At 39.0% G+C, this 72,089-nt stretch overlaps 2 protein-coding genes across 5 annotated transcripts; both read left to right on the forward strand.

Annotated features, from left to right (window-relative positions):
* Positions 1–9,808: 9,808 nt before the first annotated feature.
* On the forward strand, positions 9,809–32,506 carry LOC127650213 (RNA-binding protein FXR1-like). Of its 4 annotated transcripts, none has more exons than XM_052135496.1 (17): positions 9,809–10,391; positions 13,561–13,613; positions 14,939–15,032; positions 16,466–16,537; positions 19,434–19,582; positions 19,700–19,793; positions 21,131–21,247; positions 22,202–22,372; positions 23,568–23,646; positions 23,763–23,920; positions 24,106–24,192; positions 26,162–26,381; positions 27,219–27,398; positions 27,522–27,725; positions 29,481–29,579; positions 30,324–30,415; positions 30,740–32,505. In XM_052135496.1, exons 1-17 carry the CDS (start codon positions 10,341–10,343, stop codon positions 30,848–30,850), a joined length of 2,031 nt encoding a protein of 676 aa, XP_051991456.1. In that variant the 5' UTR covers positions 9,809–10,340; the 3' UTR covers positions 30,851–32,505. The 4 variants fall into 4 exon arrangements, with proteins under 4 accessions (XP_051991456.1, XP_051991467.1, XP_051991474.1 ...); XM_052135507.1 differs by having other exon boundaries at positions 23,763–23,872; XM_052135514.1 differs by lacking the exon at positions 29,481–29,579 and having other exon boundaries at positions 30,740–32,506.
* Positions 32,507–47,563: 15,057 nt separating this feature from the next.
* Positions 47,564–57,579, forward strand: LOC127651013 (cornifelin homolog). The gene is given in 5 exon segments (XM_052136712.1): positions 47,564–47,681; positions 56,523–56,640; positions 56,847–57,007; positions 57,155–57,235; positions 57,237–57,579. Coding segments are annotated over 4 exon segments (483 nt in total). The 5' UTR covers positions 47,564–47,681; positions 56,523–56,531; the 3' UTR covers positions 57,369–57,579.
* The last annotated feature ends 14,510 nt before the right edge of the window (positions 57,580–72,089 follow it).

The raw sequence follows: 72,089 nt of genomic DNA on the forward strand, positions 1-72,089 counted from the left end.
GAAGTTAAGTTGTATTTTCCCATTGATTTTCACTTTGATTATTAAACTGAGTAAATGATAAATAAATCAATAAGTGAATTATTAAATATCGAACATATTGACTAACATTCATAATGCAGTTATTTATAGTACATTGATTTCACATTGTTATTTTTAGATCATTGCATATTTCATACATATTAATTAAATTATCAAAATGGATTAACTGAACGAAAATATTCCATCCGTGGCAGACAAATAATAATACCAATGACATTTTAAAAACACGTCCACGCATGAAAGCCAGAATCAAGGAGGTCTAATACCAAGTTAAATCTCTCTAAAAATATTTGCGATTTAAATTTTGCTTGCAATAATGTTTGTTTCTTAAGGGGATACAATTACTTTTCAAAACTTGATCCGGCACTGAATGCTCAAGAAGCATAATTTACATAATTTAACAATGGAAGAGCACTTACCAATTTGCTTGAAATGAAAATCAGTCCTCCTTTCCTGTTTAATCAATCGCACAAGGACTGATCATGCAGGACATCTCAGATTTTTAAATCCATAAGAATCTCTTTCTCAATGACAATAACAGCAGTGATAACAGCCGACATGTCAGCAAGATCTCGTGCTCTTTGCTTTCAAATTATGTTCAACACTTAAAGCATGATTGCATCTCTTAAGGCCAGTTAGAAGGCCTGGACTGGGACATATCCTAGAGACCACACCCACCATGAACAAATAAATCAATCTGATTGGCTGATGAATCTGAAAATCTGACTTTAGTTACTCATTTATTTGCACTGTTGAGGGATTCTGTGGAAATTCTGAAGGCCTGACGGAGTGGAGCTCAAACTCACACGCTGCTTTGGTTAACAATCTTGGCATCGGGCATGCGATTAATTAAACAGCTGTCACGCTTTGCTTGTAAGCATCAAGGAATAAATTCTGATTGGATAAACTTTCAGTTTTTTGCTATTCGTTTGTAGATTAATTAGTAGTGAAAAGATTTTTAAATACACTGACAAAAAGGTCAATGAGAATGGATGAAAAAATATTTATTTATTAGGCATGTTACGATTTCTCTGACAAATCGCCACTGCAAGTAATATTGAAACACTGTTGACAAGAGTGTACTCTCTTTCTTTTCTGTAGGATATAAAAAAGCAATTGCTTGCTGTTACAGAGCTAATGGCATGACACTTAAGGGTGAACTACTAAGGTTTAAGAGATTTGAAAACTGCCAATTTATGAAATTATTTAATTGACATGTGGAAATGCTCAGAGGCTAGCCGTAGTAAAATCCCCTAGGGAAAAGCTAGGAAGGTAGCACATGTAAAGCACCTAAGGAAATGCTTGGAAACTAGCCCTATAAAGCGGCTAGGGAAATGCTTGGAAGCTTGCCCTAGTAAAGTCCATAGGGAAATGCTCGGAAGCGTGCCCTAGCAAAGCAGCTAAGGAAACGCTCTGTAAGCTGGCCCTATTAAAGCATGTAGGGAAATGCTCAGAAGCAAGCCCTAGTAAATTGACTTGGGAAACACTCGGAAGATAGCACTTGAAAAGTGCCATTGGGCAACATTTGGAAGATAGCCCTTGTGAAGTGCTGTCATGATTCAATGTTGTTTGCTTTGTGTTTCTCCCCTGTCATCCGTTCCTCCTGGACTACACTTCCCATAATTCCCTGCCCTCATCACTGCCAGCTGTCCTCTATTGTCCTCACTTGTGTTTCATTAACTCTTTATCCCTTGTCTATATAATGCCCTGACTTCTGTTCAGTCCTTGTGAATTGTTGTTTATGTAATTCTCTAGTTTGTGTTCCAGTTTAGTTCTTGTTTGTTTACGTTTTGATCTTACTTCCTAGTTCCCAGTTTTACACTGTTTTGTATTTTGAATTATTCTTTTATCATTATAAACTTGCTGCACTTAGATCCAGCTCTCGTGACCTCCTTTCAGATGTTAAAATTGCCTAGGGAAATGCTCTGAATTTGTCTGTCTGTCTGTCTGTCTATCTATCTATCGTTTCTCGTTTTGAAGGCCTCCGGAGGTTGCATTTTTCAGCCGCATATGTCATCAAGGCTGTCTCTTTTTAGAAAAGCGAGTAGGACACTCTGAATGCAACCTTCTTTCACAGGAATTCAGGGAATGCATGAACTGTTTTATTTGCAGATATCACCGGAATTGAAGATCAGATTTATATCCATTTGGCAAAAACACATTTATGTGGCAAGTGTTAATGGAAAGTGCTTATTCAATTGGATAGCAATCCAATCAGTATTAAAAAAAAAATGCATGAAGTAGGGCTGCACGATTATGATGAAAATCCAAATTGCACATAAATTCCATTAGACATTTTAATTGTGATTATTCTTTAAAAAAATAGAATTTATATTAAATACTTATTTTGTGTGGGGCAGTTGCATTCCATATTATTTGTGTTGGCTCTGAATCAAAACAACTTTAGAACTGTGGTCCTGAATTCCATTAATAATTTAATTGCATGAAAAAGAAATAGTGTTTTTCACATTTTTTATACATTTTACACAGTATAATTTAGATAGTGAACATTACTGATATGCCTTTAATCTGGTTTAAACACTTCAGATTTTCCTTTGCATTTTCATGCATACAATGGCCCAAAAAAATATGCTGTAAATAGAATATTTTGGCACAATGGGAGTACCCCTAAATTGAATTTTCACAATGATATATTTACAACTGCCTGTAACTGTAATCTCGATTATATTTTAAATTAATTGTGCAGCCCTAGCATGAAGTGGCCAAGTGTAAATACCCCCTGACTTAACCTGCTTTGCTTGAGAAGCAAATGGATGTAATATACTCAGCTGTTCCCCTTTAACCTTCCCCTGAGATCCTCTCTCATTGTCATGCTGTTTGACATGTCATTCCTCAATCATCCACAAATGCTCAAGTCAGCCAACATCCTGTAGAACTTTAAACCTTCCACATTTGTTGGTAAGTAACCAAGCATTGTGCCAAGTTTATCATGTATATTTTTTTGTGGTAAGACATTATAAACCTCTTAATGAACTTTCGTTTTTTCCTATCATATATCAGTCCAGTGTATATGTAAAATTGTCTGCAACATTAAATAATGAGGTAAATTTGAGTTCCAAGCTGTAAGAATAAAATATGTTTTTTCACAGCTAGTGGGCTTGTACTCCTTCACTTGGATAGGCCAGCGAAACAAATGTAGTCTATGCCTTTTCTAAATGAAAAAAAAATAAAAACTTAGTTAAAGAATTGTTTATTTAATTTTTTTTTTTTTTTTTTTACAATAAGGCAATTGTGGGGAAAAATGAAGTGATAAACCATGAATAAATGCATATTTATTTTTAATTTACTTTGTTTCATTTATCGTAACAATACTTTAAAATCTGCAATTTTATAATAGTAGGCAATGAGTCGCATAATAAAAAAATACAGTAAATAAATTCAAAGTTCATGTTTACTTGTCCTGTGAGCATGATTTACAGCATATGAGCCAGAATAATTGTATTACAAAATCATAATAGACCCGTTTAACATTATCTACAATATATGGTAGTTGTAAGTGTTTTGAGACAGGTTTTACATGCTTCCATTTAAGGAGCTTTGACAGAAACATCCTCTTTCAGAGGGACAGAGTGGAATAGATGTTACTAATTGCACCACCCATGTAAAAATGTTCACATGAAATTAAGACAGTCTGCACTTTTATTTATAATTGACAACACTTTGTAAAAAAAAAAAATTCGGTCACAATTGTAACCAGTGGTTAAAAATTTTTTAACAACGATTTTATGTTACAAAAAAGTGCTGTGGCAGTACCGCGGTTCAGTTATTATATCAGAAGGTAATGCCATGGTATTTTTATATTATCATATATAGAATATGGTACTGTTTTATTATCATTTTCGGTAACACTTTACAATAATCTTCCATTCGATAACATTAATGCATTAGGTAACATGATGAACAAACAATTGAAAATATATATTTTTACAGAATTTAATCTTAGTTAATGTTAGTTAATACAAATACAGTTGTTCATTGTTAGTTCATGTTAACTAATGTTGTTAACTAATGTTAATAAACAGAACATTATTGTAAAGTGTTGCCCATATTTTCATATAGACCTACAATTGTGGTGGAATGGTACTGTAACTTCAAGCCATACCGTGGTATTACATCATGTTTATGTAACAGCATGGCACTTTTTGTAGGGTGTATATATAAAGTAGCATCCAAAACTAAACTGAGTACAATTTTTAAGATTTGTCCTTGAAAATTATTCAAAAAGAAATACATAGGCCCAGAGCCGGATTATCCATAAGGGCACTTGGGCCAGTGCCCAGGGGCACCAACCATTCACAACCACTAGGGGGCACCACATGACACAAGCTTTAAAAATATTTTTCGTAAATTGTTATATTATTAAATTGAAATTCTTGAAAGACCATACATAACTTGTTTATGAACACTAATTTAACAATAATAATAATAAATATAGCTGCAAGCAGCGATGGCGGGCCCAAGCCGGTGGCACCGCCACCCCCGTGCCTTTAGGGTCGCTGCTGGCACCGCTACCCCCGTGCCTTTAGGGTCGCTGTGCACGATGGGCAATAACATAACCTCGCTTTGACCGTCGAGAAGACGTGTGCTGTAGAGCTCGCATCAGCGTGGGCTCTGCAAAAGTGCGCATGGAGGGCACATATCAACCACAAAGTATGCGTGAGCACCCTTCCGATACCTAAAATGAAAAATGAGACACCCGGTCTCATGGAGTTAATGGACACACGAAATAAGTACACAAGACTGAAAATTCATATGAAGTGTGCCATTTGGGACAGGGCCTATGACCGTGAACCACAATAGTCACATCTATGAGGTAATTCAAATGTAGAATAATTTTTGATGTCATAGGTCAATATCTTTTGCAGCACTTAAACGTGTTAATCCAGAAGGCCAGTATTTATCCGGAGGTCTCTGAACAGGTTTATTAATGTAATTATAATTTACGCACTGCTGAAGTTTCATCGAGATCAGTTAATGTATGCAGAAGTTATAACACACTTCCTTGCTTTTTGCTGCCTTTATGTGCTTTTTGGAGCTTCAAAGTTCATTTGCAATGTGTTCCACATTCAAACCAAAATATCTGACTTTCTGTTGGTCTGTTTGTTCACTTGAGACATAAGAAGGTGATTTCAAAGCTTTTTGAAAGTGACACACTTCCTTCTGCCAGTTGGTGGCGCTATAACTTTGACTCACAATAGTCACATCCATGTGACACACTGCTGAAGTTTCATCGAGATCAGTTAATGTATGCAGAAGTTATAACACACTTCCTTGCTTTAATGCTACCTTTATGTGCTTTTTGGAGCTTCAAAGTTCATTTGCTATGTGTTCCACATTCAAACCAAAATATCTGACTGTCTGTTGGTTGGAGCTAATGACTGTAAATTAGAAAGTTGTTCGGCTCGACGAGAACAATATACACGCCGAGTTTTGTAACTATAGATAGAACTAACTAAGTTATAACAGCCCGGCCCTGATGGCCGCGGGTTCTGATCCTTGTGCAAAGTTTCAAGAGTTTTCGAGCACGTTAAGGGCCCCAAAAGTCCCAGAAACCTTGAAAAACAATCAAAAAGCAAATCTCACCCAACAGAGAACCCTCCCCCCCCCCCCCCCCCCACACACACACAAAAAATTTGGCAGGGCCATTCTGTCTGTCAGAGAGACACAGAGAGAAAAAACACTGAACGGGAGGGGTCACTCAGAGAGAGAAAAATTGAAAGAAATCCACATTCAAACCAAAATATCTGACTGTCTGTTGGTCGGAGCTAATGACTGTAAATTAGAAAGTTGTTCGGCTTGACGAGAACAATATACACGCCGAGTTTTGTAACTGTAGATAGAACTAAGTTATAACACACTTCATGTGTGTTATTAATTATAAATTAATTTCCTCGCCACGGCCAAAACGTTAGAGATATCAAAAATCCGTCGGCAATGTAGCATCCTCAATGTCTTGACTTCATGCTGACCAAGTTTGGTGGCGATTGGATTAATTCTCTAGGAGGAATATATATAATTCCAGAGCATGTGTTTCCAAACAACCCATAATATCCGACTTCCTGTTGGGCTGGCATAAAACTTAGTGCACGAAAGTTGTTCGGCCCGATGAGATATAGAAGTGTACCGAGTTTCATATTATTACATGCAAGCATGTTTGATATATGGACCAAGTTTTCAGACCCCATTCAAGGGGGCGCTGTCGAGCCCCCCTGCCACGCCCGGGTACCAGCTTCAGCCCGGCCCCGATGGCCGCGGGTTCTGACCTGTGTGCAAAGTTTCAAGAGTTTTTGAGTACGTTAAGGGCCCCAAAAGTCCCAGAAACCTTGAAAAACAATATCTTAATGCAAATCTTACCCAACAGAGAAATCCCTCTCCCTCCCCTCCCTCCCTCCCCCACACACACACACACACACACACACACAGAATCGCAGGTCTGTCTGTCAGAGAGAGAAAAATTCAGAGAAATCCACATTCAAACCACAATATCTGACTTTCTGTTGGTCGGAGCTAATGACTGTAAATTAGAAAGTTGTTCAGCTTGACGAGAACAATATACACGCCGAGTTTTGTAACTGTAGATAGAACTAACTAAGTTATAACACACTTCATGTGTCCTTTTTAGTCCTAAATCAATTTCCTCGCCACGGCCAAACCGTTCGAGATATCAAAAATCTGTCCGGAATGTAGCATCCTCAATGTCTTGACTTCATGCCGACCGAGTTTGGTGGCAATTGGATTCATTCTCTAGGAGAAATATATATAATTCCAGAGCATGTGTTTCCAAACAACCCATAATAGCCGACTTCCTGTTGGGCTGGCGTAAAACTTAGAGCACGAAAGTTGTTCGGCCCGATGAGATCTACAAGTGTACAGAGTTTCATATTATTACATGCAAGCGTGTTTGATATACGGACAAGTGTTCGAATCCCATTCCAGGGGGCGCTGTCGAGCCCCCTGCCACGCTCGGGTACCATCTTCGGCCCAGCCCTGATGGCCGCGGGTTCCGACCCGTGTGCAAAGTTTCAAGAGTTTTCGAGCACGTTAAGGGCCCCCAAAACCTTGAAAACAAAAATAAAAGCATTTCACTCATCAGCAAAATCAGCCCCCTCCCCCCAGACACAGAGAGACGTAGGGTCAGTGAGAGAGGCAGAGAAAATTCTCCAAACAATCCACATTCAAACCAAAATATCTGACTTTCTGTTGGTCTGAGCTAATGACTGTAAATTAGAAAGTTGTCCGGCTCGATGAGATCAATATAATTACTGAGTTTTGTGACTGTGGGTCAAAGTATAAAACCAACCCCCTCACTTTTGTCAAAAGGTGGCGCTACTGAGCCCCTGCACCACGCCCGTTTCTGAAACTTTGCACATGTCTACTGGCTAATAAATGTGATGTGTCTGTCGAGTTTCATGAAATTTCAAGTATGCTAAGAGTCTCAAAAGCATCAAAAAGAATATTCGAGTTTGAAGCATTGCCGCGGCAACAGTATCCAAGATATCAATAATCCTTTCCCATGTCTACATCTGCCGTGTGTTTACATTACACACCAAAAGTTTTAAGTAAATCGGGTAAAAATAAGAGGATGATTTCAAAGCATTTTGAAAGTGACACACTTCCTTCTGCCAGTTGGTGGCGCTATAACTTTGACTCACAATAGTCACATCCATGCGATCGGCCTGTTACAGCGAACACACTGCTGAAGTTTCATCGAGATCAATTAATGTATGCAGAAGTTATAATACACTTCCTGTTTCTCTTTTCACGCCATCATTTCGTTTCCTCGCCACGGCCAAACCGTTCGACATATCAAAATTCCGCCGGCAATTTTTCATCCTCAATGTCTTGACTTCATGCTGACCGAGTTTCGTGGCGATTGGTGGAATTCTCCAGGAGGAGTATTTCAAATTCCATTGCATGCGTTTTCCAAAAAACCCTAAATAGACAATTTCCTGTTGGGCTGAGGTAAAAAGTAAAAGTATGAAGGATATATGAAACGATGAGATCTATATGTTTCCTGTTGGTCTGGGGTAAAAAGTAAAAGTATGAAGGATATATGAAACGATGAGATCTATATGTGTACCGAGTTTCATATTATTACATGCAAGCGTGTTTGAGTTATAGACTAAGTTTTCGGACCCTGTTCCAGGGGGCGCTGTCGAGCCCCCCTGCCACGCCCGGGTACCAGCTTCAGCCCGGCCCTAATGACCGCAGGTTCTGACCCGTGTGCAAAGTTTCAAGAGTTTTTGAGCATGTTAAGAGCCCCAAAAGTGCCCCGTAAGTCGTAAAAAAAATAATAATCATAGTCATCCTAACGAAAACAATAGGGCCTTGCCTTTTCAAGGCTTGGGCCCTAATAATAATAATAATCCTAACGAAAACAATAGGGCCTTGCCTTTTCAAGGCTTGGGCCCTAATAATAATAAATTATAAATAAATGAAGATTACATGACCACTATCACTCCCCCCCTCCCCAATCTGTCACAGTTGAGTTGGTCCACAACAATTACGCGCAAATGTGTCATTTTTTTAACGGTTACTACAGAAAATGAATCAAAATCCAAAATGGACAGACGGCAATTGAGTGGTTTCGCAAAAAGAAGATTAAAGAAATAGAAGGATGCTAGACGTTTAGCTACAATAAAAAATGTTCTAGGGATCGACAAATTTTTTTGTTAAATCACTAGTTTTTTGGGAGAACACGGGAATTGCAGACACCAGCAGCACTAAGTCTGACACCGCTGGCGCTGCTAGCGGGGGAGATGCAGCAGCTGCTAATGTTAGTCAGGGCGTCGGCGATGACCGCCAGGTGAATGAGGATATTCTCTTTGTCCTTGGGGGAGACAGGAGCGAGGAAGAGGACATTAATGAAGATAAATATTAGGGGTGGGACGGTACATGTAAGTTATTCGTATTGAACCGAAACGGTACGGGCGTCACGTCTCGGTGCACGAATTTACACGGAGAATACACGGTATAAAAATAAATAAAACTAAATAGCGAGACATATCGCTCTATTTCGCATAATGAACAGTCTGATCAAGATTGCAATGCTGGAGTGTGTGTGTGTTTGTTTGTGTGTGCGCGCGCGTGATCAAACTTTTTTTGGGGGGCCTTTTGAGGTATAGTGCCCAGGGGCACCACACTGTCTTGATACGGCCCTGCATAGGCCCTACTGATTATTATACAAATAAAATTAGCTTGAACTAAAAAAATAAAAATCTGAAAGCAATGTATTTTAAATTTGATATATTTGATGATTATTTATATTGAGGTTGCACGATGTGTTCGATGTCATAAAAGGCCCTAAAACATCTGTTCAAAATATATCTAAAAATGAGCATCACATTCCGTGCATGACAAAATATACAGCAGAGACCTGGAGACTGCAGATAATAATCACATTTTCCTTATAACGTGCATCAGTAGCTTTTTGAAACTGTTGTCTTTATGTGACTATAACTTAAAGGCCATTTTTGTGAATCAGTAGCATCTGGAGAAAAAAAAAAGGGGGAGGACAGTGCCACCTAAATTTAGCAACTACGCAACTGACGCGATCCGGGACACACCCCACTGCCACTGGCTCCGCGTCAACCGGCCCTCGACAGTTCCGCCAATCACAGCACGCAGCTCTTTTGAGTGTCAGGTCAATAGACCACTCACGAGATAGAAAGTCGTGATGGGCGGGGCGTAGACTGCTGAGGGGCGGAGATTTGAGGATCATTCACAATCTTGCTGCTCCACTCTGACGGCGTGTGTTGGAGGGGAAGGGAGTAGCACAGCACTACTGTCTTTATAAAGAAACGTCCTATCTAACAAAGTTCCTAGACACTTCAGAAAGGATCCTCCCGTAGAGCATCACGAAATCAGTTCGACAGATGCAGTAACCGTGAGTTTAAGTGTCGGTGACCGTTGATTAGCGGCTGCGCTAGCTGTTGTTGTGCTAACACCGTTTCCATCCACCGTCATCAGGCAGCATCAGTCCTGTCCTCTCCAGACCCAAGCTGATTCTCTCCACCCCGCCTCTGACGGGACTCAGCTCTCGCGATCTAGGCTGCCGTTATTGAGGTTACCCGCCCGCTGGAAAGGGTGTCGAAGCAGAGACCCTCTCTGTGGCTCCCGTGCCCCCCTGTCACCTTTGCCCCTCACTCTCACCTGAAACACTGGACACACACAAGCGGCCGGAGAACAGCGAGAGGCCCGTGAAGCTGGGGGTGGTACCGGACTCGCACGCTGTCGGAGCGCCCAAAGAGAGGCACAGTCGTGGGGACGCGCCGACGAACATGGACGGGATGGCGGTGGAGGTGCGCGGCTCAAACGGGGCCTTCTACAAGGTAACGCCATAAAAATAAAAAAATATATAAGAAAACACATTGTGCGAGTGCTTCAGTTTAGGAATGCAACTCCATGTCAGGCCAGTTGAAGTGTGATGCACTATTGATCTGGGGCTGCTGGGTGCAATATCACTTTCCAAAGAGGCCCGAGACGGGAGGACGGCAGGACGCTTTGGATCGTTGGTACCGGGTCGGGTGTTTTGGGGCAGCGTCGACCCTGGTCGCATTAGCTGTTCATAGCCAGGGTTGGGTGTATTATATTAATTAGCTGGTAAGCTAGACAACCATTGAGTCCTGTCAGCAGGTTAGCTAATGGGTCTGTGTGAAGTAGCCAGTGGCATCTGACTAGGTTTTGAGCCACAAGGCCGTGTACTTGTATTTTTTAAGCTTATGAAAAACGTCAGGGTTATATTGTGTATGATGTCTGATATGGGACATCTGCTGCCCATGCTTCTGTGTTCACACCACTGTGCTCTTTGTTTGGTCATCTTGAGTTTAGGTTAGACCCTGGGAAAGCACTCAGTCAAGCTTTTTAGATGAGAAAACATGTTGCTTCTGTGTCAAATAGATGGGATGTTTGGACCAATGACTCGTTTCCATGCCCGGGTTGCTTCAGATTAGTTCAGATCAGTTCTAGTTGAGATGAGCTTTTAGTCACACCCTCCAGCATTAACAAAGCCATTGTCTAAATGCAACAGCTACTTCACATACATGTATCAAACAGAGTCACAAACTTTTTATATTCTAAACAAAACAGAGGGGCCGAATCCCTTTACTATGAATACAAAACGCTCAGTCAGTGTTTTGGTTCTGGCATCAAACTATTTTTGTCTGTCTGTGGGCAGATGATATCATGGTTTGTGATTTCTTCTGTGGTGTACTTTTTTGCGGTGAGGTGACAGTTACGGCTGTCTCGAACTCTAAAACTCTGAGGGGCTGAAGCAGGTGGGAGAGGAACAAGTGATCTTTTTCCTGACACTGGACACTCTACAACCCCCCACCAATACTATTACTACAGTCTCATCTCTGTCCTTATCCTTCGCTCTCTTTTTCCACTTTCCTTCTATAGCCATTATGCACTCTCAAAAAAATATAATTTTCAATATCATCAGTTTTACTCAATCCTTGCATGTTCACATTATTTAAAACATTCATGTAACCAAGGGAACTTCAATAAATGGAGTTAATTCGACTAAAATAAGTGTCTTGTTTGCTTAATCCGTTTGTGCTAGGACAACAAGAATATGTTTTTGTTTGGTAACCTGAAACTGGGCAGAGTATTTCTAGTCCTCAGCATGCTTTGCATGGGACTCGGCAGGAAGAGTAAATGTTAAAATTAAGTGTTCGCTGTTTTATTTGTCTTTGTGAAAGATGATTATAAAGGGGAGACTTGTTAGTGTTTAATGTTTTGTTATGTTGAGATTTAGAAGAATCTGTTAGTTTTGGGGGTTACCATAATGGAGGTTGAAGACCAAAACATTGTTGAATATTGTACATATTGCTTCATCCATTGAGGAATTGATGACCAAGTTGCACTCAGCAGTGCTTACATGAGATTACATGGCATTTTTAATTTAATAAAACTAATTTCAAGCATGTGAAACCACTGTCCATGATTGAATCAAGTTCAGCCAAATAGTTTTTTGCAGTGTACATACTAAAGATTCGTTCTTACCAATTTAGTCTCTCTTATTTTACCTTTCCATTATGGCTCCATTCAGGTTATTTGCTCCTAGCAATGTCACACGTGTGCCTCTAATTCTAGATCTAGACCATCTAGCTCCTATTTCGTACTAGAGGTGTAGCAACATTTGCTTTAATTCCCCCACTGATGTCAATCCCTTTCATATCACCCTACATCTGGAGTATTAATCATATCTGTAGGTTCCCAAATTATTGATTTGTTACAAGTTATGTGTAGAGGAAAGTGTATACATTCATCCCTGGTTTTCACACTCGTGCATGCTGCTGAAAGCAAATTTCCTTTTGAATGGTTAACGTGGGATTGTTTGATACAATTAACACATGGCAATATTTGAGTTCCAGAACGAAGCGTTTTAAAAATCCTGATTGTAAATGAAGTGAATTAAATATTTTGGTTCAAGAGATGGCTAGGTTTTCAAGAGGTGCTCATTCTTAAAATCCACCTCGCTTCCAAGGGGAAATTGGAATAAAGATGGAGTCTCTCTCCAGCCGCATGGAAGACAGTCCATGGAGGAAGCTCATGGAGGTTTTCGCATGGTCCAGGACCTCCATCACTTAGCGTCATCTACCACTCAGCTTGTTGAGTCCTGCTCCTCAGTAGTGTCACGTTACAGAACTGCCATGCTAACGGGACATAATCGGAGGAAAACATTATTTTACAGTCTAGTATGTTGAAATGGTTTCAACACAATACAGATGGCTGTTTTTAAAAGGCTCTTTTGAGGTCTTGTGAAATCAGACATGTTAATCTTAAGATCTTAGTTTTTAATCGCTCATGAGTAAGTATTGAAAACACATTGCATTCACACAATACTTGCCGTCCTTGCACTTTTTAAAATCAGTGTAAATAATGTGGACCTGGCAATCATAAACATGCATCCAATGATTGAATGTGTCTTGTGATTTTAAATAGGCCTGTACATGCACCAGTCAGACTTGTGCTAATTTTCCAGGGAGCAGCCAAGCAGGTTACTGGAATTTATTCTATCTAATTTTCTCTCTCTTCCTCCTCACGGTCTCTCCGTCCCATATTAGGCAGTGTCTGTATGTAGCTAAGCTCTCTCCCTTTAAAGTGGGTGGCGATTGGGGTAATGGTTTTTATTGCAGCTCTGATGTATATGTGGAGGAAGAAGTGATTGATGTGGAACAGATTTTGAGGAGGGGTCTTGGTGCCTCCTCCCAACCCCTCCAATTACATCTCACTTTCACCAGCTACACCTGTGACGTGCTTGTGCCCATATTTGTGGCACGTACACACACATGGCATATGCTGGACTGGCTAAAAAAACCTTAAGAATTCAAATTTTCGTTCTCTTTTTTTTTTTTTTTTGGAAAGCCTCATGAATGTGGATCACTTTTAGTCTCTGATACGTTCTATAATCAAATGGTATGGATGTTAAGCAACAGATACTCATTTAGCATAATTACTTTCCCTGGAACTTAACATGTTTTCTCTTCCTTTTAGGGTTTCATCAAAGATGTACATGAAGACACCCTCACAATAGTCTTTGAAAACAAGTAAGTTGTCTGAACATTTCCCATCTACATTCTTTCTTTGTGCCTCTGTCTGTCTGTTCAAAAAGAGTGACTTTTGCCTCGTTGAAAAGCAATACTTCTATCAGGCTGTGCTCGTCACCTCACATTCATTCGGCTTGTTTTCTTTCAGACTTAACTGATTGATCACTTCCCTTAACATTTGCTCTCGCCCATCTCTCTCAGTACCTTTTGTGAGCTCTTCCAAACAGCTGTCAGACAGCCCTTTTATAGTTCTCCCCCTTTTTCGTAAATCCTGTACCCCCTCTTTTCCCCTCCCTCTCATACTCCTCCTGTCTTTATCTCTCTTATCACCCTCCCTGACTCCCTGTTTAAGGCTGAGGGAGGTCCATAAATAGCCCGGTGAGGGATGGAGGCAGGGGAGTGCGGGACAGTGGCCATGCCATTCTTGGGATGGTTCTGCTGACCCATGGACAACCAGTAGCTCTATCATCTCACTGAAACGTGCTCGGGAGTTTAATAGATTAGTGTATAATAAATCCTTGGGAATTCTCTGAGCAGCAGTTGAGCAAGAGTTTAAAGGCAGAAATGTAAAAGTTTTAATTTTATAAAGGCAAACATTAATTCTTCTGTCAAACCTTTACAAATTATGCATTATTTGAGCTGTAAAGTTGCTTAAATCATTATATTTATGGTCGTTTTAAGGTTTACAATGTTATGCTGTTTTGGCAACAACACTGTAAAATTGGATACAAGTTTGCACTGGAAAGGTTTGTAAAAAAAAATTTAATCACACTAAAACCATATTTACACACATTGATTGCGTTTTGTGGCTGTACTTTTGAAACAATGAGTATTTTAACATTTACAGATTCACTTCCATTGTAATTGCCTCCATGTAACCTTTTTTTTTTTTTTTTTAAAGAAACAAGGACGAGTCAAAATAATGTTTTTGTGGCAATCAATATCATGACAAATGCTATCTGTAGAGCTTCACTTGTATTGAACGCAGAGTATTCCTTTTAAGAGTGACTCATTCAAGCTTATAGGGGGTTTTATTTTCCCCCCAAAGCAATTCAGTCGAGCACAGTAAGTACTGATATCCCAATGTTGGCACCTCTCACACGTTCTTCCTCTAGAGCGTTCTTTACTGTATTCACACTGATATCTGTCACAACTGGAGAATAGACATGTAATCTGTTTTTCTATTCTGCTTATCTTAGCACTGGGTTTGTTATTCCAACAGACTAAAGCGAGTCCATGATTTGGCGATAAACTTGTGACTAGTTATCCCTTGACATTAGAAAACTAACGTGTGTGTGTGTGTGTGTGTGGTTTCTTTCCAAAAGCTGGCAACCGGAGAGACAACTGCCGTTCAGTGACGTGAGGTTGCCGCCCCCATCCGATTACCACAAGGACATTTGTGAGGGAGATGAGGTGGAGGTAGGGTCACACGTACATCTGAAACCGACAGAATACATGAAATCATCACCCTTATAGGGTTAATTCACCCAAAAATGAAAATTCTCTAATTTATTTATTCACCTTCATGAGATCGCCGGTGTGTATGACTTTCTTTCTGCAGCAGAACACATTTGAAGAAAATGTGAAAAATATCTCAGCTCAGTAGGTCCTTAAAATGCAAGTGGATGGTGATCAGATATTTTAAGCTCCAGAAATCACAGACCGTTAGCATAAACATCATTGATACCACTCCAGCGGTTAGATTAATGTCTTAAGTGACAAGATCGCTTTTGGTGTGGAAAAAGATAGTATTTTTTTTTAAACTCTAAATCATGCTTCCGTTCTGCAGTGGAATGCGTGTGTGACATAATCGCATTGGCATTTGAAACACTCAAGAACTGATTCACATGAGTCACAGCCGGAAGAGCAGCGCTGTTTACAAGTGAGGGGTAAAGCTGTACAGTATAGGGTTGTACAGCGAAGCCATTATTTGTATTTGTTACTATGACAAAGTCATCCATATCGCCAATATAGGTAATGGCATGGTTTGTCCTTTATTCCCAAACAGTTTAAATGCCCCAAAGAGGTTTAAATACTTGTACATCTATTCAGACTATTCCTCCGTGTGCAGGAATATTCTGAATAGATGTGCAAGTATTTAAACATCTTTGGGGCATTTAAACTGTTTGGGATAAAGGTTAAACCATGCCATTACCTACATTGGCGATATGGATGTAATCTTGGATCTTTTTTTGCACTAAACGTGATCGTTAAACTTTAGAAGACTTTAACCACTGGAGGTGTATGGATGACATTTATGCTGACTGGGTGATTTTTGGAGCTTCAAAAGAGAAATCTCCATTCACTTGTATTTTAAGGACCTACTGAGCTAAGATATTTTTCTTTAAATGTTCTGTTGAAGAAAGTCAGTCATACACACCTGAGATGGCATGAGGGTGAGTAAATAATGAGAATTAAAATTTTTGGGTGACCTATCACCCAAAAAACACAGGTCAATCATTAAAGACATAATGGGTAATTAACAATACATTAACTTCCATCATGTGATGTATAAAATAAAAAAAATATATAATAATTTTAAATTCATGTCATCTTTAAGAGTGGTGCCTTTCAATTTGGATATGGACCATTGTTCCTGCCTTTCCATCTCAAAGAGTACAACATTGTTTATCTGCCCTATACCTGTGCATCTTTCAGTTACAAACATACCTTTTTCACACTGTTCAGTCACACATTCTCTACACTACAAACAGAGCATTGATTAATTTCTTGCTTTCTTGTACATACAAACTCGCCTGGCCATTTCTTTCAGTGTTCTTTAACACACACACACACACACACACACACACACCCCTGCCCCAATGTTTGTTGACCTGCTCTTTCTCCTGCAGGTTTACTCAAGAGCCAATGAGCAGGAGCCATGTGGCTGGTGGATGGCAAGGGTGCGGATGATGAAGGGAGAGGTGAGTCTGGGCCAGGTGTACGAGGGGCCATTACTGTGCACATGAGCATGTGTTTGGTCGGATGTGGGTTACAAAGTCTGCATTTAAAGGATTCTCTCTCATTATTCACTCATTCAGCCTTTGTGCTTGAGTCCAAAGTGAATATATGAATATTGATGTTGGAAGTTTCAGGTCTTTTAGGGACTCTTTGATCCAGTAGGCCATTAACACACACACATCTGCAGCACTGACCCAGTTACCCATAAACACTGGAGTTGTCTCATTTATAGATTAAAGATGAGCCTCGAGTGATTCGATCACATTTGGTCAGGCGAGATACATCGCTGTTTACTCCTGATGTGAGCACTTGTGTTCGGATTTGGAGGGGATGGTCTCTGATTACATGATGACATACATCAATAGTTTTGTCTGAGTATTACTGCATGAAAATAAACCACAGCAAAGCCATACAAGACAAAAAAACCTAAACAAGTTGCTAAACTTTTAAACTGAAAGAGATGGTAGAACAGTATTTTTTAAAAATATGATTGAAATGATGACGAGATGAAGACTAGTCATATCAGTCTTAAAGAAAAACCTGCTTACGGTGCTAGGCGCACATACAGGAATGCCGCCATGTGGAGATTAAATGACCAACTGAGTATTACTCTCTCAATCATCTGTAATTGTATGCTGTCACTCAGAGATTAAATTAATCATGGCTGTCTGTGAAGAGAGCATTCTTATATTGACATTCGTCATTTAGAACGGCTGTCTATGGCGCTAGGTGTCAGTGCAACATAATCCAAAACTGTACTGATTGCAACTTTAAATAAAGCATAGTTTTAGACCAGGGGTCCAGGGCCAACAAAGGGGCCTCTGTAAACTTTCAAGGGGGCCTCAAGATAACTTATAAATTGTTTAAAATGGGTTAGTAAAATCTGATTTAATAATCTTAATTTATTATAATCTAAAAATGCTAAATCCAGTAAAAAGGGTCAAAGGTTGAGAACCACTGTATTAGACATATTATAAAATCTTTACCTTATTACAGCAATGTTATGAAATTATCACAATGCAAAAACAAATTAACAAACACACATAATGGTCTTAAATTATACTTCATTTTCTTTTATGAAAATTTATTTCTAATTGGGACCTGTGAAATGTGACCTGGGCATGTTTTCATGAGATGCACCCATTTTTTTTTAAGTTGTATTTTCTTTGTGTATGGAAACATCTACATGGCATAAAAATAGTTGCTAGTAACATTTTTGAATTGTTTGTTAGACATAAACTACTCTTGCTAATGCCACCTATTTCTTAGAACTTGTGTTTGCTGACACGTGGTCAAACGTGCCTCTACACACAGTGGCTAATCCGGATACAGCAGCACATGGGTTGATGCTGGGCAAACCTCTCATAGTGCTACATGAAGCTCAGGGGAACTGTCCTCTCTCTCACACACACACACACACACACACACACACACACACACACACACACACACACACACACACACACACTCACTTCAAATACTGGGCCAGTTGAATAATAGGACAAATTTAGACTTGACTTTTGACTGGATTCTAGGTTAGCGAGTGTAGTCGTGCGTTACCGCTAATATTTGATATGTTGGCTGCAGTTTTATTATGGGGTATGTGTTTAGTTCGGAGGGACTAATTGATTTTTTTCCCGCAGCTTTAACTATTCCAAGCAGTAGATACTTAAAATGTTGGCTTGTTTAAATGCTACTGCCAGAAAGATGGTTTCAGTCTCGCCCTGAGCGCATGCTGTACTAACACTTCTCATCACAGAGACTAATTACTGCCATTTTGAGCTGGTGGTCTTGCACCACAAAACAGTCTTCGAACAGCCTGAGTCTGTTTGCTGTCTTTAAGCTGTGAATGAAGCCATTGTGACACTAATGTCTTTGGTGTCCTGGCAGTAGATCATGTGCTATAAATAATAGTTTAAAAAAACATCAAGATTTTTTAGCCTTTTTATTTTATTTATGTGTTTGCTCTGAAATGGCTTGAAGGGGTGGATTTCTATTTTGTTTTTTAACAAAAAACTACACTGAAATCTTCAGCAATATTTCACATTTTTACTAAAACATTATAATACAAGAGAGATGCTACACAAAGTGAACATTTTGGAATGATGTCTCAAATTGAGTCTTGAAGTGATTCATTAAAACAATTTGATCCGATTCATGGAAATGACTCTCTTAGTAGAGAACTTGCTGACTCTTAAGGTATTTTTTTACTCAGAATTAAATCGGGTACACTAATAATACATTTTTCTGAGTCTCAATAGTCAGACTTGTGTCAAGCAAGGACTGCAAATCTATTCTACATGGTCTTTGTGAATCTTAAAGGACAAATATAGTTTAATAAAATCCTTGCGATGCATTGCTTAATTCTATATTGCCAGCAAAATCATCTTGAATATATAGAGAACATTTGAATATATTATGTTATTTTTGTGTGTGTATTGGGGGGGTTGTATCTCTCACATTTATGCATTTTATTTTTCATTTAATTTATAAAAATGTTATGGAATATTCCAGGTTCAATATAAGTTAAGCTAAATCGACAGAATCGGCCCCCATTCACTTCCATTGTAAGTGCCTCACTGTAACCTCGATTTTTGCTTATTTTTTAAGAAAAGGAGGGACGAGTCTTAATAAATTTGGCAGGAATCAACATTATGCCACAAATGCTGTCGACTGAGCTTAACTTGTATCAAACCTGGAATATTCCTTTGTGGTTATTTTGAAGTCTTTTCAGATAAATGTAATGACCAATCAGAACCTGAACAATTAAACATAACACAGACTCAAGGCTGTGATTTTTGTTTTCTTGTTTATATGTGGTTTTTATTGCATTTTAATAATTGTATTTTGTCTGTTCAGTTCTATGTGATCGAGTATGCAGCCTGTGATGCCACATACAACGAAATTGTCACATCAGAACGAATCCGGCCAGTCAATCCCAACAGCCCTTACTCTCAAAATTCCTTCTACAAAGTCCCCATCGCTGTACCAGAGGACCTCAGAGACATGTGAGTGACCCGCACATACAGTACATTGTTCTCCATTCTATTGTGCAACTACTGATAGAGTATGTTGATGAATTGTGGAAGAATCGGTATTTACTTTTTCTGTTATGAATGTTGCAGCTGTTTGACCGAGAACATCCACAAAGACTTCAGGCAAGCAATTGGAGCCAACTTTATCTTCTACAACACTTCCACACACCAACTAATTGTCCTGGTCAGTATTAAACTCCTACTTACGGTCTCTCTATGATATCCACGAGTGGAATCTTACACTTATTATGCTTAATAATTCATTATAAAATATGACAACAGGTTTATATACAACTGACAATTGTGTATATACAATATATGACAATTGACCCTGCATTAACCCACCCCCCCACCCCCAATGGCATGTATTGGCTCTAGGTACTTTGTGTCAATATTACAAGTGACCCGACTAGGGCTGCCCCTGACCAGAGATTTCCTAGTCAACTAGTAGTCGTTAGTTTAAGCCATTAGTCGATTAGTTACTTAAATAGATAATTATTGGGGGGGGGTATCATAAAATGGTTTGAGTCCCAGGGCTGAGAACGAATGTTATAAGTAACATTGCTAACACAGTTTTACATTACAGAGAAATACTAAACCATAATAATGAGCCTTTAAAATATAAATTTTACAAGCACACGCATAAAGCGAGCCGCAGCAACACCAGCAAAAGCGATGATGATTCTGAATGTGGCGGTAAAACCAGCAAGGAGAATGTCTGAACATTTAGTTAATTTATAGAGAGAAATGCACATTAAAGTTAAACATGCAGTAAGCGAGGTACTAATTTAGCTTCCCCACGAACACTTGGATATGCCTAATGGTGCATATTTATCTAGGTTATCTAATGTTAGAGCGAGCGGCCATGCTAAGTGGCTAACGTTAGGCTACTTGCATGTTTCAAATGATAAGCCATGTTTGAGTTTGATGAATGATAGGCAAACGTTTGCCTGCAGAGTTTGCATGTCATCTTCATGGGGTCATCCTTTACTCTCGAAATTATCCCACACATTGGATTTTCTGCCTGACATAATTAATTAGCGCATGGACCAGCTGTATAAACGATCATGTCTGTCAAACATGAGGCTCATGACTTTGCCACTTCCTGTGGAGTTTTTATTTTGCGACCAACCGGCCAATTAAAACTAGGTCGACCAAGACTCTTGTTAACGACTAACGTGTGGTTGACTATTAGCGGGCAGCCCTAGATCTGACAACAATGTGTTCTACATTTTTTTGGATCATTTCGATACAACCCTCCTTAAAAGTACTTAGACTTCAACACACTTAACCCACTTTGGGCTCTCACTGTAAAAAGGCAAGCTCTTGTCAGAGAAATGGCGGCCGGGCTAAAGTTGCTATAATGGGATTGGTCAAACACTTAAAGGGCAAGGCTTTGCAAAACGTCAAGCGAAGAATGTTATGGTGGCTTATTTAAGGTGATTTTTGATAGTTGTCAATGTATTGTTGTGCAAGTAATGACACTTATTGTGTCTAATGTGTGTATCTGTTTCTCCCCAGTCCACAAACGAGTCCACTGTGAAAAGAGCAGCACTGCTAAGTGACATGCACTTCCGGAGTATTCGCACCAAACTCATGCTGATGTCCCGCAACGAGGAGGCCACCAAACACTTAGAGGTACAGACACTTAAATTGCTCTTATATTACAAGGTTCTGATGAAAACTAGAATTTCCTTTGCTCTTCAGAAATAATAGTTTGATATGCCGTCAGACATGATATGCAATGTAACACCACAACACTTAACATTTGCACTGCAAACAAATGGGGTCCAACTCTTTCAAGCTCCAAAAAGGACATAAAGGCAGTATAAATGTAATCCATGAAACTCAAGTGGCTCAATCCATGTCTTCAGAAGCGACTTAATTGATTTGGGTGAAAAACAGACTAAAGTGTAACTCCGCTTTAACATGTAAAGTGTGTACAGTGCTCTGCATCAAGCGTGAGGATGTGTAATCATGCCAAGGATACTGCAGATGTCAACATTTAAAGTGAAAAAGGCCCATTTCTCACCCAAAACCAATCGGATCGCTTCAGAAAACATGGACTAAAGCGCATGATTTTTTATGGATTTCATTTATGCTTTATGCCCTTAAGTTGTGTTACCTATTGCCTTGCATTGCGTGGATATAAACGCATCATGTCTCCATCAAAATATATATATTTTGTGTGCGTGTTCTGCAGAAGAAAGTCTTTGAATTTGCATAAAGCTGAGTAAATGATTTTTAATGCTCAATTGCCTTTTCAATATCCAGCATTTAAAACAAACAAACAATAACATGAAAAAAAACAAAGAATCCATCGTGTCTTCTATTGTTTTTGCCCTGAAGCGTCACGTTTGTGGGATGAATTCCAAAACGTAATTAGTCTTCTGTCTTTCAGCAGTTCACACTTCTTTACACAGTTGATTGTCAGTGCAGATCTCCTTGTGTTGAGTCTCTCAGCAGAAGTCTTTGTACTTTTCATTGTGCACAAATTTCTGTTGCATCCATGTAACAAAGATCCTGGTCTTGCTGATTCCCCCTGTGGTTTAATTAAACAGACAAGCAGTGCAACATTTTTGTGTATCACAGACAAGCAAGCAGCTGGCATCTGCATATCAGGAGGAAGTGAAAGTGCATGAGGATCTAATGGGTCTGGCCATCGGTTCTCATGGTGCCAACATCCAGCAGGCCCGCAAAGTTCCAGGCATCACAGCCATTGAGCTGGCGGAAGAGAGCTGCACCTTCAGGATCTATGGAGAGGTGCGCATATGTGTGTGTGTGCGCGTGTGTGTTTGTTTTCCCACAATCATAGAAAACATCAATATCTGAGATTTGTAACATTGTGATATCCAAACCTGGAAAAGTCATGGAAATTTAAAAAAAATTTGGAAAGTCATTGAAATTACTTTAGTGAATACAAATGTTTATTTATTTTCTGCTCTAAAATATTTCATCTGCTGCATATTGCAGTCTTATTGGTGACATTTGTACACAAAAACAAATAATGTTTCAAATTGATTTAACAATTATTTAAAATTCAAATGAAATGAAAAATCTATAGTAATTGTTTCGGACACTTGATCTGTGAAATTACATGAACATTGTTTTTGTTTTGTCACCACACTTTAGGGATAGTTCACCCAAAAATAAAAAATGATCGCATCATTTGCTCACCCTCATGCCATCCCAGATGTGTATGACTTTCTTTCTTCTGCTGAACACAAACGAAGATTTTTTTGAAAACAATTCGAAGCTCTTTTGGTTCATACATTGCAAGTGAACGGGTGCGAAATTTGAAAAAAATCACACATGTCAGCATAAAAATTATTACTATGACTCCAGTGGTTAAATCAATTTCTTCAGAAGTGATATGACAGGTTGTGTGAGATACGGATCAATATTTAAGTTCTATTTTTGCTATAAATTCTCCTCCCTGCTCAGTCAATCTTCACTTTAACTTTCACATTCTTGTGTTTTTGGCAATTTGCATTCTTCTTGCATATTGCCCCATACTGGGCAGAGAGAAAATAGAGAGGGAGAAAAAGGACTGGATTTGTTCTCACCTACACCTATCATATCACTTCTGAAGACATGGATTAAAACCTATGGATTACATTTATGCTGCCTTTATGTGCTTTTTGGAGCTTCAACATTTTGGCACCCATTCACTTTCATTGTATGGACCTGCAGAGCTGAAATATTCTTCTAAAAATCATAAGTTGTGCTCTGCAGAAGAAAGTCCCACATATGGGATGGTATGAGGGAGAGTATATGATGAGAGATTTATAATTTATGGATGAACTATTCCTTTATTTTTCATGTTTACATTTAGAGTTCTTGCATATCTTATGAACTGAGATGGCATGTTATAAATGCAGTAAAAGACTGTTTATAAATATGAATGCAAGATGTTAGTGACCGCAGTGATTTTGACTGTGGCTTCTCCCTGACTCAGACTCCAGAGGCAGTAAAGCAGGCCAGGACATATCTGGAGTTTAAAGAGGATTCTTTCCAGGTGCCAAGGAGCCTTGTAGGTGAGGTTTTCTTCAAAAATATCACAGAATATCAGACCTTTTGTTCAGGCTTCTGGATGCAAACTTTGGCTTAATAAAATTCTGAAAAATTTCAACCAGTCTCCCTTTTACCACAGGCAAAGTTATTGGCAAAAATGGTAAAATCATCCAAGAGATTGTGGACAAATCGGGAGTGGTTCGTGTCCGGATCGAAGGGGACAATGACAAAAAGATGCCCAGGGAGGAGGTAGGCAGGCAGGGGGCTGGCAGAGACAACACTGTCAGCAGCCAAGAGGTGAATGAGCTACCAACCTGATACAACAAACCCCCCTCTCACTGCTTCAGCTAAATAAAAACGTATTCATGAGGAAAAACACATCATTTTTTTTGTGTTTACATGCAAATTTAACATCAACATTTTAAGCTTAACATTACAACTGCAACACTTTTCTCTCTTTTTACTTTTTTTTTTTTTTCCAGGGAATGGTTCCCTTTATCTTTGTTGGAACTAAAGAGAACATCAGTAATGCCCAGGCCTTGCTGGAATACCACGTGGCCTATCTACAGGTCAGTCACCAGTTCTAATAACTGATCTAGGTGCAGCTTTTTCCCTTCTGCCCCTGTATTTCTCCTAAAAGTGTCCAGCCTCTCAGCTGATCCATGATCAGTGCTGTGTGATGAGTGCGCCATTCAAGGGTGACTGCAAATGCTCTGTGCTGCTTCTGATATTGTGCAAGGCCCAAAAAGTACAAGTGTTGAAACTTTAAAACAATATAACTGTTGAATAATCGAACTAAAGTAGAGAAGCTTTTGAAATGGATGGCTTCCTTTGGTCAACTGATCTCCTCCGTAACCACCAAATCAAGTTAAAAATATCCCTGTTGGGGATAGTTTTCGTTGGGGTGATGAAAAGTGTGAATTACATGCTACCTAACTAGGCATCTCTAAAAATAGTAATTTCCCCTCTCCCCTACCCAGCTATACCACATTATCCCTTCACGACTCAGGATTCAGCTGTTGTTTCAACCGACTGCTGTCACATTCTGATTTGACAACCACACAGACACTTTTCACAGGCATGTTGCCCCAAGCTCAAACCCTCCCCAATAAATGTTGTATAGCAGTGGATTCCACTTTTAAAAGACGTTATTAATGGCCACCACAGTCAATTCCACTCATTTCATCTGACCAATTTACTTTTCTTTGATTGTTGAAAGGAATATTATATTTTAAAGGGACTGTTCACCCTAAAATTAAAATTCTCTCTTCATTTACTCACACTCATGCCTTCCCAGATGTGTATGACGTTCTAATTTCTGTTGAACACAAAATATGATTTTTAGCAGAATATTTCAGCTCTGTATGTCCAATGCAAGTGAATGGGTGCCATTCCTAGAATTCTAAAGGCAGCATAACAGTAATCCATAAGACTCGAGTCATTGCATTTGTCTTCAGAAACGATATGTTAATATTTAAAGTCCTTCTTTACTATAAATTCTCTTCCCTGCCCAGTAGGTGGCTACATGCACGAAGAATGTGAACTGCCAAAAAAAATGCAAAAGTGTAGATTTATATTAAAAAGCACTTTAAAAAGGAATGTTTTGTGTTCAATACTAGTTAAGCGCAATCGACAGCATTTGTGGCATAATTTTGATTACCATTTTATATCCAGTGAGGCACTTACGATGGAAGTAAATGGGGAAAATGAAAGTGAATATGGCCAATTTTTGGAGGGTTTAAACAGAAATGTGAAGCTTCTAATTCACATTACACTTAACGCACTTACATTCATTTTGTTAAAACTCATGTATTATTTGAGCTGTAAAGCTGTATGTCGCAATTTTTACAGTCCTTTAAGGGTTGTAAGGTTTGTTGACATTACATCGTCATGGGAGAAAAGTTGTAAAATTGGCTATAACTTTACATAGTAACGGTTAGTAAGTGATTTTATCCCACTAAAATCATGTTTACACACAAATTGTTTGTTTTGTGGCTATATTTATGAAACCGGGATGAAAACATGGCCCCCGTTCACTTACATTGTTAAGTGTCTCACCTCTTTTTCTTTTTTTTTTTTCTTTTTTTTTAAAGGGGAACGAGTCTAAATTAATTTGTGTATTTATGCAACAAATGCTGTTGACTGAGCTTAACTTTTATTGAACCCAGAATACCCTTCTAAATTATCTATTTATCATATTTATATGCTTCTCACATTTATATTGCTTCTAAAGACTAACCACTGGAGTCGTATGGATTACTTTTATGCTGCCTTTATGTAATTTTTAAGCTTCACATTGAATTTTTGGGTAAACTATTCCTTTAAGCTCTAACAACAGCATCTGCGACATGTTGATGAAACCAAATCATTTTGGGTCATGAATGATAGACTTCCATTTTAAGTGCATTACAAATATGGAACGAGAGACATTTATTTTATGTGATAATGGACACCTTTTAAAAGAGGCTTAAATTGTATTTAATGCTATATATTAATGTATATAATGTTATAAAAACTCTCTCATACACTGATTGTTAGGAGGTTGAGCAGTTGCGTCTTGAGCGTCTGCAGATTGATGACCAGCTCCGGCAGATCGGGGTGGGATATCGTGGTCCCCCAAGTCGCTCTGGTTCAGGGGTCGCAGGTGACCGTGACAAGGGCTACCTCACGGACGAGAGCTCAAACTCCTTGCAGACCACACGCACCTATGGAGGAAGAGGCCGTGGACGCAAAGCAAACAATACATACTCTGGCTATGGTGAGATCATGACTCCCATGATGCTCCTCTTTCTTGTATATAAATACCAGTTATGCATTTCAAGAGCCATTTTTAAGTTGAATTAATGACTGGGGGGGAGCGCTATACCTCTGTTGTGCAAGATGATTTTGTGTGTGCGTAGAAGTCAGTGGAATCATTGAGACCCCACCTGTTCGGTTTGCTCATACCAGACTTGTGATGATACACTGGGGCTTTTTTTTTTATAGACTATTTCTATTGGTGCAAATAAATAAAAAGAATTAAATAACGTTCTTGTGTTTATTTAGTGATAAACTGCAGAATACATGCCTTTATTTCAACTAGATATTTTGTCACGCGTTGGGTTGAAATGATAGATCCGCAGATGGAAAAAAACGGAGCACATATATTATTACTGAGATACCGTATATTAATTGTCGTTAATGTTGTCGAAAAATATTGCGATTTAAGTTTTGTAGCCATATCCAGTCCATTAAAGGTAGCTTGGGTGTAGTGATAAACATAAGAATACAAAACTTTTAGAACTAATATAGATGTCTGCATAAAAATACACACCGCATCGAACCAGCTCTTCTACTCTCTCACATCAGCTATGTATTTTGATATGTGACTTCATATCGCATCATGCGGTGGGTAAATAAATGTATGAGCACAATTTTGTAGCTAATGTATTCAGATAGATGCTGAAGTGACGTGCAGATCTTAATTTGTTTTTGGAAAGTTTTGAAAAGGTATTAATTTGGAGGTACTAGTACATGAAGATACCCTGTATTTTCTGAACTGAAATAATCATCCAACTAATATTTTTAAGACTATATCGACTTGTATTTCACACAGGAACAAACTCTGAAATGTCCAATGCATCCGAGACAGAAGAAATAGTGGACCGTGAGCCCAGGCCCAGAGGAATTGGAGGAGAAGACAGAGGCTCTAAGCGTGGTGGTCGAGGCCGTGGCTCTAGTGCTGGCAGGGGCCGCGGTGGACCGGTACCCCGAAACACTAACACTATCAGCTCAGGTAGATGCCGCTCGACTGTGTAAATTTTTTAAGAGAAATGGAAATCAGTCATTATTTAATGCTTGTAGCAGTCAGATTCCTGCATGACGTCACTCTCCTTTACTGAACCTGTGTATGTTCCAGTACTCCGAGATCCAGACAGTAACCCGTTCTCTCTGCTGGAGGGTGACGGTGAACTTAGCGGAGAAACAGACGCCAGTGAGAGCATGGGCAGCAATGACCGCAGGAGACGTTCCCGTCGTCGCCGCAACGACCAGGAACCCAGCCTGATGGATGCAGCTGCTAATGAATCAGACAGTCAGGCAGCAGCCAGTGATAATGGACTGGGTATGACCTAGTTTTATTTTGATATACACGGGTCAATTAAGAAGAACATTTGAGCACACTCAGATATATCCTTTTTTTGCACAGCAGTGTAAATACTTGCTTTTATCAGTTTCTCCTCATATCATTTACAAAACAAACTGCAGTCTAAACTACAGTGGAGTGTGACAGGTGCTGTGCATTTCACTTCATTTATACTCATGGTCTCTCCCCTGCTGAAGCGTGAGTTCTGCACACAAGGCGTTAAGGACATACTTATTAATATTATGCCCTTACCCAAACCCCTTATCTAAACCTTATCTAAAAAGCAAGTAATTATCACGTATTAGATGGAAACGATGTCCAGAAACGTCATTGGCTGTAGTGAAAGTCATTGGAATTCAAACAAGTGCAGTCGCACAATATCATACGAATTAGCCAAATTTAGAAAAGTCATACGACATACCGCTGTCAAACGCAACTGATCGCATGCCCTCGATGTTTCATCACACTCATAATAAAAACATTCAGTCAGGGAACCTGATAAATAATGCATTGGAAAGAGGGTTGCAAATATTAGAAATATCCACAGAAAGACAGTTGCTAACGTTAATGAATGAATGGAATAAAACAGGCATATTATTTTACTCACAGACTAAAAGCTGTTTGTGTATAGCATAGAGATACATAAACAGATGTGGCTTACTTGTCATGTTTCTTTCATGAAACAAAGAAAATATGAGAAACACACGATTACTTATAAGCAAATTCTCCCATTTAAAACAAGCCCAAAACATTGTGATACGATGTGTAGATTCTGAGTTACTGTAATCTTCACAGAGCGCTTTTGACATCGGAACCACTGAAGGGAAGTTGGGCGGCTGCTCCCAGGACCTAGTGCCTGCCGCATGCACCCTCTGTCAGTGCAACTTATACAGAGATGCAACTTATGTGACTTAGGGGTTTTTTTCTCTCTCAAAAAAGCTAATTTTACACTTTGACTTGTAGTCAGGTGTGACTTAATATACGGGAAATACTGTAGTAATTGTAACAATACATATTCCTAGTATCTTAGGATTTATCTGAAGCATGACGGTAATGAGCTGACTTGAGTGTCGCTTACTTGTCGAGAAGCATCTCTGCAAGAGCAGCATCTTTATCAACCCCCAAAATTCCCTTAAAGTCCTCCTCGTAAATGCGACGCCAATATTCACTCTGATTTTACTCCGTTCTCTCTCTCTGTGTCTTAGCAAATTTTGGCAAAGTTAAAAATATTTCCTCTTCGTGGTTGAAGCAAGTAGCCATGCACCAAACTCGTGCTGTAGGTTGAGCTAGAGAGGGATGTGTGGAGCTGAGCAAGTCGTTCAAAATATAAACCAGTGATTTGATAGTTCCTGGGAGGCTCAGTGTTTATACTTTTGAGGGTGGTATTCCCATGAATGGCTTACTTATAGTTGCCAATTAACTGTAAACTGTGATACTAAAATGTACTTAAAATGTACTTAAGTCACTGACATAACAGAAATTCTAAAACAAACCCTTTAATCACATTTTCAGTTAGAAATGACACCTGTGAAACAAGAATACCTGTATACATGAGAGGGAATCTCCAGAAAAGATTGTCCACATTAAGAAAGCCAGTGGGTCAAAAAGAATGAAAGGAAACATTGTTAATAGGAATCATGGAACAGCATCAAGCAGATAAACTGAACACAAATTTGTCCCCAACCATCACATGCTCTCTTTTTCTCTCCCTAATTCTCTCACTCTGACTCGCAGAAGAGGAGGGCAGGCCGCAGCGCCGCAATAGAAGCCGTCGCCGCCGTAACCGTGGCAACCGCCCTGAGGGAGGCTCTGCCAGCCCTGACAGGCAGCCAGGTGAGCGAGAAGGAAAGGGTTGAGATGGTTGGAAGAAAAGTGACTGACAGGAAAGGACTAAAGCTGAGAGACATTGACCATAAACTTTGTTCAATAAAGAGGCAAAAATCTTTATTGCAGAGTGACAAGACATGAGTGTAGGGACGTGTGCGCAAACTGCTGCACCCTGCACCACAGCTCCATGTTTTTGTTTTGTTCCTTTTAGTTTTATCAAGCATTGTTTGCCAGGACTAAGTTTCAAAGTACCAATCACTTCATTCGCTACTGCTGCAATTTTCCTTTGTATTGTTGTTAAATTGTTCTGTGCTGACAACAGTGCAAATGAACAACAGGATCAGTACAGTAAAATAAATCTAAACAGATCTTGACTATATGATGGGACTGGGTAATAATATAGATTTCCCGACGCATCGCAATCTTTGTTTGAACAATCTCAATATCAATTCTTAAATCCCAAGCATTTGCAACCAAATTTCATTTTTGGGTGAAATATCCCTATAAGGAAATTGCAGAATTGTCCCATTATTCAGACACGCATCAGAAAATCAAGCATCACGTTTTAGAATGAGGACACAATTTCTTACAAAACAAAAACCAATCGAAGCGGAACATCTCGAAGGCAATTATACTTTGTGGTCCTGTGCCAAACACTTTATAGGATTAGTTCACTTGTCATATCTCTTTTTGTTTTACCCTCATCTGGCTGTTTTAAATTGTGCTTCCTTGTTTTCTGTGTTTATATAGTTTCTGTTGCTGACTTTATCTCTCGTGCCGAATCCCAGAGCAGACAGAACCTCCCAGGGAAGGAGGAGATCCAACCCGCATCCCATCCAAAGGTGCGCACATACTACAATAACACAAATTCTCTCATCTGCGAAAAGTGCAGATAAAAACAAATAGATGTGATGAATTTAACCGTTGTTGGCTATACTGCGAATCGCCACTTTCCCGTTATGATGATTTTCTGCGCTCAAGTGCTATAATAAAACAATAGTTTTATACAAAGGCAAAATGCTTTAACTACGGCAACACTGAAACTGTTTTGGATTATAAAATAGTCTCCCAGTTTTCTTGGGTTAAAATATAATATTTTATAGCTATTATGCAGCATAAGGCACTTAAAGTGTCTTAAAGAAACGCTTTCTTTCTCTCCTCAACAGGAAAATGGGACTAGTGTGAGCAAGGATGAATGTACTCCCTCCAAGTGTTCCCCCAGCAACGGCGTGGCATCCCCTGGGGAGGCTTTAACCCTGGTGAATGGGGTGTTGTAAGAGTCATCTCGGCCCCTTAAGACCCACGTCTAGAGCAAGACACCACGGCGAACTATGTCCCTGCTTGCAGTCACGTAAACCTTTAAACTGACGATTGAAATCGTCTAAAATCCTTGAATTCATAGAAGGTTACGAGGAGAAAATCATACAAAAAATGACGAACGCATCTACTTTAAACCACACATAACGGTGTATGTTTATCCTATCTGTCAGTACGTAGTGCTTATTTAAGACAAGCTTGCCAAAAATGAGCTGGTGTATATGACTTAAATATCTGACATAACACAGAATACAGGACGTGACTATTTAGCTTATATTTTAGAGAAACTTTTTGTTTTTGTTGTCGTTGTTGCTGTCATTCTTTGTTTTTGTTTGTTCGAACTCGCTGGTGTGGGATTGTGAGAACTCCCAAACAGATGCATCTCTGAAACAGTGTTAGCAAAACGAGGGAGGAGCTAGTGGAGAGGCGATGAGTTAAAGGCGGAGCCTCTTGCAAGTGATTGACAGCTGAGTCAGTGGGACTCTGAAAATAAGGGCAGAAATAGGAAATGGAGAGACATTGTGCCTTGAATTTGAAAAACTTGGGGTTTTTTCCTTAATATTTGCATTGATCATGGGATGATGTAGATGGTTCCTGTTTTTGGTGTTTCATTTTGTCCAATGAAAGGATTGTGCAGAAAAAGAGTGCTGGTTTTAGATTGGGGGGAAAAGACGGATAATTTATGCCAAACATGAAATTAGGACGTTCGTCCACTGTCAAGGCATTATTTGAAAGCTGTTTAATCCATTTGTTTGTGTTTGTGTGTTATGAGTGTGTCTGTTTGTACATGTATAGTTGTGAGAGATGCAGTGCGAGCATAGAAATTAGGAGGAATGTTACATGATCCGAGGCGGCAACCCGGTAGAATCAAGAAGGGATTCTGTATCTCCAGTTAAACGAGAAAATGACACATTTCTTTCCCTCATTCTATGCCTAGGCCTATGAGTCCTGGGCCTTTTTCAAACAACACCAGAGAGATAGGTGTATAATTAACAAGTTCAGGATGTTCACATTTTTAAGTGCTTCAGCACCTCTTTCCCCAGCAATCCACCAAAGGTTCTGGCAGAAAGAGTGCAGAATGAATGTGTGTGGAATGTAATGCATACACACACACACTCAAAATATCTACCCGCCCTTTGGTCTGAACTGACTGTAGGGCAGGGGGGGGTTAACTCCTCATAGGTGCCCCCTCTGGTTTGGATGGTTGGTCATGATTGTAAAGGATGATTTTTGGGAACAGTTTAACCTCAAAAGCTGAGAACCAGAAACACAGAGACGGATGCATTCATTCACACACACTTGTGTGCATACACATACAGAAATACATCCGTGAGCATTATAATACACTCCAATTTCATCACAGCGTTGTTCTGTCTCTGCTGGGAGGTTTGAAGCTGCAATTGACTGAGGCAGAGAAACTGATCAAGGCATTTTTTGTGTCCCTGGTTGTCACGTTTGAAAAAGAGGGGGAGACCGTTCCATCATTTTGTTAATGATCTTGGTTCCTTCCTTTTTTTTTTTTTTTTTTTTTTTTTTTTTGGTTCTTTCCACATCATAGAAAACAAAAAGATACAAATGGAAGTGAAATAAATAATTTCTGGAATGACACCTTTTGTGTACTTTTTTACTCTCCAGTGTTTTATGGTTGTCTGTTAATAAAGTTTAATCTAAGGAATGTTTGAGTAGATGTTAAGCTCAATCGACTGCATTTGAGGCATAATGTTGATCACCACATAAAAAAGAGATTTAGACTTTCCTCGTGTTTATTAAAAAAGGGTTAAATCATGGTTTCAGTAAGGCACTTGTAATGAAAGTGGGGCCGGTCCATACACTCTTAATACACACTGTATCAAAAGTATAGCTACAAGACATAAACATTGTGCATGTTAACATGATTTACTTGCAAACCTTAATAGTGTAAAGGTAAATCCAATACTGGTATTACAGGGTTTTGTTTTCATGATGAAGATGTTGTAATATCAGATCAAACGTTACACCGATGAGCTTCATAAGCAATTTGATCGCACTTAAATCCTGTGAACACTTGCCTTGTGGCTATAATTTTGAAATGGTGTATATACAGGTGAAACTCGAAAAATTAGAATATCGTGCAAAAGTTCATTAATTTCAGTAATTCAACTTAAAAGGTGAAACTAATATATTATATAGACTCATTACAAGCAAAGTAAGATATTTCAAGCCTTTATTTGATATAATTTTGATGATTTTGGCTTACAGCTTATGAAAACCCCAAATTCAGAATCTCAGAAAAGTAGAATATTACATGAAATCAATAAAAAAAAAAGGATTTTAAATACAGAAATGTCGGTCCTCTGAAAAGTATAATCATGCATATGTACTCAGTACTTGGTTTGGGCCCCTTTTACATTAATTACTGCCTCAATGCGGCGTGGCATGGATGCTATCAGCCTGTGGCACTGCTGAGGTGTTATGGAAGACCAAGATGCTTCAATAGCGGCCTTCAGCTCTTCTGCATTGTTTGGTCTCATGTCTCTCATCTTTCTCTTGGCAATGCCCCATAGATTCTCTATGGGGTTCAGGTCAGGCGAGTTTGCTGGCCAATCAAGCACAGTAATACCATGGTCATTGAACCAGGTTTTGGTACTTTTGGCAGTGTGGGCAGGTGCCAAGTCCTGCTGGAAAATGAAGTCAGCATCTCCATAAAGCTTGTCTGCTGAAGGAAGCATGAAGTGCTCTAAAATGTCCCGGTAGACGGCTGCGTTGACTCTGGACTTAATAAAGCACAGTGGACCAACACCAGCCGATGACATGGCTCCCCAAACCAACACAGACTGTGGAAACTTCACACTGGACTTCAAGCATCTTGGATTGTGTGCCTCTCCATTCTTCCTCCAGACTCTGGGACCTTGGTTTCCAAATGAGATGCAAAATTTGCTCTCATCAGAAATGAGGACTTTGGACCACTGAGCAACAGACCAGTTCTTTTTTTCTTTAGCCCAGGTAAGACGTTTGACATTTGAAGCCCATGTCCAGGACCCGTCTGTGTGTGGTGGCTCTTGATGCAGTAACTCCAGCCTCAGTCCACTCCTTGTGAAGCTCCCCCACACATTTGAATGGCCTTGTCCTGACAATCCTCTCCAGGCTACGGTCATCCCTGCTGCTTGTGCACCTTTTTCTTCCACACTTTTCCCTTCCTCTTAACTTTCTATTAATGTGCTTTGATACAGCACTTTGAGAACATCCAACTTCTTTTGCAATTACCTTTTGAGGCTTTCCCTCCTTGTGGAGGGTGTCAATGATGTCAGGTCAGCAGTCTTCCCCATGATTGTGAATTCAACTGAACCAGACTGAGAGACCATTTAAAGGCTCAGGAACCCTTTGCAGGTGTTTAGCTGATTAGAGTGTGACACTTTGAGCCTACAATACTGAACCTTTTCACAATATTCAAATTTTCTGAGATTCTGAATTTGGGGTTTTCATAAGCTGTAAGCCATAATCATCAAAATTATATCAAATAAAGGCTTGAAATATCTTACTTTGCTTGTAATGAGTCTATATAATATATTAGTTTCACCTTTTAAGTTGAATTACTGAAATTAATGAACTTTTGCACGATATTCTAATTTTTCGAGTGTCACCTGTATATATATTAATGTTTATGGACTGGCCCCATTCACTACATTGCTGTGCTTTGGTGTGTCATATCACTCCACACTGTTTTCGTCTCACAAAATAATTAAAATTCTCAAATCAGTATTTCATGGACATATAATTGTCTAGAAGATAATGAAGTCAGTCAGTCAGTCATTATCACAAAATGAACCCTTTATGGTCCGTTTTATATATGTATTTAGGGTTTATTTAGCACAATTACTGGCTGTTTGTACATTATAATTTACATATTGTTAGGTCCATTCAGTTCATTGTGATATTAATACAAAATTTAATTTTAAGAAGTTGTTTACTTCAGGACAATCCAACACAGGTGTTCATTGTACTAAAGCAAACCATTTGAGAACCACTGCCCAACCTCACACATTGGCAAACAGCTGCTAATTATAATCGGTATTTCAGATTTTACTTTTTTTTTTTATTATTATTATTATTATCACATAGGTCAATGATTGAGTGCCTCCTAAATAGATTCACAGTCTGAACTTTTGAATCATATTAATTATTTTCATTGCTTACATTCACTAAGAGAGACTGCAGATGTACTTCACACACTGAATCAATAATGATTGTGTTTGCCTATTTGTGCAAATGCTGAACTAATATTAAAAGTTTAGAACATGATCCCTGTTCATATGTCACGGTCCATTCAGACCTTCTCATAAAAATGCATGTAGTTCCTGGAACAGCTTTATCTTTGTGTTTTTATCAATTAATCACCATTGTTTACGTTTGACAAAGTTTTAGCCTTCTCTTTGCCTGTAGACCAGTTTTGTTCCAGTATGTTCCACCAGAGGAATTACTGTTCAAATACGAATTACTATAATAATTTATTATCATAATACAGTGAGGTAAAAAAGTATTTGATCCCCTGCTGATATTGTACATTTGCCCACTGACAAAGAAATGATCCGTCTATAATTTAATGTAAATTTAATTTGAAAAGTGAGAGACAGAATAACTACCAAAAAATCCAGAAAAAAGCATATCAAAAATATTATAAATTGAATTGCATTTTAATGAGGGAAATAAGTATTCGACCCCCTCTCAATCAGAGAATTCTGGCTCCCAGGTGTCTTTTATACAGGTAACGAGCTGAGATTAGGAGCACACTCATAAAAGGAGTGCTGGAAACACTATGCTATCTAATTTATAATGGTTGTCGAATGCAACTAATTTGTACTAAACGTACAAAATCAGCAGGGGATCAAATACTTTTTTCCCCTCACTGTACATGCTAATTACATAGTTTTATATATAGTTTGAATAAGGATATCCAAAATGTGTCTTCATTTCTGGGATTAAAGTTAAAGTGCACCTGTTTAATGTATAAAGATGTATACAAAACCACAGCGGTTAAGGGTTTCAGTGATGCACTAAAGCAAATATATGCTGTGCCACTCTCAGTCCTCTCACTTGCACTCACCTGTGGTCAGTACATGGTGGGTTTTGTTCCACCACAGTCAGCGTGTCATCACATCCAGCTCCGAATAGTAGCATAATGGTAGTTGTCTATGGACAAATGCAGTTTTTCAAATAAATTAAGCCAATTTGGCAGTAAACATCAGCCGTTTAATCATTACTTTGGAGTAACTCAGCACTTCACCATGATTTATCTAGCATTTTAAAGTGTAATAGTATCTGATAGAGGTGATTATCAGTGGAACAAAAGTCACTAGGTACTGACCACAGGGCCACAGCTTATATTTGCTTTAGTGTGTCACTGAAACCCTTAACCGCTGTGGTTTTGTATGCATTTTTGTTTTACTAGGGATATTATTATTTGGTTGCCATGAGCAATAATCATAATCTTCAAAGTGAAATAAAAAGGATTAAGCTACATTAGCTAATACTTGTGCTCATCTTAACATTGTAAAATATTTGATATGCGATATTTAGGAGGGAAATTTATATTGCCCTCTTTCTCACACCATTATATGTACGGATATTTGATATGCTAAATTTAGAGTCTCAAAATATGTGAGCTACGAACTAAATTAAACTGTCCTTATTGTATATTATTACGAAATGAAATGTATAATGGAATTAGTTGCATTCGACAACCATTATAAATTAGATAAATGACAAATAAATAGATTATTTGTCTTAATGGATTCTCCACCATTAAAATTGTCTGCTCACAATTTCTACTGTAAGGAATTAGCTTTAATAAGTGAATTATGATTAATTCACTTATTGGAGTGATATTATTTTCATGGCTTATTGAAAATAATATCACATGTATTGGGTACAGCTTTGAAGCAAAATCTTTTGGAAACAGGGATGAGATTATTTATCAAAATATACCACAATCAATCATCTTTGAACACAGAAACTTTATAACTGTTCTAAACATAAATCTAATCTAACACATATATACATGAGACAGGTTGGTGAAAAGTGACAGAATGTGAGATAAATTATCAGTACAGTGAAAATGAACTTTATGGAGTCTGTTGACAATACCTTAAGAACCATTTATTCTTCTTTGAGTCTACATCGATTTTCTATCAAAATTACCCAAATTATTTAATTAATACACCAGCAATTTGAGCACAATATTGGAGATGTACTTGCATGTCTTTGTGGTGTTTCCTTGCTTTGAAGTGCTCATGGGTGTGTGAACCATAGAGAGTGACACGTTTCTCGGGACGTCGAGTCCCGAGCTTCCTTGGACCTCACATAGCATGGACCTGGCAGTCAGCGGAGCGACCAGATGAGAGAAGAGAGCACGTTCTTCCAGTTTGGAAATATTTGTACTGAAATTGGCCGCATCCCCCAAAGGTGTCCTGCGCCAATCAGAAGTGACTTTTCAGAGTCACACGGTCTTTTCACAGTTAATTTATGGTTCTTTGTTTCAGATTCTTACAAATCTCCCGCTCAAAAATAGTGCATATTTAATCATGAACTTTTATATCTTGAGAATGGTACAAGAGACATATTCGTTGTCATCAGCTTTTTCTGCATACGCCAGCAAACGCTTACATACTAAACATGATGTTTTTTTTTATGGATATTATGCGTCTAGGTAACAAAACATGAAAATCTCTGGTTACAAAATAATACTGGTTAATTCTTTGGTTATCCAACATGGATGAAACATTACACACATTTTAAAGAGGTACATCATGCTATAATCATTAATTTTTCAGTTATACAAGTTACAACAGTTCAAAGAAAATTTCAGGATTACCTAGCAAGTCTAGGTCTTGTATAAATCGTGGATTTAAAAGCATTCTGTACATTTTAGAAGGCTAAATCGGTAAAGTACTGTGACTTTGTTTAAAATTATCCTGGATTAATATGAAATGTCTTCGTATTCGAGTCGTGCTAATCTGATGGTCTTTTGGAAACCTTTCAAGGAAAAGTTCAGGAGGTCCATTACTTTATGATGCTGAGGAATTCCAAGATTAAAAGGGTAAATCCTAGATTCAAATCATGTAGTTTCAATTCTTCTGCATGTATAATACAACAACATGCATACAGAAAGACACAAGCAGACAAGTGCTTGTGCTGTCACAAGGCTCATTCAAACAAGAGGGATCAGTGCTTTGTAGAGGTAATGATAGAAAATCAGAGAAACAGCTTCTGGACAGTAGTGTAGTTCCCACCTATCTTTCTTAGGATTTTGCCTATGCCTACCTGAAATACACACAGTTGAAGCCAGAATTTAAATATACCGTAGCCAAATACATTTAAACTCAGTGTTTCACAATTCCTGACATTTAATCGTAGAAAACATTCCCTGTCATAGGTCAGTTAAGATCACTTCTTTATTTTAAGAATGTAAAATGTCAGAATAATAGTAGAGAGAATTATTAATTTCAGCTTTTATTTCTTTCATCACATTCCCAGTATGTCAAACGTTTACATAAACTTTGTTAGTATTTGGTAGCATTGACTTTAAATTGTTTTACTGGGGTCAAAAGTTTTGGGTAGCCTTCCACAAGCTTCTCACAATAAGTTGCTGGAAATTTGGCCCATTCCTCCAGACTGGTGTAACTTTATGGAGGCCCAAACCTGCATAAATAATAAATTAATAAATATAATAATAAAAAAATAAATAAAGGAATAAATGTCTTGACAAAACAAATATAATTAGTTTTTAATTAAATGTATTCCTGAATTTATTATTGTATGACTTTTTTCCTTTATTATTTTCTATATTTATTTTTACATTTATTTTTATTATTTTTAGCTTTTAATTATTTATTCATTTATTTTGCATATTTTTTATTTACGTGTTAATTTATTTTTTATATTAATATATTCCCACATATATTTATTTCCATATTTATATATTCCCATATATATTTATTTATTTATTAATGTATTTATTTGTACTTTTCTGTGTGCAACATGTAAATGAGGGAGGCGGTCCTTGTGGAGCTCCAGTGCATCATTGGTTAAGAGCTCAATAGCACTTATCGGAAGCAGATGGACGTCCCACCTCAGCACCTTCTGACTCGCACAGATTTTGAATATGCAGGGAAACGTTTTGCAGAGAGTTTAACAACCAGGATGTGCTTCGACATTCATACCGGCCTACAGCTCTCCTAAAACATCAATAAGCACCTCTACTCTAAATGAAACAGTCATTTGATGTGTGGTTATCGATTTCATTCGCAAGTTGCGCAACTCTCTTGATTTTTTTTATTTTTTTATTGCAGATGCATACATACATAAACGATCAGGGAAATGAAGCATGGTTGTATCTTTTACAATGAACAATCATAACAACAGAAATCAATATTATGGATTTGCGGACATCAAAATATGAAGTTATATACACAGAAAAAAAAAAGAAAAGCATAAAGGTTAAATCATATAATTTATGAAACTTGCTCATTTTGTGGATTTGTTTTAGAAACAGCTCCCCATTTATTTTGTGATTGTAGTATAACCAATAAATCTTGGATTGTCTTAAGCTCTTATGTTTTTAGCCCCACAAACAGCTTTAGTTTACACAATATGGCCATGACCTGACGTCACATCAAAACAAGTCAAGAGTAATCGAGCACACGCTTCAATCTACAATAAACCAATGGTGAGCAGGACCCGCCCACATCATTATCATACAAGAGACAGAAATGTAAGAATAAATACAAAAATAAATGTGGGAATATTTAAATATAGAAATAAATACATGTGGGAATAAATCAATATAAAAATAAATGAATGCATAAATAAATAATAAAAAAAACTAATGAAAGAATAAAAAAGTTTTAAAGAATAAAAATAAAAAGAGAAAATAATAAATAAAGGAAAAAAGTCATACAAAAATAAATTCAGGAATAACTTTAATTAAAAAATAATTATATTTGTTTTATCAAAACATTTATTCCTTTATTTTCTTATTATTACATTTATTTATTTATGTATTTATTTATTACTTTGGCATGTTTTGTCCTCCATATAACTGAATCAGATTTGTAGGACTCCTAGTTTGCACACACATTTTCAGTTCTGCCAACAGTATTTTTTATTTTTTTTTCGGATTGAGGTCAGGGCTTTAAGAAACCATGGTTCCCTTATAACTCAGTACACTTGACATTGCATTTGTTAACGCATATGGGGAGTGCTTTCTTACACGACCTAGTTGAAACCTCTCTACAATAACAGCAATATTGTAATATTGGCTTTGGTGTTTGAGCCCCTCCTGTTTTAACGCAAAGCTGTCCACTATAAAAGCAGGTACACAAACACCATTTCCTCAGAATTTCTTCCCTCAAGACAGCAATCATCTCTAGTCTAGAAGCCCTCTACCCTTCGGCATCGAAATACACATGTCAGTTGGCAGAATCTTCACAGCAACGAAAAGACTCTTCGCTCCCCTACAGTGCTCCGGCGAACATCACTCCGCCTCAACGCTGGACGCTTCACTGGTGAACAGACCTCATCATCCTGATTCCCCACAGTGCTTCTGCAGGTGTTGTGTATCCTTACAAAGCTATTGTGTGTTGTGTGAAATATAAATATTTATATATCTAAAAGAGTCGCTTACGTGCTCACGTCTTTTTAAAAATGTCCTAAAATATTTCCTTGTGTGAGAGGGACATCCTGCCATCAGATCAGTATGAGAGCTGCATTTACTGTCTGGGCCACATCCATGCAGAGTCTGCTCTCATGGAGACCAATTTCCTCACTGCAAAGTCACGAGTCTCAAGATGCTTTGATCGCAAATCGCCCTCGTTCAGAGCCCTCCCAGCAGCCTCTTCTGTGATACCCGAGGATTCACATGAGGAGGCATGGCGGGGTCGCGAGGTTGAGCAGGATGAATTTGAGGTGGTCCTCTTGCCGGCACAAGCCCCGCGAGCCCCTCAATCTCAATGAGGCGCATCTTTGCTGATACGCCATGTGCGAGATGAGCTCCGGCCCTCTGAAAGAGCACATGGCCTTGTCTCGTTCAGCGGTTCTGATGCTGGGGATGTCTCTCGCTGGATCAGGCGACTGGTCCGTGGATGTTGCTGCCGCGCACACGCCACTGACAGGGAGAAGTTCTGTGTCCTTTCAAGGGCAATCGAAGAGCTTAACCTCGAGTGGTCTTCCCCAGAGGAACCTGAACAGTCTCACCTCAATGAATGGTTTCTGTAGTCCGGACACCGTCAAGCACCCGCATTCTGCAAATCTGCCCCATTGACTGTCGAAGTCCTAATGCGTGCCCTTCTCAGCAGGCTCTCACCATCCTCTCTAATGTAGGGAAGATAATGGTTATGCCCAACTACCCTCTGTGGAGGAGACGGTAACGGCACACCTCTGCCCAGCGAGAAACAGGGCGTGGAAATCACGCCCCATACATCGTTCCAAGCCGTGTCTACAGACGTCCACACTGGCTGGAGAAGCTTACTCAGCAGCAGGCCAAGCTGGTTCAGCACTCCATGCAATGATGGTGCTCCAGGTATTTCAAGCCTAGCTCCTCAAGCAAATAGGCAAGCAAGGCTTTGATCCAGAGCTCCGCGCCACTACAGACCTGTAGACTTGCCACAAAACTCACTGTCAGGCCATTGAAAAGTCCATGGGCAACATGGTAGTTCTAGATCAATATGTATGGCTAACCCTCACAGAAATTATTGATAATGAAAAAGCCACTCTGTTGGATGCTCCAGTGTCTCCTGAAGGCCTCTTTGGTGGCTCTGTAATTACATTTGCTGAGTGTTACGTCAAGACCCAGCAGCAATCACAGGCTATGAAACACTTTATGAGTATATCAGCCGGTTCGCCCTCTTTTTCGAGCCAGCACCTGACTAAAAGCCCCATACATGCTGCCTCAGTGCCGGCCCTGACGCCACCAGTGAGGCCACGCAAGCCATGGTCCAAACGGAAGCAGCCATATCAGCGCCTACCTCACATATTCGTGATGCACCCATTCATAATGTTTACTCGGAAACAGATCTTATTGCACATCCATACTCGGGACTGATTTGTGATTAACTTATTTGCGTTAATAGATCTAAATGACATGTACTTCATGAACCAATTGCATCACATTACAGGTGGCTTTTTAGATTTGCATTTGAGGGAAATTTGTATCAATTTTAAGTCATTCTTTTCAGTCTGTCTCTGGCTCCCCGCATGTTCATGAAATGCATAGATGCAGCACTCGCCCCATTTAAAATGAATGGTGTGTGTTTTGAATTACCTCAGCGACTGGTTATGACCAGCCAATAAGAGGCACTACTGACTGAACACAGAGACTTACTGCTTTGCATATGGAAAATCTGGTCTAATGTCAACTGGTGAAAAGCACACTTTTCAGTAAATCTCCCAGACAGTAAATCTCCTTTCTAGGAGTTTAAGCGTGTGCACTTCATGAACGAGCATGTACAGACCATTCTTCGGTGTCGGTTTCAGTTCAAACAAAAAAAAAAACATTACCACTGAAGTAATTTCATTTTCCTGTGCATTGTGGTTACTCTAGCACCATGGACAGCGCCAGCCCTTTACTAACAAGGTGTTATGCTGTGTCCATTTTTCAGAAAGAAAGTGCTGACCTCAAACGTATACAACATAGGTGGGGTGCGGTGTGTAATGGATTTCATTCAACAAAGCAAAGCGCATTGGAGAGATTGCTTTGACCAAACAGACTGGCAATTGATTTTTCAAGTATGCGACAATGTTCATGATATTACAGACACTATCACGTCTTATTTAAATTTTTGTGAGAACAATTGTGTTCAAACCAAAACAGTATGTATATACCCAAATAACAAGTGGTTTACTAAAGATCTTAAATTATGCCTTAATGAGAAAAGGGTGGCTTTTTTGAAGGGTGATAAGGAATTGATAGATAGAACAATAGATAACTTGGGGTGACAATTAAAAGTGCTAAACTTGAATATAAGAATAACATTTTTAAGGGTAATGCAAAGCAGGCATTGGAGGATCTGAATTTTATGATGGGAAGAAAGGGGAAGAAAATTAACCCCACTCCTTCATATAATGCATGTTTTGCAGATGATTTAAATGTATTTTTAGTAGGTTTGATACTGGTGAATGTATAACTATTAGGGTTTGCTCTGAAATTCCTTTATATGAGAATATTACCCTGAAAGAATATGAGATTGCATATTGTTTGTCTCGTATTAAGCCTAATAAGGCACCTGGACCTGATGTGCTGAATGGGGGTGTACTGAAAGACTGTATTTATCAATTGACTGGGGTTTTACCCAACTATTCCAGCTTTTGTTAAATGCAAGAACAGAACCAAATTTATGGAAAATATCTACTGTTGTTCCCAAACCAAAAAAACAGGAGCTAAACAGTTAAAGGATTTTAGACCCATTGCCCTCGCATCTGTATTGGGAAAATGCATGGAAAGAGTAATCATGGGTCATTTAATGAATTCTGTGAGTGACTTTCTAGATCAATTGCAATTTGCATATAGAAAACCTAGAGGTACTGATGATGCAGTTAACTTTATATAATTCAGTTGCTGAACATGTACAACAAACTACGCTAGGATTTTGTTTTTAGACTTGACGTCAGCTTTTAACACAACAATGATCCATATTCTTTTTCGGTGATTGATTAATTTGGGGGTTAACGGGCGATTTATTTGGTGGATTAAAGATTTCCTTTCTAAACGTCCACAAAGAGTGGTTGTTAATGGCAACATGTCTGGAACAACAATTTTAAACACAGGAGCCCCACAAGGAGCAATTTTATCACCGTTAATCTTTTCTTTGTATATTAATGAGGCCTTGCACATACCAAGAGCACATAAAAGCCCTTTTTGAGTGCTGTCATCTCTTTGAGTGCAGTTGTGATAAATGTGGATAAAACACAATAATTGGTAATTACTGGATATACAGTCAGGTCCATAAATATTGGGACATCGACACAATTCTAATATTTTTGGCTCTATACACCCCCACAATGGATTTGAAATGAAACGAACAAGATGTGCTTTAACTGCAGACTTTCAGCTTTAATTTGAGGGTATTTACATCCAAATCAGGTGAACGGTGTAGGAATTACAACAGTTTGTATATGTGCCTCCCACTTTTTAAGGGACCAAAAGTAATGGGACAATTGGCTGCTCAGCTGTTCCATGGCCAGGTGTGTGTTATTCCCTCATTATCCCATTTACAAGGAGCAGATAAAAGGTACAGAGTTAATTTCAAGTGTGCTATTTGCATTTGGAATCTGTTGCTGTCAACTCTCAATATCAGATCCAAAGAGCTGTCACTATCAGTGAAGCAAGCCATCATTAGGCTGAAAAATCAAAACAAACCCATCAGAGAGATAGCAAAAACATTAGGTGTGGCCAAATCAACTGTTTGGAACATTCCTAAAAAGAAAGAACGCACCGGTGAGCTCAGCAACACCAAAAGACCCGAAAGACCACGGAAAACAACTGTGGTGGATGACCGAAGAATTCTTTCCATGGTGAAGAAAACACCCTTCACAACAGTTGGCCAGATCAAGAACACTCTCCAGGAGGTAGGTGTATGTGTGTCAAAGTCAACAATCAAGAGAAGACTTCACCAGAGTGAATACAGAGGGTTCACCACAAGATGTAAACCATTGGTGAGCCTCAAAAACAGGAAGGCCAGATTAGAGTTTGCCAAACAACATCTAAAAAAGCCTTCACAGTTCTGGAACAACATCCTATGGACCGATGAGACAAAGATCATCTTGTACCAGAGTGACGTATGGTTGCCAATGGAACTGGTTCTCTTGTATTTATTGATGATGTGACTGCTGACAAAAGCAGCAGGATGAATTCTGAAGTGTTTCGGGCAATATTATCTTCGTGCCAAAACAGGCGGGGCTCAAACACCATAGCCAATATTACAATATTGTAGAGAGGTTTCAACAAGGTCATATAAGAAGGCACTCGCCATAATCGTTAATAAATGCAATGTCTTGTTCCCTTTGTCTTAGGGAACCAAGGCTACGTACCTAACAAAGGCATATTACTACAGTAAAATTGTAGTAGTAACCATGGTTAATTGGGTGGTAACTATGTTTTAACTAAATACCATAGTTAAATTATAGTTTATGTACTGAAACCATGGTTAATTTTTGCAAGAATCTAAATCCTTGTGGTGGCGTAGTGACTTGCCTCAATCCGGGTTGTGGAGGAGGAATCTCTGTGTCTGAGACCGTCAATCCGAGCATTTTATCACATGGCTTGTTTAGCACGTTGCCGCGGATCCACGTGTGGAGGCTTCACGCTATTCTCTGCGCCATCCATGCACAACACACTACACGCCCCACCGAGAGTGAGAACCACATTATGGCGACCACGAGGAGGTTAACCCAACATGACTCTACCTACCCTAGCAACCGGGCCAATTAGTTGCTTAGGAAGCCTGACTGGAGTCACTCAGCATGCCCTGGATTTGAACATGTGACTCCAGGTGTAGTAGTCAGCGTCTATACTTGCTGAGCTACCCAAGTCCCTATTACAAAGGTTCTTAAGACTTTTACATTGCCAAAAAACATTGAGGGCATAAATAAATAACACAGGTTAATGAAAATTCAGAAAATCTGCCTTATTCACCTCTAGGCACCTCTACTATATTTTATGCTTATAAAATGTACATAGAAATGCTAACATTCAGAGTAGTGGCTGAGCAGTAAATCTGCCTTATTCATGAAAAACGAGCAGAACAAAATTATGTGCAAATCATTAGTAAAACAATTATTGTGTAAATTGTAGCATTTATTTAAATGGGATAATTTACATAAAACTGCATTTACACACATTTATTTTGCTCATGTTTCATGAATAAGGCAAATTTACTGCTCAGTCACTTCACTGCATGTTAGCATTTCTATGTACATTTTATAAGCATAACATATAGTAGAGGTGCCTTATTCACAATGAATATCGCAGAGACAGTAGCATTGCTCTTTAGATTTAAATTGTTTTTAATAGTTTGTGTGAAAAAATGTAATACTGTAGCAGTCAGGCACGTGCACACAGAGACATCAAATTGGGCTTGAGCACCTGCCCTTTTTCTTCCTAGAGAACAATTCCTTTTTTATGGTGTGCTTTTTTTTCTTTACTTTTTTTAAATTAATGAATGTGTGTGTATATATATATATATATATATATATATATATATATATATATATATATTCCTGTTTACGCACTGCTTCCCTGTCAAACAAATATATTTATTGAATAAAAAATCTAAATATCAGGTCAGGAGATGACACTTTTTTGAGTTCCGATGTCCTCCCTCTCTCCCTCCGCACACCAGTGCAGCACACATCGACATCAGACACATAGAAGCCACTCCCAGCTCCTATCCCAGTTGTGTTGTTCTTGGCTAGTGTGGAGGTGAGTGGTGATGAACAAAAGACTAAGCTACCAGTGCCTCAACTTTATAGCTAAATATCCAAAAGATAAATATAGTTAACTTGTGTCTATCATGCATGACTCATGAGCTGCTAGCTAATGTATTAAGTTAGCTAAAGTTTAGCTAAGGCAATATATAATGGCCATACAGGCTAATGTACTGTACTTAATGGAGACACTACCGGTGAATACAGTCAAATTTGTGTCTAATAATGTCATCACAATAGCCACATTGATATGCAAATTAGTCGTTAACTAATTAAAATGCGCTAATTTGCAAACATTTGACAAGGGACTGCAGGTGAATAGGATAAACAAAATAACTATATTATTTCAGTTCAAGACCTTGTAATATTTTCACTTTTGTATTTTGTCAATCATTTTTTGCTGTGTTTTTTCCAGTAAAATTAACAAAATAGCAGCAACAGCCTTTTGCAGTTTAGTGTGAAGATGCTTGTTGATTTTGAAATGTTATGCATTCCAATAACGCCAAAATAATTCAAACGATGTATTGCCTTGTGCAAAATAAACAAATTATTAGTGAAACTATGTCCTACTATGTACTACAAGTATATATAAACGATATATACTTGAAACTAGTAGCATTGAAAACATTGTGGCATAGTTTCCTTTGCTGTGGCCTGCTCTTGTGATAAACCCAGTGAATACTAAAGAAGACCATAGTCTCTGTGTGAACTGATTATTATAACTGCCAGACAGTGAGGGAATTAAAATAAATTGATACTGAAGTCAGAGTTGTGGTAATAATATTTAAAGTTTTGTTTAAAACTTTTTTTTAAAATAAATAATTATGAGAAGTGCCCATTTTTTCCACTTGAGCCCCTCTCTGGGCAGATCCCTGATAGCAATATCTCTATGCATGTATACATTTATAGGAGTACGGTCAATAAATATTTTATTAGCATTTTAAGGCATGATACAAGTATTTGTCCGGTGCCTTAATATAGAATAAAAACTAACCCAGATTGAAGTTTAATGCTTTATTACAAAGATTATTGTAGCCTAAATGTTTTAGTTGCGTCTGACTGGCAAACTACTTCTCACTAATACATTCTTCTGATTCCGATGTTATTTTCCTCTGGGCTTCCCACTGTCGTTTCACAGAATAGTACAACGGCGGGCGCGTCAAGTATAAACGCCTCTAGAATAAGTGGCGCGAGCGCGCGCGGTGTCAGCCGAAAGTAAAGCAAAGGCTTAATCGAAGTTTCCGGTCTGCGAACACGGACGTATGATAAAGACCGTTTGCATCTATGCACCACTCAACATCCTCTGAAGACCAAGCTCCTGGCAACGCTGTTCGATAGGTTTGTATTATCATTAATATTATTATTTTATTATTATTATTATTTTGCATCGTTATTTATCTTGTTTTATAGATTCAGTCTTGCTTTTATATGTCTGTGTAATAGTAATTCATTATCAGGTTTGCTTTGTGTTTGACAGTTCATTATAAAATACATTAGCTATAAAAATGTTTCATCTGGAAAGCATCACAATATAATTAACTTATGCTAAACATCTTAAAGAGATCCCCCGTATTGGAGGAGACCAGGTATAACGATTATCTATTCTATTTCAAATCTATCTATATAACCTTGTCTATAATCTGAGATGGATGGATGGATTTGTTTTGACTTTTGCATTTTTATACTTTTTTAATTACTTTCCATCTTTTATGATTTGTTTATGACTTTTATAAAACTATATTACGGACAAGTATGAAACATGTGCTTAAATATTAAAAAATATTTCTGAACACTATATACTTACTTAGAACAAGAGAACTCTAGGTTGTAATAATGTGTATTATTTTACATGTAAAACACTTTGCATTCCATTCTAAAAACATTTGCATACGAATAATGCGAATTGGGACGCAGGGCGCATAGCCATGACATGTTAAATCAATCAGTGGGACACCTGCGCTTGATTCTTTTTACAAGCACAATTCGCAGTTCAATGTTGGAAAGCACAAGTCGGATGTCATCCTCCACCTGGAGCCGATTTCGGTACATTGTTTTCAAAGTAGTCAATTTTGAAAACCAGACCTCGCAAAGATAAGTTGAGGCGAATGGAAGAAGTAATTTTTCTGTGGCGTTAGACAACAGAGAATATTCAGTCATCACACTCAACCAAAACGAGGGCAGAGAGCACAAGCTTTAGAGGTGTCGCTCTTTAATTCGACTAACTGCTCCTCCATGTCAACTGAAAGGTCTTGTCCTGGGCAACTGAAGGGACATCTGACCCATGCAAATTAACTGAAATCCTCACTGAAGTAACGGCGGAATTGTTGTTTTAGTTCTTCAACATGTTGAGCGACTGTGTTAATCAAAGGAGAGACATTTATCCCTGTTTCTTGCACATGGGCAGCAAAGTTGGGAAACATGTCAACATTTGTATTAATCAGCCGATCACGCCAAGATCCAATTTGCCAACGAATGCACTGACTTTGTCTGAAAGAAGCAATATATTGACATCTCTCCCTTGCATCGATGTGCTCAATAAATTCATCCTGTCGAAAATGTCTACTGGGTATGACAACTGTGCTAACCACAGGGGGTCGTCCGGGTAACGCGCAAGGTCGGGCTTGGCATCGACATGAAACATCTTCACCTCTGAACACAATTCGTAGAGGCGGTGTAAAACCCGACCTCTGGAGAGCCAGTGAACCTCAGTGTGAAATAGGAGCTGCTCATGTTCGGTTCCCATTTCCTGACAAAGCTAGGAAAACAAGCGTGCATTTAATGGCCGTGCTTTAATTAAATGGACCATTTGCACTGCCTGCTTTAAAACTGACTCCAGAGACTCAGGCACAACTAATATTGGCTTTGATGCGAGAGATTTGCGATGAATCATACAGTGGGTCCACTTGTCTAAAGGGACACGAGTGACCAGACCGCTAACCCTGCCCGACTGTGCATATCCCAACACATAACATTTATCCCATGACATGCCTGCATCCCGTATATACCCATCCAAAACTTCAATCAATGCCTCGCCAGTTGTGTGCGCTGGAAGAGACCAACAGAAAAGAATGTCCTCTGAAATTCTCTCCAAACATGACTCGACAGATATCTTTGGCAGCAGGTAAGATGATAGGGTGAGAACCAGACGTATTGCCAGTGTTGTATAAAGTATGCATTTATCATACTTGAGTAAAAGTAAATATACTTTAATGGAAATTGCCTCAAGTAAAAGTTAAAGTAGCTCATGAGAAAATGACTTAAGTAAAAGTATTAAAGTAACTGATATTAAATGTACTTAAGTATCAATAGTACACGTAAATTGTATAAATTACGGAACAGTTCATTAAACCCATGGCAACTTATTTGAGTGATGGTGCTCATCATTTACTCACCCTCATGCCATCCCAGATGTGTATGCCTTTCTTTCATCTGCAGAACGCAAAGAAAGATTTTAGAAGGATATTTCAGCTCTATAAGTTAATTCAATGCAAGTGAATGGTGGCCCGAAATTTCAAGCTACAAAAAGCACATTAAGGGAGCATAAAGTTATCCATACTACTACAGTGGTTAAAGCCATGTCTTCTAAAGCGATTCAGTTGGTTTTGGGTGAAAACATTCCAAGCTGTAACTCATTTTCACTGTATATCTTGCCATTGCCATTGCAGTCGCTAGGCACAATCTTGATTTCAAGCTTGATTTCACTTTTTTTAATGAAAATTCAGTAAATCTGCCTTATTCACCTCTATGTACCTCTACTATATTTTATGCTTATAAAATGTACATAGAAATGCTAACATTCAGAGTAAATAAAAATAAAATGAGCAGAACAAAATTATGTGCAGATCGTTAGTAAAACAATTTTTGTGTAAATTGTGGCATTTATTTAAATGGGATAATTTACATAAAACTGCATTTACACACATTTGTTTTGCTCATGTTTCATGAATAAGGCAAATGTACTGCTCAGTCACTGTATAATGGTTGTATGACCTATCAACCATCCAGACAACCCTAATTATCACATACTGTAGCATAAATGTGCTAAAAAACAAATATAACACTTTAACAACCACAAAAAACCTAGTTTTGCTTTGGCAAAGACCATTCTCATCTTCATAAAACATTAAAATAAATATTGTTGGACATTTTCAAGAGTGCTGGTAATTATTCATACACATCTTGTTTAAATGTAAAATGTAAATGCATGTCATTGACTTTAATATGAACAGGTCTCCTGGAAAGGCAGGAGACTGATCGCAAATGACTTTCATAATGTTTAAGCAAACACTTATACATTTAATAAGACATTTATAGTTTCATTTGTAGTTTAATAATATGACATTTAGGTTTTTCAGAGAATGTATTTTTAACATGTGTATTTTGTCTTACTGAGTTTTTATTGTCAAAACAAGTAAAAAATAATCTACCAGTGCTGAAGAAGTAATCCAAAGTATTTATAATACGTTACTGACATTGAGTAATCTAACGGGATACGTTACAAATTACATTTTACAGCATGTATTCTGTAATCTGTGGTAGAATACATTTCCGCATTATTGGCAAGCTCCGTTCTGACTGACTGGAGCTCACTTTTCAGGTAGTTAAAATCTTCGGTGAGGGAATTCTTCATTTCTGTCCTTATAACAGAGGAGATGTCTGCTTTTAAGGCCAATAAGATCTGAGATTTTAAATCTTCCATATATGTTTCACCTGGGTCCATGTTTGGAGGAGTCAGTGTGTGGGCCCGGTCAGCAGTTGAACCCTGCTTCGAGGAGGTGTTGGGCCTGGAGTTAGAGGATCAGCTGTATTTGTATTTTTGAAGATTAGAAGCCATTACTCTAAAGGAAAATGGCCATCACTTTTGCTGGGTGTATTTGAGTATATTGTGAGATGTTTTGTTAATATATATATTAAAAAAACGCTGATTCGATAATTATTATAAAATAGATATTAGGCAGGAGCTCAGCCGAACACGTTCGACTCCATCACCTGCTCACTAGTTCCCCAAGATGAAACATTTCTAAACATCCTAGATCTACCTTAGATTGGAACAGCACAGAACAAATTCCTCACTTCACCTATCATGTTGGAAGAATTAGAGAAAGCAATTAGTGGGTTAAAAAACAATAAGTCCCCAGGCAGCAATGGCTTCCCATCGGAATGGTGTATGATGTTTAGGGAAGAATTAAAACCAATACTATTAAGATTGTTCATTTGGACCCTCAAATAAGGCAGGCTCCCCCCATCGTGGAGGGATGTTGTCATAAAAATAATCCTGAAAGAAGGTTAAAATAAAGAACTTTGTGATTCGTATAGACCAATATCAATTCTGAATGTGGACTATTAGCTATTTACCTCAATTATCTGTAAAGGATTTGAAACTTTTTTCCTGATCTAATAGATTAAGAAGAGCCGGCAAACCCATGATAATATTAGAAGAACGTTACATATTTTAAAACATATTAGACAAAACCAGGAATGTGCTGTCATTTTGAGCCTTGATGCAGTAAATGTATTCAATAGTGTCAATTGGGCCTTTTTATACCAGGTGCTTAAAAGATTTGGTTTCAATGGAAAGTCAATACAATGTATTAGAACAGTTTATCAAGCACCGATAGTCAGAATCAAAGTGATTGGGCATCTTACAGCCACTTTCAACCCAAGTAGGGGAACAAGACAGGGCAGCTGTTTGAGCCCTACCCGTTTTGCTCTTTATATTGAGCCTTTGGCCCAAGCAGTTGAGCTTGAGTGGGATAAGAATTGGAGAAGTAGAGCATGTAATTGGGTTATTTGCTGATGATTTTAAGAACCGGAAACTACTCTTCCACTATTTATGAATCTTTTGGAGGACAATGGGAAACTATCTGGATGTAAATTAAATGCTTAGAAAACACAGGTCTTCCATTTAATATCTTCCTATCGAAACTAATCAGACACACATATTATCTAAAATGGAAGGCAAAGCATATTAAGTGCCTGGGGTAATTCTGACAAAAGAATATTCAGAACTGTACCGGAGCAATTATAATATCATTAATGATGACATTCGAGAGATGGTCAACTCTACACATGGAATTCAGCTCTAGAATAGAGGTTGTTAAAATGAATGTTGTCCAGAGATTACTGTATCTTTTCCAAGCTTTGCCAGTAATGATTCCTAAGATTCAATTCAAGCCTTGGAACAAGATGATTTTGAGATTTATTTGGGAGGGGAAAAACCATGAATAAAATATACAACATTACAGCTGGCAAAGGATAATTAGCCTTACCAATTCTACTGGAATACTTCCACGCTGCGCAAATTAGACCTTGCGTATGCTGGTGTAACCCCAACTATACCTCTAAATGGAAAGACATAGAACTCGCAAATCAGGGTTTACCTAAACAGTGTCTTCTCGGTGATAAAGAAATAATCTAGATCACATATCAGTTATTACACTTCAGATATGATTTATATTAGTCAAGCAGTATAACCTAAAAAATCTGATTAAGTGGTTGAGATGGGTGGCATTTGACAATCAATTTAAACCAGGGTGCATTAATTTGGGATTTAAGAGATGGGTAACTAAAGGTTTAACTGCATTGTGTATATTTGTTGAGCAAAGGAAATTTCGAAGTTTTGCAGAATTAAACTAAAATTATTTGTTTTTTATTAATTTGTAAAATAAGTATCTACAGACACGGGACTATTTTGAGTGGGAAATTAAGAAAGCAAGGAACGTGGATTTGAGTTGATAATTGACTCGTATACAAAGAATAATCCCAGAATAATCTCTTTTCTCTATCATGCCATGAGGGAGAATAGAAAAAATATATCTAGTTATATCAAGCATAAATGGGAAAGAGAATTAGGGGAAGAAATTCCAAATGAAGAATGGTACTCTGCTTGCAAAACACAACTCACAATTACCCATTCATGGTAATGGAAAGAGTTTGCATGGAAAACCTAGTGCGTTTTTTCATTACCCCCAAAATCAGGCATGCCCCATCTGCCGGCAGGTCATCCCCATCTATCTGGATGAGGGAGGGGACAAGGGGAGGGAATCCCAAAAAAATGTGGCACTTACACGCCGTAACGGCGATTGTGCCAAATTAACAAAACATTAAAAAAAAGACAAGGAAAGGCCGCGAGGACTCTACTATGGTGCATCCCTCCTCCTTCCTGTGTTCTTTTTTTCTTTTTTTTAAAGAGGTTAAAGTTAAAGGAGGAGGCGAGAACCGGCATGATAATATAAATAATATTTTAATTATAAATGTAACCAAAAAGACACACACACCCAGGTGTCGGAGAGCTGTCCTTAAATCACTCTCTCTGTCGCACTGCTGTCTTCGGTCGGCCTTTATCCCTCTTGAGGGCTAATTAGCGTGATTAGGGGTCGGGTGTGCGGAATCACGACCCGGCCCCGCCCTCCGCCCTGCCACATATGCCTACGAGAATCCCTGCGACAACTTTGCCATTGGATTGCTCAAGTCTGGTGCTTCTGTACAGATTTTGTGAGACAGAATAACATAACAGAAAATAATCTATAAAACAAACTCCAGCCAATAGGCAGAATAAACACAAATAACCTGTAGATTATTTCACAAAACAATTCTCGAATGTGTGTTCATCCACAAAACAAATTCCAGCTGCTAGCGGAACCAGCACATTTTTTTTTTATAAATTAAGACGTTCAGTTTCTTCGGACAGTCAAACGAATGTTCAGTGAGCCGGCTGTTTCATAAGTGCAGCAGAGAAATCAGCCTGGGATTTTACATGACAACTGTGATAAAACTTGTTGAGCGGTCCTTTTCTGCACATCGCAGTGCCGTTTTGTGTCCATTCTGCATAACGCAGCGGCTCATTTTAGTTTATCACGGCCCATTTGGCATGTTTTGCAGCCAACCCACTGGCCCGCTCGGTTCTCCCAATGGCCAGTCTGCCCCTGATCAGCTCCAAAGTGTGTCATCCCACTGGGAAAATGCCGGCATGACAGATTACCAGTCTAGCCCTGCAGATGACCTAATCCTTCCAATGTCCTTCAAAAAATACTATTAAAATAGAATGAGCAGATTCATCCCCAACTGTCCCAAAGGAGTGGTCTTCCACAAAACAAATTCCAGCCGCTAGGCGGAACTAGCACAGAAAGAAACAAAAAAGGCACCCAGCTTCTTCAGATGATCAAGTGACTGTTCAGTGAGACAAGTCCACTTGGATGCTCATGAGAATCACACTCACTTCCCCATTGATTTTATGAAAGACATTGCTTGTTGAGAAAATGTAAATATGTTGCAGCCATCCTTAGTATCTATTCTCAATTTGGCGGGAATTTCAGTGTAAAAGCGACCCTTTGTCGATGCAAAGTTTCTTGAAGGAGTGTTATCCCACAAAACATATTCCAACCGCTAGGCAGAACCAACACAAAAAGAAACGAAAATGGTGCCCAGCTTCCTCAGATAGTAGAGTTGTATGCTCAGCGAGTCAAGTTCACTTGGGGGCCACATGAGAAACACCAAATGATTTACTCACCCCAATGTCTCTATGAAAGAAAATGCTTGCTGTGGGCATGTAATTATTTTGTGGCCATCCTTAGTAACTATTCTCAGTTTGGCCAGAAACATCAAAAAAGTGTTTCTTGCATTCCTTGAATCGATCACGTTTCTCTCTTGGCAAATTTGCAAAGTCTGGGAACAAGAAAATGCTGTGGTTTTCCCAAGAAAGCTTTCCTTTACTCCTTGCCTCACACAACACAAGATCTTTATTGGATGATCTAAAAAATGTGTCTCCCTCAGCCGATCTCCAAGCTTGCTCGATTTCCAGCTTATGGCCTGTAATGTTAAGTAGACTCTGGAAGAGCACGTCTAGGAATTTCACCATATCTCTGCCTTCTTCATGCTCAGGAATTCCAACAATTCGGACGTTGTTTCGTCGATTATGATTCTCCAAATTCTCCAGTTATTCCCAAATGTGTTCCAAATCTACTTTGGTCGCTAGCAGATTAGCAGCTAATTTCCTCTCCGATGACTCCAGATAATCGATCCATCTCTTGACATTCCTGATTCTTGTTACCAACTCAGACAATTTTGTTTCCATCGCAGTAATCGATCAACGTATTACAGCAAGCTCCTCTAAGTCAGCAACAACTTTCTTCAGCTTCAGAGACACCTTCTGCACCCAGTGAAGTTTCAGCAAATAAACAGTAAATCAATGCTATTTTCCCCTTCTGCTCTTGAGTACTAAGGGGCAGCCGTGTCTTGTTAAAACTGTGTATGTTAACTGTTTCATGACTGTTACGAATGTTGCCTATATGCTTGCATAATATACAGCCTATTGCAACAGTACATGCTAGGAGAAGATATTAGATAGTAATCGATTTCACATCGGGTTCAGGCTTAAAATCTGATGGTGTCATTCGGCCGGGTAGGGTCAGGGTACAGGTCAGGTTCAGGTTTCATTTTAAGGCCCATGCAGACCTCTATCCCTTTCCCATTTTCTATGGTCTGTTTCTCTTTAGCGGAACAAGAGGTGTAGAAATAAGCATTGTATATTGCTCTGTGCTGGGTGTGGGAGCAGACCAGCCCTGCAGGTGGGGAAGGGATTTTTCTAGCAGCAAGCTCGAGTTTCACCACATTCTGTTTGTAGTGGAGATATGACATCATGGCAGAACTGAAGTCTAATACTGGTGCTGCCAGTATTAAACTTGTAGCTCTTCCCTGTCTGTTCTGTCCATTTCCTTTTATTGTGATCTAAAACTTGTGTCCATCTCTTGTGTCCTGTTTTTATAATATATTCAAGGTTCACTTTGTCATTCAGCATTTATAAATGTGTATCGCAGTGAATTAAATACAATTTTAAAGAAAGGCAGAATGTGAAAAGGTGCACTTAAAGTATGTGCAATTTATGACACAATACTGTCATTTTGAGTCATAATGAGGATGATTGTGAAATTCTTCTCATTTAAGAGAGTAAATGTGTGTTTTTATAATCTGTTCAAGGTTCACTTTGTCATTCAACATTTACATATACTTATCACAGAGAATGAAATATAATTTTACAGAAGGGCAGACAGTTTCACAAAGGTGGAAAGGTACACATAATATGTATGTAATTTATGACACAATACTGTCATTTTGAATCGTAATAAGTAAAACTTGAGTAAACAGTGAGTAAAACCTGATTGGGTTGATGTGTGTTCGCAGGTCAATCTTATGATAATGATGGCGCATTCAACTGTAAGTGTGCAACCAGCCGCTGACAATGTGAAGCAAAACCAGTGGAGCAGTGGAGTGTTTGACTGTTGTGAAGACATGAGCATCTGTGAGTGTACAAATAAGGGTTGGAAAGAGGGAAGAAACTAAGAAATAGACTGATGTTTGTATATTTGTAAGATAAAAAATGATGATGATGCATGATCCAGTGAGGAGAAATGAACTCCTCTCGAACTACAACAACTACATGTATTTATAAGTAACACATTATGGCATGTTTCAAACATCTGACAACTTTGTTCCTGTATATGTCAGGTTGTTGTGGTTTGTGGTGTCCTTGCTACCTAATGTGTAAGACCAGTGAGGATTTTGGAGAGTGTTTCTGTCTCCCCCTGCTGGAGTTGGGGTTTGGTTGCTTCCCAAATCCTATTACTCTCTCCATGAGGAGCACAATGAGAGAGAGGTACCATATTAAGGTATGTACAGCATGCAAGCACTGTGTCATGACAACTGTTAGAATACATGTCAGGGAGTTACCAACATATACAATTATGATGGTGTTTTAGTGGCATGTCAAAATAAAAAATCTATGATTTTGTGAATAAATCTCTCTATTCTTTAAGGGTTCATTACTTTGTGACTTCTGTGTGGCGATCTGTTGCACTATGTGCGTCTGGTGTCAAATGGCGAGAGAGCTAAAGGCATCGAAAGCAATCCGCGGTGGTCATTAATCCTGCTGTCAATGCAGCACACCAACAGCCACAAGCTTTTAACCAGCCAACACAAGCTGTCAGTATGGCCTCCCAGTCTCATCACCCTATCAGTGCTCCCTATTAATCACTGCATTGCACATGCACAAATCTGCTTTTAAAATCAAGCTCCCACATAAGCAAATCAATCTTAATTTACATAATATGTTGAATTTATGTACTGCTCAAGAAATCTGTCCTTATTTATATTTCTCTGTGTAACTTTATGCCATTATTTTTATTGACCAACTCAATTATCAATAACAAATTCTTATTTTTGCACTTTCCTCTATAGACTGATTGCCAAATGTTCTTTATATATATATATATATATATATATATATATATATATATATATATATATATATATATATATATATATATATTAATCATATTTCAAATAAAATTATATGAAAAACTGGTAAACCCTTCTTATTTTATTAAATAAATACTTCCTTAAAACTACGTTTGTCTCATATTTATTTATGCATTTCATAATTGTGAACAGGTCCTGCTCCACGGGGGGTGGGTCTGGCCATCCCAAACATGAGCTTGACCCACCTTTAAACCACAACCAACCCTCCAACTTTTCAGCCTCACTTGGGGAATCCTATGACAATTACATATATATAGCATGCGTGAAACCAATATTAAAACAGCATATAACTTACAACAGAAACCTTGTAGAACTAAAATGAATAACGTTTGCAGAGCAACACTGGACCGCACGGAACCAAAACTTAACAGTGCCACACGGTGCACTAGAAACTGTGGATCAGATAAATGCATGTGAAGTTTATACTACCTAGCTCACTATTTTTCCCTACTGTGATGAAACAAAATATAAATATGTCGGACATAAATAAGCCAGAGATTGCACATCTTACATGATGACTCATTTGCAGTAACATCATCACATGTGCCTCTTGAGCTTATGGGAGCAATGCATAAACAGCCTGTGCAAGTTAGTCTCGCCATGCCGTTCAAGCAGTCTCTTGCTGCAAGCTCAGTCAGAGCTAAAGTGATAACTAATCTGATTATCTATTCAGCAGATACGGATCACAAGCTTTAGTTAATGTTCATATCAACCATTAGAATGGAGGGAAAATGTGATCTCAGTGATTTGGACCATGGCTTGGTTGTTGGTGCCAAACGGGCTGGTTTGAGTATTTCTGTAACTGCTGATCTCCTGGGATTTTTACACACAACAGTCTCTAGAATTTACTCCAAATTGTGCTAAAAACAAAAAACATCCAGTGAGCAACAGTTCTGTAGACAGAAATGCCTTGTTGATGAGAGAAGTCAACAGAGAATGGCCATGCTGGTTTGAACTGACAAAGTCTACGGTAACTCAGATAACTGCTCTGTACAATTGTGGTGAGAAGAATGAGATGCAGGTTGGCACATACACACACAAACATATATATACACACAAATATATATATATATGCCTGAACATACAAAAGTAAAGAAAATGTTTTATTACATGGGCTCAAAGAGCTCTGGTTACTAAAAAAGGGCGGTGTAAATCAATGACCAATAGCTAGTATATAACAATAACAACATTTATTTTAACAAAAACAAATCAGTAAAATGATGAGCAAGTACCATACTAACATTAAATAAACTGTAAAGAACTATTATACAACAGTAAAACAGAAAAACTAAATGTATACAAACATTTTTACATACTGAATAAAAAAATGTATGTACAAATTATATTTACATATGCATAATATAAGCCTATAAATAATATATCTATGTAGCATAGTAAAAATGTAGCATAGTAAGGTTGTCTTCAAAACAAATGCCATAAATATTTTTCATTTATCAATTAATGTTATACAAAGTCCAGTAAACCTAAAAAAAAAAGCTAAATTAATATTTGGCGTGCCCAACTTTGCCTTTAAAGCTGCACCAATTCTCCTAGGTACACCTGGACACAGTTTTTCTTGGTTGTTGGCAGACAGGATTTTCCAAACTTCTTGGAGAATTCACCACAGCTCTTCTATCCATTAGCACTGTCGCAGTTGCTTCTGTCTTTTCATGAACTCCCAGACTGACTCGATGTTCAGTCCTGAACTGACCAGGCATTTGCCTCGACCCTCCTGTTGTATGCACGTGGTTGACGTGGATGTCCTGTTGCAGAAGGTAGAAATGAAATGGCAGCAGAAGGACTGGGTCCAATGGGAAGGTCTTGGGCTGGTCCCATAATGCCTTGAGGCTGAGGAAGCAGCTGCCTCTGGGTTGCCAGCTTTGTTCCAACCACCTCAGCTGTGGTTACGGGGACGTTGAGATGATATGCCTCTTCAGTCTAGCTTGGCCTACTGTGCTTTGTGGCAAGATATAGGTGTGATCTTACCTTTGTGTTTGCGAAGGAGGTGCAGCAGGGTCGAACACTGGCAGGTGTAAGAAGCTCAGCAGCAACAGGGAGAGGGTCAGGCAGACTGATTCCCTGCAGCAGAAGAGTCAGGCCTTGCCTTCTCACCATAGGCGGTGGGTAAACGAACTGCAGGGTATGGCACCTTTGCTTGTTTGTCAGTCTATTCTATTTCTTTTATGCTCTGACACCATATATTTTTTTGACACATTTCACATATTCCAGCTCCATTTCACAAGTGTAGCTGCTCAGAAACTTTTCAAGTTCATTATGCTTCTCTCTAGTCAGTTCCGCATTGTAGAGGCAGCTTTTCAAGAATGGCATGAGACAACGCGCCACCGCATATAGACTCGCGTTGCACTTGTGGTCCAATCTCTAATTCGTGGAAATGGCTGAATACTGTATGAAATCAATTGCGCATCCATTTCTGAGATCAATTTGCAGTAGCAAAGCTGTATACCTATAAAGAATGTGCATTTAGACCACTTTTAAATTATAAAATAAGTGGATAGTTTAGCATGTTCAAAGGCAAGATGGCACCTTACCTCAGGCAAGAAGAAGATAAACTTGTACCAGCTGTCATCTGATTTTTATAACATGGGGTGGATATTCTATGAAATACCATACAGGCTTATGAATATACTTATATAGACCACCCACCTCTGAAATTTCAATTTAACCCCTGCATTCAAGAAAATTATTGTATTAAATGCAATGTACTACCAACTGTAAATATTCACACTCCATACAAATCCTTCCAGATGAATAATTGGTTATTATTTTTGTTGTTTACACAGATACAAGTAGGCTACTCATTTTAATTATTATTTTAGCGATCAATATTACACTTCAGCACCAAATATGCACAATTTATTTTATCGGCATAACAGCAAATTAAATACTATGTAGTAAGCACTCTTTGCTAATGCAGCAAAATAAAATAAAATGTAAAAAACTGAAATGTTTGGACCTGCATATGTCATTAAAAGTGGTCCCGCACATACAGTGTAGGCTTATGTCATGCAGTTGATTTAAAGTTTTGGAAATTAAAATAAAATCCAGTGGAGAGAGTCTTCTTCACAAGCTCAAGGAACAATGATGTAAATATTTTCAGTCATCTCCATGCAGGATCCTTTCAAGTTTGATTGGATGATTATTGATTTAAATGTGAATGGATGAAAGGAATGGAATGTTACAAATGCAGTTACACTCGTTTCAATGCAACTATAATCTCACTGGATCATGCATCATTATTAATTTTTTATCTTACAAATATACAAACATCAGTCTATTTCTTAGTTTCTTTCCTCTTTCCAACACTTATTTGTACACTCACAGATGCTCATGTCTTCACAACAGTCACACACTCCACTGCTCCACTGGTTTTGCTTCACATTGTCAGCGGCTGGTTGCACACTTACAGTTGAATGCGCCATCATTATCATAAGATTGACCTGCGAACACACATCAACCCAATCAATTTTACTCACTGTTTACTCAAGTTTTACTTATTACGATTCAAAACGACAGTATTGTGTCAAAAATTACATATACTTTATGTGTACCTTTCCACCTTTGTGAAACTGTCTGCCCTTCTGTAAAATTATATTTCATTCTCTGATAAGTATATGTAAATGTTGAATGACAAAGTGAACCTTGAACAGATTATAAAAACACACATTTACTCTCTTAAATGAGAAGAATTTCACAATCATCCTCATTATGACTCAAAATGACAGTATTGTGTCATAAATTGCATATACTTTAAGTGCACCTTTTCACCTTCGGCCTTTCTTTAAAATTATATTTAATTCACTCCGATACACATTTATAAATGCTGAATGACAAAGTGAACCTTGAATATATTATAAAAACAGGTCTGTGAACTTCCTATGAGATGGACACAAGTTTTAGATCAGTTCACTTGCATATTACATCACAATAAAAGGAAATGGACAGAACAGACAGGGAAGAGCTATAAGTCTAATACTGCCATGATGTCATATCTCCACTACAAACAGATTGTGGTGAAACTCGAGCTTGCTGCTAGAAAAATCCCTTCCCCACCTGCAGGGCTGGTCTGCTCCCACACCCAGCACAGAGCAATATACAATGCTGATTTCTACACTTCTTGTTCCACTAAAGAGAAACAGACCATAGAAAATGGGAAAGGGATAGAGGTCTGCATGGGCCTTAAAATGAAACCTTGCCCAAACGACCTGTCAGATTTTAAGCTCGAACCTGACCTGAAATCACTTACTATCTAATTTCTTCTCCTAGCAAGTACTGTTGCAATAGGCTGTAACAGAAACAGTACTGAAACAGAAAACATTCACAATCTTAACAAGACACGGCAGCCCCTTAGTACTCTAGAGCAGAAGGGAAAAATAGCATTGATTTACCATTTATTTGCTGAAACATCACTTGGTGCAAAAAAATCTGGAATAAAATGAAACACTGCAACAGTCCCCTCTTGGTGCAGAACAATCTGGAAAATAACTAAACAATGCAACAGTCTCCTCTGTGCAGCCTGAACTTGTTCTGATTGTTGAATCTTTGTGACAACTGCACTTAAAACAATCTAGACGCATGCAAAGAATGAAACAGAGGGCAGGTGTCTCGGCATGGGTTTTTGACAATTTAAGTTCTTTTTAGCTTGACATGGTGTTTAAAATATGCCAGTACTGCGCGAGACACTGAAGAAAAAGTGAGACGTGGTATAAATGTCAAAGTCCAGCATGTGTTAAACAATGGGAAAACAGAACAGATGCGTGCAACAACACATTCGTGTGAAAGTCCCCTAACTCGTGCATTCACGCGTGTCTGTGAGTGAGAGCGTGTGCACGAAAACAAGTTCAGTAAACCTGTTTAATTTTTCCATTAATTACAAACACGACCCAAACCTGAAGTCCTACCTGAGTTTAATTCTGTATTGTTTCCAAGAGTCACAGGCAAACATTACATGACAACCCGTTCTCATACCCTAAGCATCCAATTTGGACATCTGTGTAGAAGCTGTCCGCATCTCCATTATGATGCCAAAGGTGCCCCCTGGCACCCTCTCATTGACGCGGTGAGAAACGTCTCCGGTTACTCATGTAACCTCGGTTCCCTGAGATGAAGGGAATGAGACATTAACATAATCTTATGATTGATGGCAATGGTATTTGAACCCCGCCCTTTTAGGCGTGCATTTTCCCTATATAAGCAGGTGTTCAGTCACCATTTCTTCAGAATTTTCTGATTGAGGGACAAGAATGCATCATACCTCGAAACTCTGAAGTAGTGCGGCCAAGTTTTGCAATGTCTCGTTCCCTTCATCTCAGAGATCCAAGGTTACATGAGTAACCAGAAAGATTCCCTATCGATTCAATTCACTTGGCATTGCAGTGAAACGCTTTAGGGAACAAAGTCCCATCATGGCGCACTTCAAAACGTCATACCCTAAGATACATCAGTGTATACACACTTGTATATACGAATATGTATATAAAAGGTCAAGGGCCTGTCGGGAGGTGACTTATTATAGTTTGACTTCAAGTGTGTATGAAAATTAATAACCTTACATGGTGAAAAATAGATAGGAGTTAATCTTAATCTCAGGATGTATATGAGTCATATAATACACAGTATAATTTAACCACTTCATAACCAGTGAGAGGGAGGTTTTATTCTTATTGGAAGTGTTTGACTTCTAGTAAATTGGATAGAAGCCTACACAGGCAGCTGTATTAAAATTATAACAGGTAGGCATTAGATGGTGGAGAAGAGAAAGCTTGTATGGTGGACTATTTGAGCCCTGAAGGGCGTCTAAAGCAACTTAGGCACAAAGCCTTTTTGGTGGCCTTCGAAAACCTCGGTCCGATTTCCAGACAAGAATTGTCAACCAACAGCACCAACCCATTTGACTGAGGCCAGAGCCAACAGCAGGTCAGTTTTTAGAGAGAGCACATGCAACTCAACAGATTCCAATGGTTCGAACAGGGGGCTCGTAAGTGTCTTCAGCACCAGATTGAATTCCTATGTTGGAACCGTAGCAGGGCAAGGGGGGTTCAAGCGCCTCGCTCCCTTAAGGAACTTTATGTTCAGATCATGTCTGCCTATAGAGGAGCCAACCAACAGAAACATTTCCTCATCCACTCGGACATTGCTGATGACAGAGTGAAGGAGACATACCGGGGGAGATATTTGTGCTTAGTCAGCCACTTGTGGACCAAGGCATCCACCCCAATGTGGCTTTGGACATGGAGTATCAAAGAGGGCAGTGGGCTGTCTCCGTGGAGGTGAAAAGGTTGACTTCTGCTTTGCTGAACATTTCCCAAGTCTCCTTTCCCCCGCCATTGGTCCCTGGCTTGACAGCATTTATGCTCAGCAGTTCAGACGGTCTAGAACATATGTTGCGTACAGGGAGAGAAGATGGCATGCACTTCACATGGGGAGGCATTGTGCCAGATTCATCATTGGTAGCAATCAAGTGGTGATTTATGTACACGACATTGTGCCAGATTCATCATTGGTAGCAATCAAGTGGTGATTTATGTACACGACATTGTGCCAGATTCATCATTGGTAGCAATCAAGTGGTGATTTATGTACACGACATTGTGCCAGATTCATCATTGGTAGCAATCAAGTGGTGATTTATGTACACGACATTGTGCCAGATTCATCATTGGTAGCAATCAAGTGGTGATTTATGTTCACTCCCACTGACATATTGTCTGACCAAATCAGAATGTGATGATTCACTATGTTGGAATGGAAAGCCTTCACAGCTAAGAAGACGGCTAGCATTTCCAAGCAGTTGATGTGCCATGACCGTTTCACACACGCTCAAGTGCCGAAAGCCGGACGTCCCTCATACAGCGCACCCCAACCCGTGATTGATGCATCCATGGTCACCACTTTCCATCTTCAATCCTGACCAAGCATAACACCCTTCTGACAAAGGTTTGGAGCTGTCCATGGTGCTAGAGCAGCCAGACAGCAGCGAGTCACGGTGACGTGCATGCACCCCCGGCGCCAGGCATGATGTGGTACGTGGTGTTTGAGCAGCACTGGAGAGGTCTCATGTGTAAAAGACCTAATGTTTTGACGGCAGCTGCTGCCACAAAAAAAAACAGCATATTCTGAAAAAACTTGTCCTATGACGGAACCGTCAAGGACAAAAGGCTATTTAATCGAATACCTGTGTTTGATCAGTTTTAGCACTTAATATTTGAAACTTATTGAGATAAAGCCCCCCTCACCATTGGTAAGCATTTGTGCACAGTGTGTGAAGAATGGCTTGATCCAAAGTTAACAAGTACACTAAGGTATTGTTTGTGAGCATGCAAACACAAGAGAGAGAATTGTTTGCATGTGATCATTATGAGCAGAACCCAAATAGGACTCAATTCATATGTCAAAGATGCAGATAGGCTGGAGCCCACTGTTTTTCTGTGTTTTGATGAGACAATAATGGCTGTGACATTCTCCCTGTGCACCGTATGGGGAACAACCCCTTTTGTGTCTCTCACAAGGAGATTTACCGCACACTACCATTTTTAACACACTGACAAATGCTCAGAAATGTGTGCTATGCGACCGCATACAGACGGAAGCATTTTGTGTGGAGTGTGGCTTTATTTTTCTCTTGAGATGCCCAGAAGCGCACCATGCGACTCACCCACCGTTATCACGGTGGGTGAGTTTGGTTGGAGAGGAAGAATCTAGCTGCTGCTATGAGATACGCATGCTTTTCAAGCAATGGAAGGGTGAGTCAAAACATAATAGAAAAGGCAGGAGCTCTAGATTTCTATAAACACTATACTTCCAGGGGAATTCTTCCCGCTGGGGACTGAGTGCTTTTTGCATCACAGTGCAAAGACGCTAAAATATTCTTGAGGACAGCAAGCCCTCCGATCTGAGTGCATGCTGAGATGGGTATGCGGCAGGTGTCAGTAAGCTCCATATGGACGACAGAGGAATGAAGGGAAGAACGACACTGCTTTCCGAACCATGGTTTTTGACGGCGGATGGTGTGCAGGAATCATTAATTCAGACAAGAATTTTCCGTCTCGACAGGAGGTGACCACTCAAGGCTGAGCACGCGTAATGTCGCAGTGTGACTCTTATCAGTGGCGTGTGCACGCTCTTCACCCTCGCTGGGAGGAGGGGCTGCAACATCCTCTATGAACCTTTCTCCCATGTCCGAAAGCTGCTGGGGACACGGCATCATTATCACCATCAGATATGCCAAATACGTCAACACCGTACTCATGTCCCAATGAAAGCTGCTCTCATGATGGTCTGACGGAGTGACACTAAACAGCACTGTGGCAGCAGTGGAGTCATTCAGGTTCCTGAGCACTACCATCTCACAGGACCTGAAGTGCGAGACACACAACGACTCCATTGTGAAAAAGGCCCAGCAGAGGTTGTACTTCCTTCGCTAGTTGAGGAAGTTCAACCTGCCACAGGCGCTGCTGATACAGTTCTACTCAGCAGTCATTGAGTCTGTCCTCTGCACTTCAATAACTGTCGGACATCAGAAGACTACAGAGGACAGTTCGGACTGCTGAGAGGATTATTGGTTGCTGTTGTTCTGGGATTGATTTGCACTTTTCGCAGCAAACTATATTCATATCTAGGAGACAGAATGCATCACCTTCCTGAGCGGTATGATGTCTGTGTGGTCACATGGTGTTTATAATTACGTACTATTGTTTGTACAGATGAGCATGGTAACTTCATGCATTTGAAAATTGTTCCCAAATATGAATTAGACTTGTGGCGGTCCCAAAAATAAATTTTTGGCTGATTTCTTTTGATTTTCCTATGATGTCAAGCAAAGAGTCACTGAGTTTGAAGGTAGGCCTTAAAATACATCCACATGTAAACCTCCAATTCAGTACACCTCCTATCAGAAGCTAATTGTCTATTAGGCATCATAATTTTCTGGAAAATCCAAGCTGCTTAAAGTGAACCAATCTGTCTGTAAACAATTGGAAAAATTACTCATGTCATGCACAAAGTAGATGTACTAAACAACTTGCCAAAACTATAGTTTGCTAATATTAAATGTGGAGTAGTTAAAAAATGAATTCCAGTGACTTCAACCTAAGTGTATGTAAACTTCTGACTTCAACTGTAAGTACATGAAAGCAGCTTGATCATTATCATCACAAAACTCTATAGAATCATTACTCGGAATATATGTTTTTCTTTGTGACATACAAAACCACAGCGGTTAAAGGTTTCAGTGATGCACTGAAGCAAATATATGGTGTGTGTCATGTTCACTGTTGTCTTTTGTTTTTGTGCCTTTATGTTGAAGTTTAGTTTAGTTCCTGTTTCCTGTTTGGTTTTTGTAGTCCTTTGTTGTTTCTTTTTATGATTGGTGTTCCCCTGATTGTGTCCACCAGGTGTCCCTCATTCCCTTGTTTGTTCCTCTCTGTATTTAAACCCTGGTTCTTTGTTCAGGTATTGTCGATTGTTGAATGTTCACGTATTCATGTTCGTGCCCATGTTAGCATACTCTTGTCATTCGTGTTCGTTCATGGAAACCTTACCCTTCGTGGATGTTTTATTAACTGTTCTGCTGTATGTTATTTTGTGTTTGAGTTTGTTTTTTTCCCATCGTGGACTTTTCATTTGTTCCCGTGTTTGTCTGTGCTTGTTGAATAAAACCGCAGTTGGATCCGCACCTCCCGTCTGCCTTCTCCTCCTTCCCACACAATTCGTAACAGAAACTACAAAACCAAACAGGAAACAGGAACTAAACTAAACTTTAACATAAAGGCACAAAAACAAAAGACAACAGTGAACATGACAGAAAAGACAACAGTGAACATGACACTGTGACCCTGTGGTCAGTACCTGGTGGCTTTTGTTCCACTGATAATTGCCTCACTCAGATACTTTTACATATTAAAGTGCTAGATAACTCATGGTGAAACACTGAGTTACAATTAAACACCCTATGTTTACTCCCAAGTGCATCCAAGTTGGCTTAATTTATTTAGAAAAACTAAATACATTTTTATTTAGACAGTGTGAAATATAAATATTTATTTATATATTTATATATCTAAAAGAGATGCTTACGCCTCACGAGCGAGTGCGTTCAGGCCCTTCTACAATGTCTGTTTCAGTTCAAACTAGGGAGAAAACTTCCACTGAAGCTGTTTCAAAAAGCATTGGGGTTTATGGCGGCGGTATCCGCCATCATTCCATTAAGTCTCTTACACATGAGACCTCTTCAGTGCTGGCTCAAGCGCCATGTGCCACAACATGCTTGACGTCATGGGCGCATGTGCATCATTATATCCTGCCACTGTATAGCTGCTTTAGCACTTTGGACAGCTCCTGCCTTTTACTAATGAGGTGTCGTGCTGGGGCAGATTATCAGGCAGAAAGTGGAAAATGCTTCCAACACAGGTTGGGGGGCGGTGTGCAATGGATGCCTGACTTTCAGCACCTGGACAGGTTCAAAGAAATATTGTAGAGAGGTTTCAACTAGGTCGTGTAAGAAGGCACTCCCAAATATGCGTTAATAAATGCAATGTCTCTTTCCCTTGTCTCAGGGAACCGAGGTTACGTATGTAACTGAGATGTTTTCTCTGATTCATTCATGTAAAATACATCTGCAGTCTCTCTTAGTGAATGTAAGCAATGAAAATAATTAATACGATTCAAAAGTTCAGACTGTGAATCTATTTAGGAGGCACTCAATCATTGACCTATGTGATAATAATAATAATAAAAAGTAAAATCTGAAATACCGATTATATTTAGCAGCTGTTTGCCAATGTGTGAGGTTGGGCAGTGGTTCTCAAATGGTTTGCTTCAGGACAATCCAACACAGGTGTTCATTGTACTAAAGTAAACAAAACCTCTTACAATAAAATGTTGTATTAATATCACAATGGACTGAATGGACCTAACTATACGTAAATTATAATGTACAAACAGCCAGTAATTGTGCTAAGTAAACCCTAAATACATATATAAAACGGACCATAAAGGGTTCATTTTGTGATAATGACTGACTGACTGACTTCATTATCTTCTAGACAATTATATGTCCATGAAATACTGATTTGAGAATTTAAATTATTTTGGGAGACGAAACAGTGTGGAGTGATATGACACACCAAAGCACAGCAATGTAGTGAATGGGGCCAGTCCATAAACATTAATATATATATATATACACCATTTCAAAAGTATAGCCACAAGGCAAGTGTTCACAGGATTTAAGTGCGATCAAATTGCTTATGAAGCTCATCGGTGTAACGTTTGATCTGATATTACAACATTCTCGTCATGAAAACAAAACCCTGTAATATCAATATTGGATTTACCTTTACACTATTAAGGTTTGCAAGTGAATCATATTAACATGCACAATGTTTACATCTTGTAGCTATACTTTTGATACGTGTATTTAGATGTGTATGATGAGAGAATTTTCCCTTTAAGAATGGCTCTACAAAAGGTAGATAATTTTCCATCTAATCCCCTGGTGAGTTTTTAGTCAAATTAACACACTCAATTTTCATCTGTGATTGGTAGAGTGGTAAATATGAGGAAAACAATCCTCATTGCCACAGGTGAGCTATGAAACATATATGGGGAATGCTGGGGTATGGAGAGTACTTGGGATGAAGAATGCGCTCTTTCTATAGCCACTGCATTTTATCTTAGTACTACATTTATTATTGTCTGGTTTTCTTAAAGTCCCTAAATATCCATTATCAGGGGGATAATAAATACACTTCTACTACTTTAAACTGGTCAAACGAGAGGCTTAACCTTTAAATAAAAATAAAAAATAACAAATATAATAATTTACCAGAATATGTCAAATACAGGCTTTAATGCAGCACAGACGTAGCATACCTACACAGTATTTCTAAAGAGGAATCAAAATCACAGGAAACACGTCATACATTCAGAAGCTCTTTCTTGTGTACAGAGGACATAAATTGTCATGACAAGAGCAAAGTAGCGATTTGCAGTAGCCAACAAGTGTTCAACATCAGGACATTTCAGATGATGAAACGGAACAACCCATTTTTATTCAGAAATATATATATATATATATATATATATATATATATATATATATATATATATATATATATATAAAGCTTCAGTGACTTTATCGCAAAGCTCATTAACAAAACACAATCTGAAGGGTAATGGAAATGTCCTCAACATAATATTTTATTTAATAGAGCATAACAAAAAAATTAAAGCTTCAATAAGAATAACAAGAAACACACCTATAGATTCAGTAATACGCAGATTAATAAGCATTAATATATAGATTAATCGTTCACCAAATAATTATCGATTTATTAAGATATTACAAAGACACTAACTCACCGTGTTCTTCTTCTTTTGGCCGGAGTATTACCGCCACCCACTGTACATTATACAGTATGGAATATGAATCTATGTTACATATAGAGACAAACGAAAAAAATATCTGGACCTGCCAAAACTCTGGCTTCAGCTGGTGCTGCGTGTTCCTCACCTCCAGCATCCACGCAGAGTTCTACCTAGCCCACAGCTGAACATTTCAACCCCACAGGCGCTACATCCTACACCCCTATGGAAAGCCATAAGTGTCAAAACTTACGTGTTTTGTATCGCTGTATTATGCTTTGAAACGTCGTTTTCTAAACGCTGTAGGCGTTAAGCAAACGCTGTTACTGTGCCTTCAGACCAGAGGCAGCGAGAGCGTCAAAATTCGCCCTGGCTGCCCTGCCAACAACGCTATCGAAGATTCGTGGACGCTCTGACGTAGTTGAAATAGGCGGCAATGTTCATTCTGAATGCTTGGTTTTGTGAACTATATTTAATGGGGCCGCAAAACATCCAGACATGTCGACCGGTATCTGTTTGCCGACATATCACAAGTAGCGTATATCCTCAAGAAATATTTTTATATATTATTAAATAAACCAAAATATCCACTTAATCAACTCATCTGACACACAAACAATTTCAGACACCTTTGTCCACGCATCGTTAAAAAAAATACAAATGATATCCCTGTAAGCAAACAGGGACAGATCATACAGTCAGGTCCATAAATATTGGGACATCTGTTATGTCTTGTCTTTGTTTTGTCATGGTATGTCTTCCTCAGCACTACCATCTTCCTCCGTAACCGTGGATTCTGAGCCCATGCAGCTGGGGGGGCATCCGCATTTCTGCTAAGGAGAAGGAGCGGAGAATCATCAATCGCCTCTGTCTCTATTGCGGTTCAGCTGTCCACTTTGTTACCTCCTGCCCGGTAAAGCCAAAGCTCACCAGTAAGGGGAGAGCTACTGGTGAGCGCTACTACTATGGTCTCTCCTTCGAGGTCTTGCACTACCCTTTCTGTCCATCTCCGTTGGTCCGACTCATCCGCTACCTGCAGTGCGTTGATTGACTCTGGGGCAGAGGGCTGTTTTATGGACAAGACCTGGGCACGAGAACATGAGATCCCTCTTCTGAGGTTAGATGAGCCTACGGCCTTGTTTGCCTTAGACGGTAGCTCCCTCCCCAGGGTTCAGCGTGAAACGCTACCTTTAACCCTCACTGTTTCTGGTAATCATAACGAGACTATTTCTTTTTTTATTTTTCAGTCACCCTTCACTCCTATAGTCTTAGGCCATCCCTGGCTTGTTCGGCATAACCCCACTATTGATTGGTCTAAGAATACTATCCTTTCTTGGAATGTGTCTTGTCATGTGGAATGTTTAATGTCTGCTATTCCCTCCCTTTCTTCTGTCCTTTCTTCACAGGAGGAGCCTGGCGATTTGACAGGGGTTCCGGAGGAGTATCACGATCTGCGGGCGGTGTTCTGTCGGTCCCGGGCCACTTCTCTTCCGCCGCACCGTTCGTATGACTGTAATATTGAGCTTTTTCCGGGTACCACTCCGCCTCGGGGTAGACTTTACTCGCTGTCGGCCCCCGAACGTAAGGCTCTCGAGGACTATTTATCTGTAGCTCTCGCGGCCGGTATTATTGTCCCCTCCTCTTCGCCCGCCGGAGTGGGGTTTTTTTTGTTAAAAAGAAGGACGGATCCTTGCGCCCCTGCATTGATTATCGAGGGCTGAATGACATAACTGTTAAGAATCGTTACCCGCTTCCTCTTATGTCATCGGCCTTCAAGATCTTGCAGGGAGACAAGTTTTTTACCAAGTTGGACCTTTGTAACGCTTACCATCTCGTACGCATTAGGGAGGGGGACGAGCGGAAGACGCCGTTTAACACTCCGTTAGGACACTTTGAATATCGGGTTCTTCCGTTCGGCCTCGTAAACGCCCCAGCTGTCTTTCAGGCACTGATTAATGACGTCCTGAGAGACACGCTGAACATTTTTGTTTACGTTTACCTCGACGATATCCTGATTTTTTCGCCATCACTTCAAGTTCATGTCCAGCATGT

This window comes from Xyrauchen texanus, chromosome 1, assembly GCF_025860055.1.
Source record: "Xyrauchen texanus isolate HMW12.3.18 chromosome 1, RBS_HiC_50CHRs, whole genome shotgun sequence".
NCBI classification, from domain to species: Eukaryota; Metazoa; Chordata; class Actinopteri; order Cypriniformes; family Catostomidae; genus Xyrauchen; species Xyrauchen texanus.

Excerpts from the sequence above, each read along its gene's own strand:
- LOC127650213 (XM_052135496.1), top strand. The coding sequence starts at position 10,341 with ATGGACGGGATGGCGGTGGAGGTGCGCGGCTCAAACGGGGCCTTCTAC. Across the intron at positions 10,392-13,560 it reads CAAACGGGGCCTTCTACAAG|GGTTTCATCAAAGATGTACA; the intron begins GTAACGCCATAA and ends TCTTCCTTTTAG. Across the intron at positions 27,726-29,480 it reads AGCCAGTGATAATGGACTGG|AAGAGGAGGGCAGGCCGCAG; the intron begins GTATGACCTAGT and ends TCTGACTCGCAG.